This window comes from Aotus nancymaae, unplaced genomic scaffold, assembly GCF_030222135.1.
Source record: "Aotus nancymaae isolate 86718 unplaced genomic scaffold, 86718_ANA_hifiasm-v0.15.2.pri h1tg000014l, whole genome shotgun sequence".
NCBI classification, from domain to species: Eukaryota; Metazoa; Chordata; class Mammalia; order Primates; family Aotidae; genus Aotus; species Aotus nancymaae.
The window spans coordinates 1,493,940-1,564,450 of record NW_026988425.1 but is presented as its reverse complement, the minus strand read 5'-3'; the positions used below and the strand labels follow the sequence as shown (position 1 = coordinate 1,564,450).

General features: G+C 53.8%; 2 protein-coding genes across 3 annotated transcripts; one reads left to right on the top strand and one right to left on the bottom strand.

Annotated features, from left to right (window-relative positions):
• Positions 1–19,565: 19,565 nt before the first annotated feature.
• NDUFS6 (NADH:ubiquinone oxidoreductase subunit S6) lies at positions 19,566–35,054 on the bottom strand. Its single transcript, XM_012475314.2, has 4 exons — positions 34,900–35,054; positions 34,079–34,132; positions 21,087–21,209; positions 19,566–19,763 (listed from the first exon to the last, which is right to left on the bottom strand). The coding sequence occupies exons 1-4, from the start codon at positions 35,029–35,031 to the stop codon at positions 19,701–19,703; spliced, it is 372 nt and encodes a 123-aa protein (XP_012330737.1). The 5' UTR covers positions 35,032–35,054; the 3' UTR covers positions 19,566–19,700.
• A 1,424-nt stretch (positions 35,055–36,478) lies between these two features.
• MRPL36 (mitochondrial ribosomal protein L36) lies at positions 36,479–37,808 on the top strand. Of its 2 annotated transcripts, none has more exons than XM_012475312.2 (2): positions 36,479–36,551; positions 37,324–37,808. In XM_012475312.2, the coding sequence occupies exon 2, from the start codon at positions 37,336–37,338 to the stop codon at positions 37,642–37,644; it is 309 nt and encodes a 102-aa protein (XP_012330735.2). In that variant the 5' UTR covers positions 36,479–36,551; positions 37,324–37,335; the 3' UTR covers positions 37,645–37,808. The 2 variants fall into 2 exon arrangements, with proteins under 2 accessions (XP_012330735.2, XP_012330736.2); XM_012475313.2 differs by lacking the exon at positions 36,479–36,551 and adding an exon at positions 36,567–36,638.
• The last annotated feature ends 32,703 nt before the right edge of the window (positions 37,809–70,511 follow it).

Genomic DNA, 70,511 nt, shown 5'->3' with positions numbered 1-70,511 from the left:
CGACTCAGGCTCCGTCTCTGCCCCAGGGCTCGGGGCTGTGGGTGAGCTCTCCCGTGGCCCATTTGTGAGCCAAGGCTGTGCCAGGCCGTGCTGATTTACTTCCCTCTTTCAATATCACAGCATCTGAGAAAACACCTCACTCGCCCTCATTTTTAAAGATATAATGAAATCTCATTTTTAATTACCTGAACAAAAAGGTTTCAGCTCCATCAGATCGCCTCTCAGGGCCTGCAGAGGTATTAACAGGCTCCAGAACCAATTACCTGCATTTCCTTTTTACTTATTGCAAATGTGACCTTTTGTGAGAATTTGATTGTGAGCCTCCCGCTGCGAGAGGGTAACCACGGGTGGGGGCGGCGTCTGAGGCCCGTCTCCCCACACGTCCGCACTGCTGTTAATTTTAATCCCCTGTGATGGCTGCAGGACAAGCAGGTGTCTGTGACCCCGTGCGGAGCGGGCGGGGGTACCGGCTCGGGAGTGGGAGGAACTGTGCTGTGCGGTCCTCCCAGACAGAAACCCACGTCCATGACTGGGAGGGAGGAGCACCTGCTCTGATCTTCGGCAGGAAAAGCAAACGCTGTTCTGCCTGTGGTTCCAGAATCACTTCTGCCAGCGTGGAAACATGGATGGGTGGGGCGGCAGGCGGGAGGCCGAGGGCCTCAACTGGGTTTCAAGCCAGAACTTCAGGATGCCTTGGGGGCAAGTGCGGGCGAGTGGGCTGGGGCCTTTACAAGGTACAGAGAAGGGTATTTCAGCACATTGACCCAGGTCTGAAACACCACAAGCGGCAGAGGTGGGCATAAGAAGCCCTGAGTGCCGGGAGTGATGGGTGCCCTGCCTGCTGTGCAGAGGCCCAGGGAGGCGGGCGCGCTCCCAGCAGTGACTTGGAGAAAGGTGGACTGGACGGGACCACAGCACTGCCTGGCCGGGGGCAGAGGGTCCCACATCCCCACCCCACAGAGCACAGAGGGCCACAGGAAGGGCTCTGGGGGCTGCTGGTGGGTCCCTGCCGCCTGCCTGGTCCTAGGTGGGCTCTGCCGCAGGGGCCCTCAGCGGAGGCAGGAAGCCATCCGGAGGGAGAGGCCGGTGCACAGCCTGGATGAGTGAGCAGGCACGGCCCAGCACCGCCACAGCAGGGGCTCCTCTGACCAGCATCAGGCTGGAAGTCCGCGGTCAGTGGGCAGGGCTGGAGCCTCCTGGGTCCTTGCTGCTGGCTGTGTGACTCCCTCTGTCCTTTCACCTCCTCCTAGAAGGACACCCGTCCTAACGGATCAGCGCCCACCCTAACGACCCCTTTAAAGGCCCTGTCTCCAAACACAGTTATGTTCTGAAGCGGTGGGGTCAGGCCCTAAACACAGGCACGTGGGGGACACAATTCTTCCCCTTACCGAGACAGAAAGGGAACCCCGGCTGTGCTGGCCACTGACCCGAGTCCATGCCAAAGCTCTGAGAAGGCGAGGCCCCATCGGGTGGGCCGTAATATTCAGAGAACGCATGCAACTTAAGAGGCCAGTGCCCTCTTTTCTTTTATTTTTTTGAGATGGAAGTTGGTCTGTCGCCCAGGCTAGAGTACAATGGGGAGATCTAGGTTCACTACAACCTCCACCTCCTGGGTTCAAGCAACTCTCCGCCTCAGCCTCCTGAGTAGCTGGGATTACAGGCACACACCACCACACCTGGATAATTTTTGCATTTTTAGGAGAGGTGGGGTTTCACCCTGTTGGTCAGGCTGGCCTCGATCTCTTGACTTCAGGTGATCTGCCCGCCTCAGCCTCCCAAAGCGCCAGGATTAGAGGTGTGAGCCACCACGCCTGGCGTGCCAGGGCCCTCTTAAGGATAAAGCTGTGAGGATCGGGGATGAACGCTCTAGTTCTCAACTCCAGCCTTTTCTACCACATTTGGTAGTTTTTCAGGTTAATCAGCACAGCTCATGAGCGGGGAAATGCGGATGTGTGGTGGGCCTGAGTTGCCTTTCCACAGCAGACACCCTGGAGAGCCCAGACTCCAGGAGTCTCACCTTCGGAGGGGCCCAACCGAGGCCAAGTTCAAACCCTGCCTGTGCCCCTTCACATGAGTAACGGGTGTCCGTCCTCACAGCGGCGCTGCTGCAGATGCAGGCCCCGTCACTTTACCTATAGCTCCAATTTTCACCTCGTGTGCAAATGGGCCGGCGTGGCTGTCCTGGCCTGGGGGGTGTCCCATCCATCCCTCCTCAGAGCTGGGCTTTGGTGCCAGGCGCTGCTCTCAGGGACTCACGCCCACGCCCTGTGGCCCTGTGCCTGGAGGAGGCGGAGGCAGCACCCAGCACTGGTCCTCACAGTCTGTGCAGCACGTGGCACTCAGCGGAGATCAGAAAGTGCCGCCCTTTGTCCACCCCCCGCTGGGCAGGCCCCTGCAGCTGGTCTCGATGGGGGTCAGACGTACCCAGAAGCGGCCGCTGGGCCGTGTTCCTAGCCTGGAGAACACGGTGTCCTGTGTGGGGAGTTTATTGCTGCTCACTCCGCGCACGTGCGGGTTGTGTTTTGCCTTCGGTCAAGCTCTGGGGGTGCCTGGCTGCCTTTGGAGGTTCTTGGGGGTCTGGGCTCTCATCACATAAACAGACAGCTGGAGGATGGAGCCAGGAAGCCAAACCCAAGTCAGGTGGGATGAGGGCTACTTACTAAGCAAACACGCTGCTCTGTTTTCTTTTGTTATAGGGATGTACTTTAAGCATTTCTAAGCACAACTTTCGGAAGATTGTGGATTTTTACAGAAATAACTAATTTGATGATTCAGACACCATAGTTCAGTTAGAAACTCACCCCTAGAGTGAAAACTCATGCCTGTAATGGGCTCTCACGACAGCAGGTGCCTTTGAAGTCAGAAGGAAGGAAAACAGCACGACGTTTCCCTTCGGACGTCTCTTCGCAGAATCCCTGGGCTGGCGATGGTGCGCACACAGAGGTGCCATCCTCTCCTGCCGCGGAGCTGGCGATGGCTCCAGGATGAGGAGCAGCTCAGTCTCCCTCCTAAGCCGGCCGGTCTGAGGGACTCCTGAGAAAACAGGAGCGGCAGCACAGAGCCACTCCAGAGGGAGAAGGCGCTCTCTTGGGAAGGAGGCCCCCCAGTGGCCCTGCGGGGCTTGGGGACAAACCCTCAAGGCCCCATGACCAGACAGAGATGAGACACCAATACCCAGAGCTGTCCGACGCATTCCAGGGGCTTTCTCCACAGAGGCCGGTGGCTGGGAAGGTTCGGCCCAGCAAGGAGCTGGTGGAGGAGGGGAGGTGGGGGCTGGGGACAGGGAGGGGTGCAGAGAGGATGGAGAGGGTGTCCCCTCCAAAGCCCTTTCCGGACCCACCTGCTCCTGCCACCTCAGCATAGCCAAACCCAGAGCGTCCCTCGACCACAGCGCCAGGCCCCAGACCCCCTCTGGGGACCTCCTTCTATCTCCCCTGCCCAGCAGCACCGGGGAAGACGCCTTTCTGGAATGTTCACCTGGGCCTGGAGGGAATTTCACTCACAGTAAGTGACATCTTTTTCTTTTCCTATTAGAAAACACACAGGGAGTACAAAGCACCCGCACAGGCAAACACTGTTTTGGAAGGGACCCATCGCAGGCCAGGCCAATCCCTCCATAGAACAAGTCCGTGCAGTAACTCAGTTGGAGTATGCAAATGTGTTTGCAGAGGAAAAAGCCATTCTCAATCTCATATAATAACATTAACAAAAGCGTTAGCAAAACAAAATCAGTGGCACTAATAAGGTGCCTCCTGTCCCCGCGAGCTCAGGGGAGAGGTGGGGAAACACTGAAACTCACCGGCCCGCGAGCAGCGCCACGAGCCGCGCAGGAAAATGAAGACAAATGAGAATGCTGGGCTCCACCGTGACTGTGCTGGGCATGTTTCCGAAGCACAAGTCCCAAGAAGGGACCACAAGAGAAGGAGCAGGCGGCCCAGAGAGGGCGCCAGGCGAGGGTGTCGCCCAGCACAGGGAAAGGGCCGCCTTCCTGGGAGTCCAGATTCCACTCTGCTTTAAAGGGACAGTGTGTCCGGCTTTTGCTCTGGGGCGTCCACCCAGAGCTTCCATCAGCTTCCTGAAGTCAGGGCCACGCTCATTAGAAAGAAGCCACAGAGATGGAGAGGGAAGCAGAGGTGGCTACAGAGAGTGGGAGGGAAGGCGAGGGCCTGTAGCCTGCCTCTGCCGGCACTGGGGAGGAGGAGGAGGGCGAGGAAGAGACAGAGGGACGAGGGATGAAAAGTGGAGGAGGGGGAGGAGAAGACGAGGGAGGAATGAGGAAGAGGAGGGGGAGGAGGAGGAAGAGGAGGGAGGAAAAGTGGAGGAGGGGGAGGAGGGGGAGGAGGAAGAGGAGGAAGGAAAGAGGAAGGGGAGGGGGAGGAGGGGGAAGTGAGAGGAGGGGTAGGGAGGGGAAGGCCAAGGCCATGGGGACCACTTCCGGAGTGTGTCGAAGTTTCTTCCGGTGAATCCCCACCTTGAGCGTGAACTTGGTTTTCCCTGCAAAGCTCTATGCAGGTATTATAGGAATGCAAACAGTGGCCATAGGAACAAAGAGTGCAGATTTCAGGAGTAACTCAGAACCACGTGCCAGACCGTGAAATCATGGCTAACATGTTTTGGGGAAAATAAATTATGATGTTTACTTTGAACATTTACATGAAGTAAATGAATGCACTGCTCATTGTTAACCAGATAAGAACATGAGTGAGACCGTATAGAGACTTGGTGGAATGCATTTGACTGAAGACATTGGTCACTGGGTTACTAAACAGACCTTCCCTGGTTTAAATGGACAGTGTGTAGGATTTCCCTTTTATCTGTCAAAAACACGGTGCTGCCAGCATGCTTCACGTGTTGATTTTTAGAGACCTCCATTTAATAAAAAGGCATTTCCCACGAAGCACAGAGAAATCCCCTTACAACCCTGAGTTGTGTTCGCTGCTCAGCACACACTCACATTTTGCTCACCTGGCCAAGTGCTCTCGCATGTGCTTTGTAGATTGTAACTCACGTATGTAATTGAAAAAGAAAACTGTTCCTAAGTGAACGAAATAAAAGCTCCTTCAGGGAACAAACACATCTTCAAAGCTGCAGTTCTCAAGAGTTTTGGTCTCAGCACTCCCTGTGGTCATAAACATTACTGAGGACCCCAAAGAGCTTTTGTTTATGTGGGCAATGTGCATTGACGCGAACCTCATTAGAATTAAAACTGATCGTTTAAAATATTTATTAATTCATTTTGAAATAACAAACTATCATGTGCGAAATAGCAAATTTTTTTAAAATTTTCAGAAGACTGGAAAGAATGGCATTGTCTGACACAGTGCGGTCTCCGCAGCGTCTGCTCAGCAGAAGACAGCAGCAGCGCACGGACGCCTCCGCATCCAGGCTGCCGTGATGTGCTGTTTTGGTTGGAGCAGGAAAGAAAATCCAGCCTCACACAGATCTCTAGTTGGAAAAGAAATGTCTATTTTATAGTATTTTCTGAGACTTTGGATTCTTCTTTGATATTACACTAAAACTCAACAAATTACAATTTCCTAAAGCTTGGTCCCAAAAATAAACTCTGAAACAGATCAGTAACATCATATTCTCTTGCACTGAACTCCACTGGCCTATGGTGCACTTTATTTTTGAGATGGAGTTTCACTCGTTTCCCAGGCTGGAGTGCAGTGGTGCGATCTCAGCTCACTGCAACCTCCACCTCCCAGGTTTAATTGAGTCTCCGGCCTCAGCCTCCTGAGTAGCTGGGGTTACAGACGTGTGCCTCCACACCCAGCTAATGTTTGTATTTTTAGTAGAGACGGGGTTTCACCATGTTGGCCAGGCTGGTCTCGAACTCCTGACCTCAGGTGATCTGCCCACCTCAGCTTCCCAAAGTATTAGGATTACAGGTGTGAGCCACCACACCCAGCCCTGTAGTGCACTTCGACGCTTTTAACCATGCATATTTTTTTAACAGCTTGCACCAGTCATTGGCACATCCTGGGTCACTTAGCTAAGCAGATTTCCCTGAGTCAGCACATTCTACTTCGCACGGTGAGCAAGTCGCGTTCATCCTCGTTCTCACTGAGCGCCTCAGGAGTCTGTACGTGCTGGGAACCTGCCGAACTCCCAGTGGGGGATGCTCATTCCCCAGGTTCTAGCATTTGTGTGCATGCTGAGATGTCCTGACAACAAGCAGAGCTGACTGGTCTCCCTGAAGGAGCGGGCTCACTTCGTCTGGTTTCAGCAAACGCCTGACCACAACGCAGTGACCACAGCAGCTCCTTTCTTCGCAGGGAAAAGGGTGCTCCAGGAAGAAAGCAGCGGGGGGCAGCCACGGCCCCGGGGCGCGACTTCAGAACAATCCCAGGACCACCTGGGAGCCAGCGCTGGGGTAACCTGCTCCCACCTCCGCATTCCTAAACGGGGGCCCAGACCTCTGTCCACCAGGACTCTCTCCGGTGAAAAGGATAAATGCCAAGGCCAATCTGCCCGATCAGATCGAGAACCCACAACTGGGCCCAAGCTGCATCCATGGCGCAGACCGCCACTGGGCTCTCCTGCCCCTCTCGTTCCTGCATGCGGCTCTGCCTCTCCCTGCACACCGCCTGCCCCGGCTGTGGCTGCGGCTGCACCCCTCCACGCACAGGAAACTCCTGCAGAGAGCCCCAGGACACGCACCTGAGGGCTCCAGGTTCAGCCCCTTCTGCTGAGTCCTCACTCGGGAAGGGGCAGGGAGCGCTCTGGATTCCCCTTCATAAGCACATGAATCCCATTCCTGAGGGTCTGTCTTCCTCCTAACCCTGCCGAGGGCGGGTTTCAACCCTCGGATCTGGGAGACAGCCACGCAGACCACAGCAGTCCCGGCTGTTAAACGGCATTGCTGAGCTGACCTGGCCAGAGGATGTGAGCATGCCCAGAAGGCGGCTCCACAGGCCACGGAGCCAGGAGCTGTGCTCGGAGCATGTTTCCAGAAGAGGAACTGCGCTGTGCTACCAGCCGGTTCATCTATGCGGAGTCAGGTCACACCGTCCTACTGGCCAGTTTGTCTATGCACAAAGCCAGGCTGGGGAACAGAGGTCCACACGAGGCCCGCGACGGGGCAGGGTGCCAGGTGTGGCCCGGTGCCTTCAGAGTCCTCTCCACGGTGGTGAACAGGGCTCTTCCACCAGAGCCTCTCAATTATGAAAGTGCCAGAAATCCCCAAAAAGAAAGGTCAAAAAGAAACAGAATTATTTCAAGACATGAGAAGAAATTTAGGTAGATGAGAAATAGTCCAGGAAGTTGAAGCCGGATCATTTTCCAACCCTGGACCTGCCTGGTTTGTATCTTTATTTCTTACTGTCTGTTCCTGACAAGACCAGCCCAAAAGCCAATCACCTACATGGAGATGAAACTGTTCCTGGAGTTCTTACGACTCATTCATATTTTATTAGACTTCATGCATTTAAAGAATGATCAACTGAAATTTAATTGGGTTAGACGTTATCGTTTTAAATTTTAAATAACTACACAAAAATGAAACTTAAAATCTCCCCGTGTCTAATAAATTAGTGCTGTAATGGTGATACGAGCCTCTGCGGAACGGCGCAGTTTAGCACAACTGGAAAGGGCTGACGGGAGGGTCCCGAGGTGGGGCTGGGAGAGCCATCGCTTCCGCAGGGGCTGGGCCTCCGCACCTGGCAGCCAGCACGCTAAAGCTTGGGCGGCTCCGTCTTGGGAGAAAGACTGAACAGTCACACATGCCTCTTATCGCAAGGAGAACCGGGCGGAGGCGGGTGTCCCCAGGAAGCCCTGAGCACCTAGGAGCAGAGGAGAGTGCAGGGGACACCCTCTCACCGGGCCACTGCCCAGGTGGCCCCCGAAGGACCCTTACAAAATTCACTGCGGAACCAAACCGTGCCGGGACAGAGGAAAATGCCACTGCAGATGGTCACACACACTTCCCAGCCGCACATGGGCAGGTGGTTGTGAGCCGGTGCTGTGGGTTCCCGTGGGTGTCTTGGGCCCTGACCTTGCAAAGCCCGGAGCCAGGAGCCAGAGCACCCAGCACTGGCAGGGTAGAGTCAGACACACTGCCTGAGGACACCTGGCAAAGACCAGGGCAGCCCCCTTACCAAGCTGTGGCCCAAGAGGGAGCTGTGGTTGCTGGAGTCCACTGCTGCCCTAGCGTGCTTCTTCCGGGCTGGCATTAACCCTGCTCTGCCCAGAGCCCCTCCCAGGTCGTGGCACTGTGGAGAGCTAGGAGAGGAGGCCTTGCAGGGCCACGCAGTCCACGCACCTGCAGGTGACCATGTGTGTGAACAGCCTGCCTCATCCACCACAGCCACTCTCAGCCGGAGAAATTGCCTGCCAGGAGGGGGAACCAGCTTCACCGCTGAGTCAAGGTTGCTGGGCCTCGTTGGTCCCTGGGTACCCATGATCCTCACTGTGGCAGCAGAGACACGTTCTGGGCTCCAGGCACCCCCTTACTGGCAGGCCCGGTCCTCGCGGGACCCTCTGTCACTGCCCCCCACTACCTGAGCAGCTCTCTCCTTTGCTGCCCACCAGCACAAGGGCCCCAAAGTGGCCAGGTGGCCCCTGCAACCGCCATCTCCATGGCAGCCTCACTGCAGCGCGGGGAGGGGCGGATGCAGATGTGGGGCCCAGCAGCTGAGGCTGCAGGAATGGGAAGCACAGACTCCAAGTGTGTCCCTAGAGGACAATGAGACGGGAAGGTCCTGCTTCTCTCCCCACTCTCGGGCCCTTGAATCCAACGTTTGGCAACTCAGTGCCACCGTCTGGGATGGAGACACCTCAACCGAGCCTTTGTCACCCCGCCTGCCTCTGGGAGGGGACACTGCAGGGCCACGCTTCTGCAGGGTGTCTATGTCACCTTGAAACGGGGCCCTGGGCTGCAGCAATGCTATGCGGTCTCTGCAGACAGGTGAGGCTTCTGAGGGTCCTCTGGGGTGCTGAGGGTCCTGGGGGTGCACTGGGACCCATGGCGCAGCTCAGCTGGGTCAGGTTGGGAAGGAAGCCTCCATCAGGACATGCATACTTGCTCCCCTGCCTCAGTGACCCCTGGATATGGACACCTCCACAGTGCAGGTCTAGGGGCCAGAGCCCACACCTGGATGACACCTCCCAGTTGGTCCCAAGTATCCTCTCAGCAGCTGACACACACGCTCCACACCTGCCTGCACAGGACACCCTCTCAGACCTTCTCCCGGGACAGCCACTCCTGCCTCTACCACCCTGACCTGCCAGCCACCCTTCATCATTCCCAAGACGTCCAGGCACAGCAAAGTCTATGCCTCCTTCCTTTAAAAGTGAATGGTCGGGTGTGGCGGCTCACGCCTGTAATGCCCGCACTTTGGGAGGTTGAGGCAGGCAAATCACTTGAGGTCAGGAGTTCAAGACCGGCCTGGCCAACATGACAAAACCCCATCTCTACTAAAAATACTAAAATTAGTCAGGTGTGGTGGTGTGTGCCTGGAATCCCAGCTACTCAGGAGGCTGAGGCACGAAAATCGCTCGAGCCTGGGAGGTGGAGGCTGCCGTGAGCCAAGGTCGCACCACTGCACTCCAGCCTGTGTCTCTCTTTTCTTTTTCCCACCCCAAATCTCGTCCTGAATTGTACAGCCTGTGTCTCAAACAAACAAAAAACAAAAAGGTGAATGTCCAGGTCTTCTGCTCACAGAATGTGGAGGCTGTGCGCTTTCCCCATGCCTCTGGCTAAGTGCAACTGTGAACCCTGGACCTGGCACACAAAACAGGCACAAGACAGACACTCGAAGAGGTGGGGAGAAGGCGGCCAGCTGGGCTCGGACCTGGGGAATGGCATTCCGGGGAGCCCCGGGCTCGCTCTTTCCTCATAGATCCCTGACAGATGAAGAAGCTGGCAACATAGAAAGACCAAGGGATGGAAACCGCCCCCGGCCGCCCCTACAAAGAAAGTCCCTGCAAAAGCCTGCTGTCTCTGGCCGGAGACCCAGGGAAGGCGCAGTGTAACAGGACAAGAAATGTGTAGATAGGAACCGCTCCATCCAGCCAGTCACCAGGGGCTACACTGCACCTCCACCCATGCCAGCAAAGGCCAGGTGGGGAGGCTGGACTCCACCTCTGCCAGGCTGCAATGATGCACCCCAAACCCTACCAAGGTGGTGTTGGGAAGTCGTACATGCACACGTGTAAGGTCACTCCCAGAGCTGCCCGCACAGACACACTCAGAACACAGCCGTATATACACACGTGTAAGGTCACTCCCAGAGCTGCCCACACACACACTCAGAACACAGCCGTATATGCACACGTGTAAGGTCACTCCCAGAGCTGCCCACACACAGACACACTCAGAACACAGCCGAATATGCACACGGTTAAGGTCACTCCCAGAGCTGCCCACACACACACTCAGAACACAGCCGTATATGCACGCGTGTAGGTCACTCCCAGGGCTGCCCACACACACAGACACTCAGAACACAGCCGTATATGCACACGTGTAGGTCACTCCCAGAGCTGCCCACACACACAGACACTCAGAACACAGCCGTATATGCACACGTGTAAGGTCACTCCCAGAGCTGCCCACACACAGACACACTCAGAACACAGCCGTATATGCACACGTGTACAGAGTACCCCATGAATATTTACAATTATTTTTTGTCCATTAATTAATTAAAAGAAACACTATGCACAGAACAAAAACAAAAAGGTAGATGAAGTCCTAACATATCAATAACTGCATTCAGTGCAAACAGTACAAAGACATCAATTAAAAGGACAGATAAAATAGATCAGAAAAACTGCGTGCCATGTGCAAGAAACTCACTTCAAATACGAGGACATCTGCAGGCCCGGAGGACAAAGGTGGAAATAACACATCAGGCCAGCATTAAGCGAAGAGAGCAGGAGCTACTGTCCTCCAATCAGATGGCGCAGGCTCCAGAGCAAAGAACATGACCAGGGACAGGAGCAGAGGCCACGGTGGTGTTCTGGGTCCCCTGGCATCACAGCCAGCCCAGACCTAACATTCAGCAGTCATAGAAGTCTAATTATTCTCCTTTCCAGGTCACCATTACTCTGGTAAGCTGTTAAAAGTCCCTTAAACAGGTCGGTGGCTCCACAGGGTCCTTCCTCAAGGTAACCCAGACTTCCAGTCCCCCTTCCTCCACAGGCTCCAGGTCTGTGAATGTCTGACACCTGCAAACCAGGGGTCCTGTTAGTGTTATAGTGAGAAGGGTTAAGATATGCACCCTGGCCTCCCACACGGGGCTAAGTGCGGCCCACCAAAGTTCATGTCTGCTCAGAACCACAGAATGTGATGTTGTCTGGAAATCAGGTCTTTGTAGATTTAGTTAAGATGAAGTCACACTGGGTTAGGGAGGGCCGTAAATCCAATGACTGGTGTCTACTATGAAGCCATATGGAGACAGACACACACAGGGAGAAGGCCGCATAAAGACGACCACAGAGAATGAAACGATGGAGACACAAGCCAAACAATGCCACGGCAGACCACGGAGAACTAAGGAAGGATACGGAAGGCCACGGAAGGCCACGGAGAACTAAGGAAGGATACGGAAGGCCACGGAAGGCCACTGAGAACTAAGGAAGGATAAGGAAGGCCAAGGAAGGCCACGGAGAACTAAGGAAGGATATGGAAGGCCAAGGAAGGCCACGGAGAACTAAGGAAGGATATGGAAGGCCAAGGAAGGCCACGGAGAACTAAGGAAGGATAAGGAAGGCCACGGAGAACTAAGGAAGGCCAAGGAAGGCCACGGAAGGCCACGGAGAACTAAGGAAGGATAAGGAAGGCCAAGGAATGTCAAGGAAGGCCACAGAAGGGAAAAGAAGGTGAAACAGGAACAAAGAATCACGAAGAAGGCAGAGGAAAGCCAAGGACAATGCAGGATGCCAGCAGCCACCAGAAGCTGGAAGAGAGGCATGGAATGACCTGCTTGCAGCCTTCCGTGGGGGCATGGCACTGTATCTTGGTCTCAGATTTTAGGGGTGAGAGAGTGGATTTGTTGTTTGAAGCACCCAGTTTGAGCTGGTTAGGCAGCCCTAGGAAATTAGCACACACCTTCCAAACTTGTTTTATGCCTAGACTACCAGACTGTAATACCCACGCCCACCTCAGCCTTACTACAGGAGAGGTGAATCTAATTTTTCCATAAAGATTGGCGCACACATACAAAGCAAGTAAAAAACCAAAACAAGAGGCGCCCCTCCCCACGTCTCTAGGACTAGGGGTGTCTGCCCCGACCCTCAGGGCCGGGTGGGGCTCAGGGAGCTTCATGTCCCATTGCAGCCTCCCCGCCAGGCCAACCACGGGGGTCTGTCCTGAGCTGAAACACTGACGCTTCCTCAGAATGCAAGGGCCACCTGTGCCTAAACTCCACCTGCAGGACTGAGAACACAGTTATGAGCCCCCACACCTCCAGTCAGCTCAGAGCACAGCACCGCGGGTCTACGTGGGAGTCAGGCGGTCAGCTGAATGTTTATTACAGCCCCAGACGAACAGAGGGTGAGCAGCTGTGGTGAGGGCTTTCCCTCCGGCCCCAGAGTCTCACTCCAGCTTCCTGGTCACCCCGGTCCAAGCAAGAGCTGGGATGTGGGTTCCACGGGAACCTTGTTGTAACTTCCTAACACTAACTCAGCTGGGAGTGTTTATAAGAGGACTGTCTGGGATAAGATTCTGTAATACCTACATGAGCCATGCAGAGGGCATCTGTGGTGGTGAAACTGGCATGGGTAGATAAAGGCAGGCTGAGCGGGGAAGAGACGGGACCCTCGAGCTGGCACAGAAGCAGCTGCCCTCCCTGGCGCAGCCAGCGCCGTTTCGCGCAGGAACAATAAGCACCACCCTTGAAGAACAAGGGCTTCCCGCGCTCTGCCTCCAGGACCCAGGGCGAGTGCAGATGCTCCGCAAGAGGCAGCTGGGCTGCTGACTCCGCTGCTTCTCAGGGCACTGCAGAATCCAGTCAGGGTAACACGCTGAGAGTGAGCCACCGCCCTGGGCATCCACTTTGGAGACTGCACCCGGAACACAGCATTTCTGTGAACAGATCTAAGGACAGAGACGAGAACGGCAACCTTTGGATGCTTTAATGTGAACACAGCTGCTCTACGTTCTATAAAAACAGAAGCTGAAACGGGCTTGCTTCATGAGTAATATTACATCTTTTCTTCTCTGAAATTCTCAGTCCATTACATTGATGAGAATGTTATTTCCCCATGTAAAATTTTATAAGGAAAACATATTTATTGTGACACATTTATTATAATAATCTCACAAAGTACAGAAAGGCTAGTAAAGATCACCCAAATCTCATCCCCAGAATCACTTGGTCTATGTTTTGGTGAACCTCTGTCTACGAGAGTCTCAAGCAAGTCACAGCTACAGCCGCATCCAGCAGGTGTTCTACAGAGCTCTTCTGTTACCTGCTGAGTGCGACCACATGTAACGTACTTCCTCCATGTCAATAAATACCGGTCCACATCATTATTTCCTAAGAATTCACATTACCTCACTGAATTAAGCATAAGAAAGAAACCTACTGACCCAGGCCTGTCTTTGTGTATAATCCGCCTACCATAAGCAGTCCTTTCACGACAGCTTTGTGCATAACTTTCACACCTGACAGCCAACTCCTTAGGATAAACTCCTATTACTAAGATTCGAAGACGCCCCCTCCACTTTGGGATGCCCAGCTGCCCTCCACCCCAGGTGCTGCTCCACACACCTGTCGCTAGTCAGTTCATCACGGGAATGCGACACCTGCCTTTATGAGGAAGGAGACCCCTCCTCTCAAGTGAATCTAAGACCACTTCCCCCAGCCTTCCACATCGCATTTCAAAAGGAAGAGTTAAAAGTCAGCCAGAGGAGGTCGGTGGAAGGACCGGTTGGCTCACAGGCCAGGTCTAAAGGTTGAGGATTAAACCCCACTCCTACTCACAATCAACCTGTAGATCACGGGCATGGTATGGAGGAATTTTCCCCAGAAGGCACTGTTCTTGCTCAGCTGCTCAGAGCCCCACCTGGTCACGTCCCCACGCTGTCGGCCCTCTCGCATGGGCACCTCTTAGATTGTAAGCCTCTAAAAGGGCCAGGGTTTTCTTGGTCAGGAGCTCGGCTGTTGAGGCACCTACGCCTGCCGCAGCTCCCAGCAAATACAATGAGCACAATGACCGGTGTGGAGAGGTTTGTTTTCAGCTGCTCCTGCTTCATTTACACACGACCACTGGCCTTTGCGTTTCTTCTGTCATAAATTACCTTTACGACTTTTCCCATTTTCCTCAAAGGTGGCTGTGTTTTTTATGTTGATTAATATACGTTATGACTTATATTTTGATATATTAGAGTTTTTTTTATTATTTGAGTTGTCAACAATTTCTCGTTTGTGTGTGGCTTTTCTGTTTTGAAGAAAAAAATAAGTTCTGAAGTATTAGGGGGAAAGGGAATGATAAAATAATTCTGCCAAGCAAAGGAGACACAGGAGCATGGGACAGACGGCAGCTTCGACCTGAGGCAGGCCAGCAATACACTAGACAGAAATGGACGAAAACCTCAAGGTAAGAGACAAAGACTTTTAAACTGGATGGCGAGTCTTCAGCTCTGTTTTCATAGAATATGCAAAAGAAACAAAAGGCTACATTAAGATGCAGATAAAAGGACGCAACAAACAGCAGGCAAAGGTAACCAGACCAAGCCAGCCGAGCCCAGTTCAATGCTGGCCCAACACACTTGAAAGCAAGTTGTTAAAAGATTCAATTCCGTGAAAAGATGAGAGACTATCAGCAGAGGCTCAAAGGAACACAAAAGAAGAGAGCAAGAACTCCGGAGGAACCCTGGGCGCCCGCCGTGGGGGTCTCGCCAAGTGCCTGGCCAGCCTGCACTGAAACAGGACGAACTCACACTCTGAGCAGAGGCAAGACGTTTCTAGAAGCACACGCGGTGGGCCACGGAGCGAGTCTCCACAGACTTCCCACAAATGAATGCATCTGAGGATGTGCTCAGGCCACAGCACAGCTCTGCAGCAAAGTGTAAACCCCATACAGTTTGTTTTAATAAACACACTTTTGTAAAATATTTAAAACGGAATGGAAATGAAAATATAACCTACCAAAATTAGGGAAATGCAGCTGAAACAGAGATCAGAGAGAACTTTACAGCATTAAATACACATGAAAAGAAAAAAGCTGAGAAGAAAGTAATCCACCTCAGAAGTTACAAACAGAACAGTAAAACTAAGAGCAAGAATGCAGAAATTGAAAATAACGAGCAGAAATTAAGTAGAAACCAAAAAGGCACCAGAGCGGCCACCAAGCTGCAGGTCACTGAGAAACGCAAGCGTTACCAACGACCTCTGGGAGGCTCAGCCAGGACTAAACAAAAGGCGCATGTGACCATCGGCAAAGAGGGTGTCACTGTGAACCCCAGACACCGGAAAACCCTGGAAATGACCTGAGCCACATCTCCAGGCCAGTAACTCTGAAAGTCTACGCAAGACAGTCCAAGTTTTAGAAACGACACAACCTAGACACTGGCTCAAGAAGAAACCTGAATGTCCTGTAACTACTAAAGGAAACGAAATCCTGGTTCTCCACTTCCCCAAAACAAACCCGGGCCCAGAAGACTTCCCTGCAAAGTTTCACCAGGCAAGAAACAGGAATCCCAATCCCACGCATTCTCTTCCAGAGAACAGAAAATGTGGGCAGCTTCCCAACTCTCAGTGAGCACAACCTGACAGGAAGACCCAAGAAGGGCAGTATTTAAATTAAAGTCCAGTATTTAATTCCCAAGAAGGGCAGTATTTAAATTAAAGCCCAGTATTTAATTCCCAAGAAGGGCAGTATTTAAATTAAAGCCCAGTATTTAATTCCCAAGAAGGGCAGTATTTAAATTAAAGCCCAGTATTTAATTCCCAAGAAGGGCAGTATTTAAATTAAAGCCCAGTATTTAATTCCCAAGAAGGGCAGTATTTAAATTAAAGCCCAGTATTTAATTCCCCAGAAGGGCAGTATTTAAGGCCCAGCATTTAATTCCCCAGAAGGGCAGTATTTAAGGCCCAGTATTTAACTCCCCAGAAGGGCAGTATTTAAGGCCCAGCATTTAATTCCCCAGAAGGGCAGTATTTAAGGCCCAGTATTTAACTCCCCAGAAGGGCAGTATTTAAGGCCCAGCATTTAATTCCCCAGAAGGGCAGTATTTAAGGCCCAGTATTTAACTCCCCAGAAGGGCAGTATTTAAGGCCCAGCATTTAACTCCCCAGAAGGGCAGTATTTAAGGCCCAGTATTTAACTCCCCAGAAGGGCAGTATTTAAGGCCCAGCATTTAACTCCCCAGAAGGGCAGTATTTAAGGCCCAGTATTTAACTCCCCAGAAGGGCAGTATTTAAGGCCCAGCATTTAACTCCCCAGAAGGGCAGTATTTAAGGCCCAGTATTTAACTCCCCAGAAGGGCAGTATTTAAGGCCCAGCATTTAACTCCCCAGAAGGGCAGTATTTAAGGCCCAGTATTTAATTCCCCAGAAGGGCAGTATTTAAGGCCCAGTATTTAATTCCCCAGAAGGGCAGTATATAAGGCCCAGTATTTAATTCCCCAGAAGGGCAGTATTTAAGGCGCAGTATTTAATTCCCCAGAAGGGCAGTATATAAGGCCCAGTATTTAATTCCCCAGAAGGGCAGTATATAAGGCCCAGTATTTAACCCCCGAGAAGGGCAGTATATAAGGCCCAGTATTTAATTCCCCAGAAGGGCAGTATTTAAGGCCCAGTATTTAATTCCCCAGAAGGGCAGTATTTAAGGCGCAGTATTTAATTCCCCAGAAGGGCAGTATATAAGGCCCAGTATTTAACCCCCGAGAAGGGCAGTATTTAAGGCACAGTATTTAATTCCCCAGAAGGGCAGTATTTAAGGCCCAGTATTTAATTCCCCAGAAGGGCAGTATTTAAGGCCCAGTATTTAATTCCCCAGAAGGGCAGTATTTAAGGCCCAGTATTTAATTCCCAAGAGGGCAGTATTTAAGGCCTAGTATTTAATTCCCAAGAGGGCAGTATTTAAGGCCTAGTATTTAATTCCCAAGAAGGGCAGTATTTAAGGGGAATTAAAAGCCAGCCTTTTCCTACACTCAGATCCACCTCGGAAGACAGGGGTCTGACTGAGCAACGTCATTCACACATCCACATGTTTACAAAAGCAGCATGGTAGCCCAACACACGACAAAAGAGCAACTGGCCCATTAGAGACGGAGGGTACTTCTGTGGCCCTGGGTGGAGCTTTGGGGCCTCACCTCCCACCAGCGGCTCCCCAGGGGCTGGCCTGGCTCTTGGCTGAGTCCTGGATCCTCCCTTCTCTCCCCTGCCCAGTGGCCCCACCCCCTCGCCTCTCCCCATCCCTGGTTACTCTGCATCCACGTTTTTGATTTCCTGGCCTGGGTGCTGTTCCCTGTCTGGGCCCTCGTGGGGACAGCTCACAGATGTCCCCACGGTTCTTTAGAATCCGGGTGGCATCAATTTACTCCATCACATCTGTCTCCATTTTGTTTTCACGCCACTCCAAGAGGCAGCTTCAGCCTCCTTCCACCTCCGCCTACCCGACCCAGAGACCTCCAGGATCCCTGCACCCCTTCGTCTCTCTCCCCACCTCCCAGACCTGCCAACTCAGCACCGAGGGCGACATGATCAAACTGTGCCTGCAGCCGGGGAACGCAGCCTCCCATGCATGCCTGGGTAGCTTGCCACTGGAATGAACCGGTTCCCACTACCAGCTGCTCCTGCCTCGGCCTCCCTCCCCACACTGAGGGAACCAGGTCTGCTGGGTGAGGCCCTCTCCTCAACGTATTTTCCCCAGTGGGGTCCAGGATGACGCCCTCTGAACTCTCCCACACCCGAGAACGGCCTCCTCTCAGGATAAGGAATTTATCTTTGGTTATACGTGGGATTCCGGAAGATTGTGGACACCGTTTCACTCTTCCAGCCTCCAGCGTCGAAGACAAAAGCCGGATGCCTGATTGCTGATCACTTTCCACTGTAATTTCTTTTTCATCCATAAGCTTAAAAGGTTTTCTTTTCTCTAGACCCTGAAGTTTAGAGCTTTTTTTTTTTTTTGTGGGAGGGGGACAGAGTTCCGCTCTTGTTACCCAGGCTGGAGTGCAACAGCGCGATCTCGGCTCACCGCAACCTCCGCCTCCTAGGTTCAGGCAATTCTCCTGCCTCAGCCTCCTGAGTAGCTGGGATTACAGGCACGCGCCACCATGCCCAGCTAATTTTTTGTATTTTTAGTAGAGATAGGGTTTCACCATGTTGACCAGGATGGTCTCGATCTCTTGACCTCGTGATCCACCCGCCTCGGCCTCCCCAAGTGCTGGGATTACAGGCGTGAGCCACCGCACCCGGCCCGCTTATTCTTTTTTAAACCAGCATCTACCTGGTTGTCTTTTCTCACCAATTCTGTGAGGAGCTCGGGGAGCCCTGTGATCTGCGGTTTCCTTGGCTCGGGAAACCTGTTTCTGCTGTTCCCGCCTCATCTTCCCTCCGCTGTGGTATTTTCTCCTCTGGAATTCCCACTCCTCACACGCCAGATTCCTGGATCATTCTAGCAAGACTCCTTTCCCTCTCAAAGCTTCTACTTTTATTTTTGTGTTACACTACATTATAAACCTCTTTTAAAAACATAATGTCCTTAATTTGGCCAATACGTGACTTCAATACCATCAAATCAGTGCTTCAATTCTTGGGTTTTAAGATTGGAGCTGTCAACGTAAGGACTAGGATGGAGAGAGTCCAGCTCTGCAGGCGGCGACAGGAGAGACTGGCCTTCCCATCAGACCAGCTGAGGCCCACGGCTCCTCCTGCACTCACAACTCAGAAGCCACCTTGGCTGGGCTCCCTGAAGCACAGCTGCATCTGCAAAGCAAGAGCACTTCTTTTCCCTGCCTGCCCCCTGCCTGTTCTTGCAGCCCACGTGGCCCCAAGGGTAAAAGAAAACAGAAGCAGCCGGGAAGGCACATGGCGGCCTGCAGGAGGCAGCTAGGGCTCACACGCGGAGGCCCCAGGAGGCAGCTGGGGCTCACATGTGGAGGCCGCAGGAGGCAGCTAGGGCTTACACGCGGAGGCCACAGGAGGCGGCGGGGCTCACACGCAGAGGCCGCAGGAGGCGGCTGGGGCTCACACGCGGAGGCCGCAGGAGGCGGCTGGGGCTCACACGCGGAGGCCGCAGGAGGCGGCGGGGCTCACACGCGGAGGCGGTGGGGCTCACACGCAGAGGCCGCAGGAGGCGGCGGGGCTCACATGTGGAGGCCGCAGGAGGCGGCGGGGCTCACACGCGGAGGCCGCAGGAGGCGGCGGGGCTCACACGCGGAGGCGGCTGGGGCTCACACGCAGAGGCCGCAGGAGGCGGCGGGGCTCACATGTGGAGGCCGCAGGAGGCGGCTGGGGCTCACACGCGGAGGCCGCAGGAGGCGATGAGGCTCACACGCGGAGGCCGCAGGAGGCTCACTCAGGAGCGGACACTGCTTCCTCCCTCATGTCTTATGTCCATGTGGATTTTCACCCCCAAAGCCCAGCCCATGAAAGACACAAACATATAAATTTCAGCCATGACAGCAATATGGAATACCTTTATTCAGCACCAGCAACACCCTTCACACACAGTCAGGGGGCTTCCCGCGCTCATCTTCCCGTGGAAACGCTCATGTGGATGCTGCGGGCCCCCGTGTCATGGCTCTAGCGGTGCTGTCTGAACTGCAGCCCACAGTAACCACACGTGCCCGTTTTTGTCTCTTTGTCCTGAAAAAATTCAAAAGGAATGTTGTCGTGTTTCCCCATTCTACTTCCAATCTAGATATCACGCATCGAAAATGCATCTGTAAAACTTAAAACAGACTGTCAGAAACACATAAAAATAGTACTGAAGTAAGAATGGAGACTGTCGATCTCGCTTTCCCCAGCTGAAGCCCCCGGCCTCAGACTCCCACCTGGGCTAGGCAGCCATCCCGCCGGACCCCCAGGGACATCGCCGTTGGCTGCAGCTACGACCCATGCAGCACCCACACCTCAGCTTCCTGGGGCTGCGGCGGGTACTGCACAGGACCACGAGGCACACCCGGGCGAGGCCCATAGGGCTGGGGCCCAGGAGAGGGCAGCTGGGTGCCCAGTCCTGCCCTAGGCTGCTTGACCATTTATGCCTGTTACACTGTCCCCTTTCAGGACAGGCACCAAGATAATGACAGCTTTTAATGAAGGTCAGCTCTAATGAAGTTCAAGTCCTGTAACGCGAACACCAAGCCCGGCAGCTGCCTGAGTCCCTGAGTGCTCCGCGGTGCCCCCTCCCTCCCTGCACCCCAGGTCCATATCCCAGCTTCAGCCACGGCCTCCTTCGCTGGTCTTGTGTTCTTTTTTCTCAATGGTCCTGTATATGACACTCATCAACAGGCAGAAAGGATTACACAGGGACTGTTAAAACATAAATTGTGTGCCCCCCAAAGTCCTAGCCCCGACGTGACTGTATTTGGAGCTGGGGCCTTTAAAGAGGTGATTAAGGTGAAATGAGGTCATACAAGGGCCCTGATCCAATCTGCCTGGTGTCCTCTGAGAGGAGATGAGGACAGACACCCACGAAGGGACAGTCCTGTGAAGACACAGAGAGGAGCCCTCATTTGCAAGTCCTGGAGGCCCCAAGGAGGAACCAACCGAGTGGCACCGTGGCCTTGGACGGCGGCCCCCAGTGCCGTGGGAAACACATGTCTGTTGTTTCCGGCCCCGGCCTGTGGTGCGGTGTGTGGCAGCCTGAGCTAAGATGATGACCAAACTGAGAAGCGCCAGAGAGGAGGCAGACGCCTGAGCCTCTGAGAAGAGGAAGGTGGACATTAAGGGTAACCCAACGAAACACACCGTCCACCACTTTGCAGCTGGAAGGGGTTCTTGGACACGCTGCTGTGGCTAGGACCTGTACTGTGGGGCCGTGGGGTGAATGTGCCAGCAGCGTGAACCCCGTAAGGGCCGCCTCGGGAACAGATAGAGAAGGGGGCAGAAGAACAGGCACTGGGGGTGAAGGGGAGCGTGAGGACCAGCAGGCCGCGCTAGCGTGTGTGCAGGTGGCTGGCTACGCACCAAGTTGATGTACACTTTCGGGTGGCCCAGGGCGCCCCCGCCACCATCGCACGAGATCACCCGAGTCTCCACCTCGCTCACCGGCTGCTCTGCTATCAAATCAATGCCAAAGTTTTCATTCACCTGGAACAAGAAGAAAAACTTACATAAACAAATACACAAACTTGCTAACTTCATACAATTTAAGCCCCACACACAAACCCGTGTACCATCAGCACGGATCTATGGTGCGTGCTTCATGTAACTATTATCACCATAGACCTTCATGACTCACAGGTAATTTAGGGTCTACACACACATTTACTTTTCACTGGAATAAATGAAAGTTTATTCCAAGTAAGTTCTGCAAGGAGCAGAGCAGCACAGAGGCTTTCCCTCAGTCCCCCGTCTGACTCGGCACACGCTGGCTGACAGGCGCCTGTGGGCTCTGCCACGCCCTCCTCTCCCCACCACACTGCCCCATCCCACCCGAGAGCACCTGCACCGCACAGGCCTTTCCCCACAGGCTCCGGTGTGCGTGTCATAAGAACATTCTCTCACGAGCCTCCATGCAGTCATCCACCTCAGTAAACGGAATACCGATGGAAGAGATTTATCTAAAATGCCGAAAACGCCACCCGCACGGCAATCCACGAGACCACAACGTCTCCGGCTTTCCCAGTTCTGAACGCTGCTTAGGCCATTCTTAAGTGTTTTCTCCTGTTTGCTGCCACCGTACACTGGGTCTACTCATCCACTGTGTCTTCCACCTGGTCATTTATGACTTGCGGGAAAGACTCTGGTAATTTCACCTCCTGCTTGTGTGCTGATGCTTTTGAGTTACAATCAAAATGGAATGAAAACGACGTCTCCATACCGCCGTGGGGTGAAGGAGGACACAGGACCATGCGGAAGTGCCAGACAGTGGGTGAGCGGACAGAAGGCTCCACTGACTGGCCTGGGGAAGACGGGGGTCAGCCTACATAGTCACTTACTTACACAACGCCCAAAGGAGAAAGCACTGAACAGGCACTACTGTGAGAAGGACTGTGAGCATGACGGTCAGCCTTTCTTTGAAGTTTTATAAATTTGACTCTGAAACCACATTTCACATTTTTCAAAGTCATAAAACTAAACTTTTAAAATGACAAAAAGGAGACAAATGGACCTACGGATTCCAAGAAACTGTGAGAGAGTGACGGGAGCATTTCTAACAGGACACACCTGGAGAGCAAAACCACCTCCAAGGGAAAGCAAATCACTACTGAAACGTCGGGACTTTCAGTGTGGGGAAGGAACCAGAGATGTAGGCTCACTGGTCCGGCAGAAAGAAGTCTCGTGACCCTGAATTGAGTGTGGAAGGGTCCGTGTAACTCATCCCACATCTGATGACCACACACACCCTTCCTAGCTCCATCCCCAGGACCATGATGAACCCAGTGGCAATGAGCACCCTGGCTGCCCACACGGTGGTCTCTAAACACCCTTTCACACCAAAGGGAAGGGACTGGGTTCTTTCAAAAATGCCTGATTCTGGGTCCAGGGCAGGAAATGGTACAGGATGAACCGCAGACACTGTACTGTGGCACAAGTCAAGGAAGTTTTAAAGGCAACTGAGGTTGTGTCAAAAGAGGAGTCAACCTGGGGAAACCTGCCACATGGGATGATCTGGGATACCAGAAATTGGAAGGACAAGGGGATTATAACTGCGAAGGACAGAAACACAAATATTTACACCCATGATTCATAAACATGTTTAAAAAACTCATTAATTACCTTACTAGGCACTACAGTTTGCATGTGCTCCCCCAAAACTCCCGTGTTGGAAACTGAATCCTCAATGCAACAGTGTTGAGAGACGGGGCCTTTCGAGGTGCTGAGGTCACGAGGGCTCTGCCTCATGAGGGATTCTGGCTGCCCTCACAGGTGGCGGCCGGGCTTCTGGTGGAAGGATGAGTTCAGTCCCCCTTCATGCACACTCTCCAGGCCTTCCACCTTCCACCCTCACCAGACACAGCCTCAACCGTGCACCTCCCAGCCTCCAGACTGTAAGAAACAAATCTCTGTTCTTTATGAATTATCCAGTCTCAGGTAGTCTGTTATAGCAACACAAAACAAACAGACACTAGAGAATCAACCCATTAAAGGCTGGTAAATAAAGAGAAAGAATCAAGTATTTCTTCTGATTTTCCTACAGAAAGTTTACCTCAGGACCAAACTTTCTTTTGATATAAGTATTCAACCTAATAAGACAGATAATATCATTTTACAACCCTTTATGAAATCACAGATGTAGGAGATAATGATCAAAGTCTCTCACTACAACCAGAACCGATTACATACTATGTGGCTCCTGACGGAAGGAACATCACCTACATAGCAGTGTCACCAGGAACAAAACACCGACCCTCAATCTGATCAAGCCTCCAGCTCCAACTAATTCCCAAAACATGCAGAGACAAGAGCAAGGTCACCAGCTCGACAGTGACGCGGTCAGGAGGCTCCAGCCGTGGGGACTCGACAGAGGAAAGCACCTGGGCGCTCTCACGAATAAATTTTCCAATGAGAAAAAGAGACAGAGCGGGAAGTCCATGGGAACCTACAGACTAAAAGAGACTTAAGAGACACCAACACTGCAGTGCAGGAACGCACCTGGGCTCGGAGTCGCACGATCACATTTCAAACCATGCATGACCAAGAACATTTACCGCCACTGAGATATTTAGTTTAAAGGAATTATTGGAACTTCAAGGTGTAATATTGTTGTCATGTTAATATATTTTATTTTATTTTTTTACTTCCCTGTAAAATCCAAATGTTAGTATCTTTTGACTGTATAGTTAATCCTTGAACGACTCAGGGGCTGGGGAACCACCCCCCATGCAGCTGAAAATCTGCATAACTTTTGACTCCCCCACAACTGAACTACTCACAGCCTGATGCTGACCAGAGTCTTCACCAATAACATCAACAGTCGATTAATACATATTTTGCATGTCACAAGTATCGAATATGAATGAAGTAAGCTAGAGGAAGAAAATGCAATTAAGGAAATCGCAAGGAAGAGAAACTCTATCAACTGTCATTAGGTGGAAGTGGATCCCCACACAGGTCTTCACGTCGAGCAGGCTGACGAGGAGGAAGGGAGGGGTTAGTCCTGCTGTCTCGGGGTGGGGGGTTGGGGGTATGCAGAGGCAAAAGAAAAGCCACTTATTAAGTGGACTCACAGTTCAAACCTATGTTGTTCAAGGGTCAACTTATACACAGATAAATTTAGACTCGATAAACATGATGTCAAAGATCTACTTCGAACTTACTAGGGGCTGGGGGGCCGGGGTGGAGGCAGAGCAGAGCTGAAGTCAGACTGGCCATTCTGACACCTGTCTCGGTTGGTAACTGTCAAAACTGACTGCCTGGGTACATGGGAAAGGGAATCCTTAGACCACACCTCCGCTTCATAGTTTATGCTTTTTAAAAAGCAGTAAAACATCCTGGCTTGGCAAATAATGTATTTTATGATGCTCATAATGGCAAATTTGGGAACCCAGAAAGGGGACATGCCTTGATTTCCTCTGACTGTAATGAGCCAGCCCCTGTCAGCTGCCCCTGGGAATAATCAGTGAGTAAGTGCCAGGAAGACAAGGCACGAAGCACCGGGAAGCCACGGGAAGTGGAGCTCTGGCGTCTGCGCATGTAGAGGGAAGGAACTCAACTCTCCACCCCCGGCAGGCCCTGAAGTCCAGGGGCGGGGGTCTACCAGCACGGCCCCTCCTGGACGGCCCGCTCCACCGCGCATGACACAACCCTCCCTCCGCCGCCAACGCTGCTCGGGGGTTCCCCGGCTTCACAGCACAGCCTGGAACCTCGCATTCCTCCTACAGTCCCCGCCTCAGAGTGGAAGCAGCAACAGGGCTCATCACAAGTCACCCACTTCTGGAGGCCAGAGGCTCATTCGACGCCACACACAGTCACAGAGAACTGGAGGCAGGCACCACTCTTTCCCTTACAGATACATTTTGGAAAGGTTTATTTTTCAAGAGGTTGGGTCAGTTACAGATGACCATTCTGTAAAGTTTTCCTTGGAGATCTATTTCCAGAAACACAGAAGGAAGTTAGTGGAAAATGAAGCCACATTAAAGCAGGAGCCCTGAGCGGGGCGGTGCTGCCAGGTCCTTTCTCACGCTCCTGCGACACAGGCCTCTGCCACCAGACTGGCAGCTCGCCTCATACCAGCGCCTCCAGTGGGCTCTGAAGTGAGCGATGTTCTGCTCACCCCTGCTGCAGGCGAGGCAACTAACCATACAAATGAAGCCTTATGGTGTAAATAATATGGTGTCTGCCTAAGTGACAAACTGCCAGGCCCCAATCATGACAGTCAGAGAGACCGGCCACCTCCCCACAGGGAGGGCAGCTGACGCCTCGACACAGGTGACTGACGTGGGATGTCCTCCTGTCATTTAGTGTGCACAGCTCAAGGGTGACCCTGACCGCCCATCACGAGCAAACGTCTGGCTCCAGGAGCTCAGTGCAACCGCAGGAATACAAAGAACCGGCAGTGAACACACCCAGCCACAACAAAGAGCCTCGCTCCAGGTTCAAACCCAAGGCTCCATCTCACTGGACGCTCTAGGTTCTCAAGACTCCATTCTCACCTGCTTTCACCTGGGGAAAGGTAAGAAAGACTGAGGAGCGTGGCTGCATTTCACAAGGGAATCCCGGGAGAACTGCCACGGCAGCCCGCACGCCATCTCTCGTTAAGCACATGGCGCATGATACAGTGAACTGTCCAACCACTGTAAAACGCGTCCTCTGCACGTCACTAATGTAAAAACAGGAAACTCTCTTTCCACTGACCTCTTGATAATCAACTGACTGGGCATAAGAACATTTCGGTTTAAATCTTTAGGAGTGAAAGCTCCATTACATCAAACTGAGATTACAATTGTTAAAGATAAAATATAAAACATAGGATTCCGTGACCCAGCATCAAAACCAATGCAAAAGGGAAATACCCACCCAGCTGAATCATCGATGCTCTGTAGAATACCCACCCCATGAATGCAAATGTATAGACTCAGAACATCAGGCATTTTTAACATTAATGCCAATGATTATATTTAGCTAAACATACATGTGTATATATGTCTGTGTAAGTATGTAATTTTTAAACCACAGGAAATACTGAAGTTTTCATTCAAATTAATTTTTAAACTAAGTATTTCCACAGAAAATGCTCTAAAACCACAATTGAGTTATCTGTACACGTTCAAACTTGCTTTGAGAATAGTGGAGCCCAGTGACTAATTTTGCCAATGCCTTGGAAGAGAAAGAATCACCAGACACAAAGACACGATAGAGAAGCAAAGAGGAAGCCCCGGAGCTGCTCGAGGGAGGAAGTGAAGGGCCCCCCGAGCCAGCTTACCCACGAGGCCACCAGCGTGTGAACCTGGGGCTCATGAACTCATAGTTCCAATAATTTTCCTCTGGGTCCTGGGATAAATAAACCTCACTTTGTAACCATTACTTCTGACAGTCCAAGCCTTTCTAAAGGAAGCAAAGACCCACGGTTCTTATTAACCCAAAAGATTTCTTTTCAAATCCGACTGCCTTTGCCCCATTGTAAAGATGGCGTATATGGGAGGGAAGCTGGGAGGAGGAGCACACAGAAGCAGAAGCCACAGAAGAGCTCTGGAGAGCAGCCGCGGCACACACCAAAATGCCTGTGCCTCAAACCCTCCCTAAAGGACACCGAGGCTGCTTCAAGACAGAGACAGGCTCAGGCAAACCTCCCGCTTAAACCCTCCAAGGATGGCTCTCCCCGTGTCACCAGCCAGATGATCTGCAAAGGAGGAGAGTAGAATTCCGAGGCCCCTCGAGTTCAATCTTCCTCTCACCTGTGTGACCTTCTCAGCCACTGCTATATGGCTGGGGGCCTCACCCTAGCACTCACCCGATTCCCAGTCCTGCCTCCCACCTGGGGCTCCACTGGCAGCAGAAGGTCAGTGCACCCACCACATCCTCCTGGTGACGCCACCTATTCCCCTGGTCCCGGTCCTAGAATAGTGGCTGATGCTTGAAGCTGCCGACCCCTGGGCGCCTCAGCACTCCCTCTCAGCTCTTACAGACCCCTGGGCGCCTCAGCACTCCCTCTCAGCTCTTACAGACCCCTGGGTGCCTCAGCACTCCCTCTCAGCTCTTACAGACCCCTGGGCGCCTCAGCACTCCCTCTCAGCTCATATAGACCCCTGGGCGCCTCAGCACTCCCTCTCAGCTCTTACAGACCCCTGGGTGCCTCAGCACTCCCTCTCAGCTCATACAGGCCCCAGGGCGCCTCAGCACTCCCTCTCAGCTCTTGCTGACCCCTGGGCGCCTCAGCACTCCCTCTCAGCTCTTACAGACCCCTGGGCGCCTCAGCACTCCCTCTCAGCTCATATAGACCCCTGGGCGCCTCAGCACTCCCTCTCAGCTCTTACAGACCCCTGGGCGCCTCAGCACTCCCTCTCAGCTCATACAGACCCCTGGGCGCCTCAGCACTCCCTCTCAGCTCTTGCCGACCCCCGGGTGCCTCAGCACTCCCTCTCAGCCCATACAGACCCCAGGGCGCCTCAGCACTCCCTCTCAGCTCTTGCCAATCCCTGGGTACCTCAGCACTCCCTCTCAGCTCTTGCCGACCCCCGGGTGCCTCAGCACTCCCTCTCAGCTCATACAGACCCCTGGGCGCCTCAGCACTCCCTCTCAGCTCTCTGATATCCGTCCTGCAGCCAGCAGCATTCACAAACAAGGGCCAGCATGGTTCGGGTGGTGCTGTGCTGGCCTCAAGAGACTGCTCGATGTGGGTGCAAGATATCACAAGTCTTCACTGCTGATCTGAGGCGTCCTGTAGTCCTGGGTGATAACACGAGTTACCACCGTGGGTGTGCAGAGCCTCCAGAGGTGCCACGTGGACCCAGCCTCAGGCTCACTCGCTTCCCCACCTGAGGGCGTCCTGCCCTGCCGGCCTCCTGGGAGAAACAAGAATGAGGGATGCCAGCCACGAAAGCCACAGGGAAGAACCTCTGGTCGATTCCCTGCATGGACCTAAAGCCACTTCCCCCTCAAGTTTGTTTTAAACTGCAGTAACAACATGTAACATAGATGCGCCACCTTTAGCATTTCTAAGGGCATTGCGTATATCACATTATTGCGCAGCCATCACCACCACACGTCTCCAGAACCTTCCACCTCCTAAACGGAAACCCTGTTTCCACTCAACACCACCTCCAAATTCACCCCGCCCCTGGCAACCACCAGCTACTGTTACCTCTAAGAGCCGACTCTTCTGGCCCCTCACATAAGAATCCCGCGGGACACTTACGTGACTGGCTCATTTCACTGAGTGCAACGCCCTCCAGGTGTATCCATGCTGTGGCGTGTCCAGTGTTCTTCCTGCTTAAGGAGGAACAATATTCCACTGTCTGTGACGGATCACGTTCTGCTTCTCTGTTCAGCTGACAATGGACCCCCGGCTGCTTCCAGGTTTTAGTTACAGTGAACAAAGCTGGGATGAAAACGAGTGGACCCCAGACCCTGCTTTCAGTTCTTCTGGGCACACTCAGAAGTGGACCCGCTGGACTGGATGGAAGTCCTAGGTCAACTGTCTGAGGAGCCCACAGGCTGTTTTGCTTAGTGGCTGCGTCGTTTTACATTCCCAGCAGCAAAGCACAAAGTTCCAACTTCTTCACATCGCCACCCACGCTTGTTTTCTGTTTTGAGGATCTGCAGCCACTGAAAACTACTCGGTAGCTTTCCTCTCCCTCGAGCGCTACTCAGTTATTTCCATTAAAGAAATCTGCACACACTCTTCTCAGAAGGATAAAACTTCACATCATCACAACAAAACAGCATGCCAAGTAGACATCAGCAGCGTGGGCAGCTGCTCCTAAACCTGGAGGCGCCACGCACCTCAGAGCCTGCTACTGAGGAACAGAGAGCCAGGCAGGAGAGATCACAGGGTCACAAACGGACTCACCCTGCCAGCCAGGTATCGAAGAAAACGTCCAGAATCTTGCTCTGCCCTGAACGCCCAGCTGTGGGCTGTGCAGGTGGGGAGTGACTCAGCACTGGTGAACACCTGGAGAGAGAATCTATCCCACTGGCGGGCAGACGAAGGCACAGGCTAAAGCCCCAGCTGCTCCATATCCTGAAACACGGAGGGAGAGGGCTGCACAGAGCCGCACCCAAGGGATCCCAGCCTCCTGAAGCCCCGGCTGCTCCATATCCCGACACACGGGGGGAGAGGGCTGCACAGAGCCGCACTCAAGGGATCCCAGCCTCCTGATGTTCTGGGTTTCCTACCTAATTTCTTTTCAAAAAACGAAAGAAAAAACCTTGCATATGGACACTAACATTTAAATTCAGTATTTAATTCCTCATCTACAGGGACTCAAAGCCCACGTGCCAACGAGATAAGTCGCTGAAGCACACAGCCCTCATAAACCCATCAGCGCAGGAGCCTGAATCCAGATGCGGCCAGGCAGGGCAGCCCAAGGTTCTGACCAAAGAAGCAGATGACGTTGTCAAGTACCTGGCTACGAGGCTGCTGTACTGCTATTATCACTACTACACCTGGCTACAAGGCTGCTGTACTGGTATTATCACTGCTACACCTGGCTACGAGGCTGCTGTACTGCTATTATCACTACTACACCTGGCTACGAGGCTGCTGTACTGCTATTATCACTGCTACACCTGGCTACGAGGCTGCTGTACTGCTATTATCACTACTACACCTGGCTACGAGGCTGCTGTACTGCTATTATCACTACTACACCTGGCTACGAGGCTGCTGTACTGCCATTATCACTACTACACCTGCTACGAGGCTGCTGTACTGCTATTATCACTGCTACACCTGGCTACGAGGCTGCTGTACTGCTATTATCACTACTACACCTGGCTACGAGGCTGCTGTACTGCTATTATCACTACTACACCTGGCTACGAGGCTGCTGTACTGCCATTATCACTACTACACCTGCTACGAGGCTGCTGTACTGCTATTATCACTACTACACCTGGCTACGAGGCTGCTGTACTGCTATTATCACTACTACACCTGGCTACGAGGCTGCTGTACTGCTATTATCACTGCTACACCTGGCTACGAGGCTGCTGTACTGCCATTATCACTACTACACCTGCTACGAGGCTGCTGTACTGGTATTATCACTGCTACACCTGGCTACGAGGCTGCTGTACTGCTATTATCACTACTACACCTGGCTACGAGGCTGCTGTACTGCTATTATCACTGCTACACCTGGCTACGAGGCTGCTGTACTGCTATTATCACTACTACACCTGGCTACGAGGCTGCTGTACTGCTATTATCACTACTACACCTGGCTACGAGGCTGCTGTACTGCTATTATCACTACTATACCTGGCTACGAGGCTGCTGTACTGCTATTATCACTACACCTCACTGCAGACCTCACCCAATCACCTCTTCTATTACAGGACAGGTCATACCTGCTTTCAATTTTACACATATGACTATAAAGCAATGAAAATATTTCCATCAACAGTGGAGAAATACCTGGTCACCTCCAAGTCCATTCCAGCCCTCCACCTCATTCGTGTGACCTAGGGTGCTACCTACTCCAGGACCATGTGAGGCCTGACTTCTGGTCCCTTCCTTCAGGGTTGGGGGTGGGTGGCACATTCTCCAGCCAGGCCCGGGGGCCATGGCTTCCTTTGCAGGCACCCCCAGTCAAAGCTGGGCAGGAGTCACACACAGACACTTTCCACTTTTTCCTGCTAAGACCAGTTCAATTATCCAGCTTCCTGCTAGCCTTGTTCTATGGGTGACGTTCAGATTCAGTTTATCTTTTTCTTTCTTTTTTCTTTTGGAGATAGGGCATTGCTCTGCTGCCCAGGCTTGGGTACAGTGGCATGATCTCGGCTCCCTGCAGCCCTAACCTCCCAGACTCAATGATCCTTCCACCTCACCCTCCCACGTAGCTCAGACTACAGGCATGTGCCAGCATGCTGGGCTCATTTTTATATTTTCTGTAGACATGGAGTTTCACCACGTTGCTCAAGCTGGTGTTGAACACCTGGGCTCAAGTGATCACCCTACCTTGGCCTCCCAAAGTGCTGTATTTTCTGTAGACACGGGGTTTCACCATGTTGCTCAAGCTGGTGTTGAACACCTGGGCTCAAGTGATCACCCTACCATGGCCTCCCAAAGTGCTGTATTTTCTGTAGACACGGGGTTTCACCATGTTGCTCAAGCTGGTCTTGAACACCTGGGCTCAAGCGATCACTCCACGTTGGCCTCCCACAGTCCTGGGAGGACACGCATGAGCCTATTCTGCCTGGCCCAGTTCATTTTTTAAAGTATTACCTGACAAAACTAGAGGGACAGTCAGATCGGGGGCTGCCAGGGGTTGGGAAGAAAGAGGGATGATCAGGTAGAGCACAGAGGATTTCTAGGGCAGTGAACTCTGTACAACACTGTCATGGTGGACACATCATTACACGTCTGCCCAAACCCTAGAATATATAACATCAGGTGAACCTGTGGACTTGAGTTAATCGTAATGTATCAGTAGCAGCTCATCAGCTGTGACACAGGCAGCACACAAATGAGAGATGGCAGCGAACAGCAGAAACTGAGGGGGGCGGGGTGCTGTGAAAACTCTACTTTCTTCAGTTTTTCTGTAAATCTAAAAGTGTTCCAAAAAAATTAAGTCTCTCAGAAGCCAAAAAACTGTTATAAATAGTGCTAAACACAAATTTGTGCTGAAAGGAGAGCTTGGCGGGATGCCCACTCATCATGTTATAAACACGCCTCGAACCTCCAAGGTGTGATGCCAAGGCGTGCCCTGGACACTCGGGATGCTGAATGGGGGGAAGGCACTGGAGAGGCTCGGCCGGCTGGAGCACTGAGGTCATAGCCAGGAGAGCCTGGCTGAGCTGCCGTCACAGGCACAACTACCACACTCTCCTGCACGCACCCTTACTGGCTTCACCAATCTTGATTCTGTTTGGTTTCTTTTAAGTTGTTTCCATGCTACCCTGTGCTATACCAACCAGAAATCAGAAGCTACACAAAGAATGTTCAGCAGAGAGGTGTTTGTGACGGGGACCTGCGTATTTGCTACATCACAGCAAGAACTGAGTTAGGGAGCTGGGCTGGGGGTCAGATTGCATGAATGAGCCCAATGGTTTCAGGACCAATCTGCTCCGGAAATGCTCTATCTGGGGCTCCTACCTTGTCCCCATGACCCTGCCACGACACTCACAAAGCAGGGATGTAGAGTCCAGCCACTGCCTCAGTAACAACCACCCATCGACACCCAGGAAACCTGAGAATGGGCACCACATCACACTGAGAGAAACCTCCCCTTCTCCACGATCACTGCCAAAAGAAACCAAAGGGCCTGTGAATTCTCTCGACATCCATCGGTTTCCACCTTCCAAATGTCAAGTTCATGTACCTAACAAGGATGACCAAGATAGCCTGCACACAGAAGAAATGTCCCATTCCCAATGCCATGAGCTCCTCTGTGTCAATCACTGGGCTACAGCACTGGAGAAGGCAGCATATGGAACAGATGCTTCTGCTTAGAATACACTAACAATTCAAATAAACAAAAAAAGGCTTTCTGAGGATGGAGAGTAGCAGGACTCACCACATGCCACCACTTACTAGACAATTTACATGGGATCTCACTGGAGACTTACGATTCTACTAAAAACATTCACAGGGTTTCCATTTTACAAATGAGAAAACTGAACCTATGCTGTGATTCAACCTCACAATTGTTAGACTGCAAGTCCACACGGCTTCTACTCTGACAGGCAAACCCACTAGACACCCCCCCTTTCCACCACCATGATCCTGGCAGACATCACTAATCAATCATGACATACTCTTTCACTGAATGTGGATCAAGCCTCAAGATCTTTCTCAACCCAGCATTCAAGAGCATTGTCAAATATCCAACCACCAGAATACAAACTTCTCTGACACCCACTCATCAAACCATACAACAGCGAACCAGATGAATTTTCAGAATGTGAATTTATATTCAATTCATGATCATGTGAGCTTCTCCGGAATGCCCTGGAGCTCCAGAACGGAAGTAGAAAAACTACACACTGGGAATGGATAATGTAACCAAGATTAAGGGAGAAGGGAAAATATATGATTTAGGAATCGTTAAGGTGTTAAGAAGAATAACCAGGCTAACCAAAGTGGGAAAAAGAATGAAAAAAAAAAAAAATTCAGGAAACATGGAAGCATGCCTGAGCTAATTAAGAATCCAGGAGCTCATAGACATGAGCGATAGGGAGTCAGGTTTAAAAAGAAAAAAAAGGCTGATTTAGGCAGAAGGATTCTAATTTCAACATTCTTTCTCCAGTGGTCACTCAGAGATGACCTGAACTGATCTTCCCTCACAATGTATAGAGCTAACAGACCCACTAAGGGAAGAAAAACTCGTGGATTTTCAGCTCGTCACTGTAAGTCCCTGTAAAAACACATACTAATTTATTTGGTGAAAACTATGAAAAACACACCTCCAAGTTGTTAAAAGAGTAATTTTTTAAAGTTGGTAAGATTTACTTTAATCTGAGAGTCTCAGAAGAAGGCATGAGAATTTTAAAAAAAGATCACTTCCACTTATATATAAACCAGAACTACAGCTCCAATGTTACGTAATGCATTTCAGGGGAAACAAGACACAAATAGACACAATTAACACAATTAGAAAGTAGAATCCCGTCCAGAACTGCTAGGGTCCTCGAAGTAGGGGGGATTTATTTAAATGTAGAATCCCGTCCAGAACTGCTAGGGTCCTCGCGGTAGGGGGAATTTATTTAAATGTAGAATCCCGTCCAGAACTGCCAGGGTCCTTGCAGTAGGGGGAGAATTTATTTAAATCTTATATGTTAATTTTTATTTCTTGTTGGTTACCTAAAAGTTTTATGAAAGCTTACCTCTCGTCATTATAACTTTTACTCACCTCTTTCTGACGACCTACAAATCGAAGTCTCCTGTAGTCTTTTTCATCATAAACCTGGAAAAAAAAACAAAAAGACCATGTGTGACTTTAACAGCCTAATTCTGAAAAAAGTCACTTCGTATCAATCATAAATATTACAGGTGAGTGTTTTTCTTAACTTTTGGGCCATTGATGAAAAGTCAAACAAGTGAGGGGCACAGTACACAGTTAATCAGGAGTATTTTTAGCAAGATACCTGGGATGAAAACAGGTGAGCACCTGAACCAGAGAGCAGCATAGAGAAGGAGCCCGGGAAGGTGAAGCTGAGGAGGAGAGACAAATCCTGACCGAGGAGAACCGCCCCAACCTTCTTTCGCATATGGCCAGATAGCTTTATATATCCCCCTTAAATCTTCTAGGGCACATTTACCTTTGTTCTTCATTTTGGCTTACAATATTTTTGTGCTTTGGACTACAACCAACTTCTCAGATTACTAAAGTTTATTATTGAATATTACACAATTCTAAACGCTGACCCAAAAAATCAGCGGCCACGGACCGCCTATGGACAGTCACTCCACAGCAAAGGCTGCCCGCCGGGGAGCCTTCCAGTTCCAGAGCCCGCAGGCCCTGGGAAGACGAGACCCACCGCTGCCGGCCGCCGCCACCGTCCCGACCCGCAGGCCTCCTTCCCGGCGCCTGAGCGACACAAGCACAACCTTACTACGACCTGCGCGGCCGTTGGCGCAGAACCAGAGCCGCGGATGCCCGGCGAGCCCACCGCCACCAGCCGCCAGAGGTGCGGCCGGAGGAAGAGGAGTCTTGTACCCAGCGGCCGTTACCTGGCCAGTGTGTGTGATCTTCTCCCCGGTCGGCGAGACCTGCACCCCGAAACATCTGGTGCCAAGGGAGAGGCTCCGCGCAGCCGCGTCGGACCGGCACAACAGCCGGCAGAAGGTCACCGCCGCCGCCATTTTGCGTGGCTGACCTTTGACCCGGCGCAACGTTGCTCTTAGAGCCGACGCATGCGCACGGCTCCTATCGGCGCTCGTACTCCCGGGACTTATTTCGCCCTGGGGAGCGCGCGCAAGTCGGGGCGGAGGGTGCGCATGCGCTGCACAGGTGCATCCTCTGGCAATTGCAGCCTCAGGCTGGAGTTAGGGCCCGGATAAGGCAGGCAGTGGTGTGCGCAATCTTCAGCTCTTAGGAGTGCCCAATGGTTCTTATTTAAGGGACAGGCAGGGGAGGATGTAAACTGAAAATACAAGGTTTATGTTCCTATGGTAACCGATAATCATGAGACGTTTAAATATCAAAAACTTGTACTGGGTGAAGGAGTCGACTGCTTAGCAGAAGAGACTGGAAGTGCATTCTCCTGGTTCAAGGCAAGCATTCCTATGTGAGGTTATGGGGAACCGCGGAGAAAGAGTATATTTGGAAGATTTCTGCAGCAAAGCCTAGTACGCCAATTGACTTTATCCAGCATGCAAACACAGCCTCTAAAAAGGCCCATTTTGTTTAGGGCTGACTTGGGTATAAATCCCAGCTTAACGCTCCAGCATCCAGCTTTTATTTGCTGTGGTCAGAGCCTGAGGACCAGGTGACTCCAAGAACAAAACACTAGAGATGGATGAGAGGCCGGGAGATGAAGAGGGGGAAAGGCGGTGAGAAACAGGAATGCACAGAAAAACCTCCCGAAAACTGAGAAAGCTGTCTCAATAAACGTGGTGGTCGGGCAGATTTGCCCTAGAGCTGATCAACTCCACAGCCCTGCCCGCTGTTCGCCGAGTCAGGTGTGAAAGTGGGCGCTGCGATGCGCCTGAAGCGTTGGGGCCTGCACGGAGCGCGGGGTGGATGCAGCCACCTCTGCAACTCACCTAGACACACGCAAAGTTAGGCGGATGGAGTCACGGGTACATCCCTGAAAAGGCAGGGATAAGAGAGCTAACTGTAGAATCTAGGTGGCAAGTATACGGGTGCTCACTGTAAAGTTCTTCCCGTTTTAATGTATGTCTGAAGCGTTCCATAATGTCGGGGAAAACAGCCGTACCCAGTTGGAACCACTGCCGGTCTCCACTCGTTTCCCGGAGCCTGTTTACATTTCTCCCGGGATGTCCCCTTAAAAGCATGTCCTCTCTCTCGGTTTGTTTTGACATTGGTACTTGTCAGCTTTTTCTAAGGTCTAATTGGTTGTAATTTCTTTTTTGTTCCGAATAACCATTTTCGTTCCTGTTTTTCGCATTTTTTGCCGAGAGCTCCCCGCTCCGCAGCGCAGCTGTGCCCCCGGCCCGCAGGGAGTGCGCAGTCGGCCAGCCTCAGTCTCGCGCCTGCGCACTCGCGGCTGCATCTCTGCGCCCGGCCCTGGACGTGGGCGCGCCACGTGACTCCCGCCGCCATTTTCCTTCCTGGCAGCGGCGTCCGCGTCCCAGTGGGCACACGGGAGCGCAGGCGCGGGCTGAGGTCGCGGGGCCGGGTACCGGCGCTGTCTTCTCAGGTCAGGGGTCCCGGGTTCGAGAGGGTGGGGCCGGCCACCTTGGGCCCCCTAGGCCTGTGGGGCCGCGTGGGCCGCGGTCAGAGAAGCGTGAGCCGGGGCCTGGCGGTGTCGGAGGGTCAGAGTTGGGGCGCGGGTCCGACCTGGGCGGCGGGAGGGGGTGTCGAGCGACCCCGGGGCGGGGATCCCGCGGCTTCCAAGCGCGACCCCACAGCCAGCGCGCAGAGCCTGCCCCGGCGCCGCGGTGTCCTGCGGGCGCTGCAGACACAGCTCCTTCCAGCCGGGGCCCCTGGCGCGTGGGGAAGCAGGGGCGGGCGGCCGGACTGCCAGGGCTCCGTGCATTTCCCAGCGGAGGCCAGGGCTTGCCATCTCGGGGTTTTGTCCTGAAACTGGCCCGAGGGAGGGCCCCTGGGACTGGGGAAAGGGGGAAGGAGGGGCTCGTCGGCTGAACCGCCCCTTACCTGGTGTGACTTGGAAAGCGATGCGGCCTCAGTGTAAGCTCCCTCCCGGCCAAGTCAGCCGCTCCTCGGCATCGCGGGGCTTTGCGCACTCGCCTACACCTGCAGCAGGCGGGCAAGGGAAGGAAGCCACCGTCCAGTGCCCCTTATTCTCCTGGCACACTTGAACCTGTGGTCGAGGCTGCAGCTGGTGTGGAAGCGCCCTCCGACCCCATAGTCGCTGCCTTCCCAAGCCTCAGTGAAACGGGAAAGGAAGCCTTAAATAGCAGGTGGAAACACAGGAGAAGCTGTAACACCTTTTTTTCCCTCTCCCGTAGATTGGCCACGACATGGCAACTCTTTTAATAAGGAAAATGGTGAGCCCTCTGCTGTGTCTCAGTCGTCACACCCTGAAGCCTCCAGCCCTCTCCACGTTTCTGTTGGGATCTCTTCGAGGTGCGGCCCCCGTGGCTGTGGAACCGGGGGCAGAAGTGCGGTCATTTCTCTCACCCGGCCTCCCTCACCTGCTGCCTGCGCTGGGGTTCAAAACCAAGGGTGTCCTTAAGAAGCGCTGCAAGGACTGTTACCGGGTGAAGAGGCGGGGCCGGTGGTACATCTATTGTAAAACCCACCCGAGGCACAAGCAGAGACAGATGTAGTCGCTTTCCCTCCAGAGTCACGCACATTCTCGTCATCAGGAGAGTGACGGTAGGCAAACGCGCTAAGGTTACCTGTCACTCTTCAGTGCAAATGAGGAGCTGTAGAGGACACTGCATCATCTCATTTCTAAAACGCTCCAATTAAAAACGTCTTCCTATTTGAATAGACTGTCTGAATAGCTTAGTTCATTCATCCTCCCTGAACTCTGGCTGCAGTAGGGACGGGGCGGTGCCGGGTGCAAGGCGGGCAGGAGTCCTTCAGTCTCCGTGAGGCTGCTCAGGGCCTCCTGGAAGTCAGTGTTCGCTCACCTGTCGTTGCACAAACCGACCTTAGTGGCTTCAGCCATTTTACGTTGCTCACCAATTTGTGAGGCATTTGGCATGGGCTCAGCGGAGCTGTTTTTCTGATCTATTTGCCATTAACTTCAGGACCCACTTCCAAGATGGCACCAGCACTCCTGTCTGGGGCCTCAGTGCCCCTCAAACTGCACATGGCACCTCCTCAGGCAGGGCTCAGGGCGTGACTTGCGCTGCCCCAGAGTGAGCTTCCTGAGATGAGTGTCTCGAGAGACCCACTCGGACACTAGGAGGCTTCCTATGACCCAGCCTCAGAAATTCCTTCCGTCATGGCATTTCTGCTGCACTCTGTTGGTTCAGCAAGTCCCTGGGGTGAGCCCAGATTCAGGGGGAGGTGAGGAGCTCCCTTGCTAGAGGATGGCCACACCTCTAAGCTGGCAAGTACCTGGAGGGCTGGAGTGGGCTGGTCCTGGCCTGCTCACCAGGATTTGGAGTTGAGTGAGGCCCAAGCTTGGTGGAGCGCTGTCAGCTCAGGCTGCCGTAACAAAGTACCTTCAGAGGGGGTTTATCAGCAAGTGTCTTCTCAGTTCCGGAGCTGGACGTATGAGATCAAGGTGAGAGCAGAGTTGGTTCCTCCTGAGGCCTCCTTGGCATGTAGAGGGGTCTTCTCCCTGCACTCTCACATGGGCGTCCCTCTGCATCTGTCCTAACCTCTCATAAGAGACACCAGTCCTGTTGGATAAGGGCCCGCCTCAGCGACCTCAATTTAATCTCTATAGCGTCTCCACATATAATCACCAGAGGTTCTGGGATCGGGATGTCAACATACAAATTTGGGACTGGGGAGCACAGTCCAACCCAGAGCAGGTGCTGAGAGGTTGGGACAGCGTTCCCACAGCTCCTTTCCTCCTGGCCAGGGACACCTCCTCTTCTCCCAGAAAAGGAGTTTCTTGAGACAGGAGACCATGCAAGGAGCCTAGCCCTGGGGGGAGTTGGGGGAGCGCCCTCCCGTCCAGGTCAGCAGCAGGGGGCACCATGGCCACACCAGGCCAGATCAGCAGCAGGGGGCACCATGGCGCCCTCCCATCCAGGTCAGCAGCAGAGGGGCACCATGGTGCCCTCCCGTCCAGATCAGCAGCAGAGGGCACCGTGGCGCCCTCCCGTCCAGGTCAGCAGCAGGGGGGCACCATGGCCACACCAGGCCAGAGCCCAACCCCAGCACCCACACGACTTCGGGGGAGCAGACGCCAGTGTGGGTTGCCAGGAACTCCGTGCTGTGCCTGTTCACCCTCACAACAGGAGGGCGGCCAGGAAGGGCCTCTGCAAGCGGCTTGACGTGGGTGTTGCAGCCTGCAGGCATCTGGCCCAGTTGAAGAAAGTGGAGGGCGTGTCTTCCCTGAAAGAGAAGGGAGGCCGCTCTGCGAAGACCCTGCTTCTGTGCGGTGAAAGGGAAGCCCTCACAAGCTGTTCTTAAGTGAGGCGTTGTGGATGCTTTAGAGGGTGTGTCCCAGGAGACCCTGAAAGTGTCAGAAGCCACACCCCACGAGGAGACCTGTTGTGCACCGGGTCCGAGAACAGTTCAAGAGGGGACTTTCCTCAAGCGTGTGTGTGCGTGTGTGTGTATGTGGCATGTGTGTGTGTATGTGTCCACATATGTATGCACATGTCTGCATACGGCACCGGAACAGTGCGGGAGGGTGTGATGAGTCAGCAGGGTTGCCGTAGTGACTCAGTGGCCTGCGACCTCCAGCCAGCGCGCACACCATGTCTCTGATCTCTCACCGGGTGGGTGACGTGGTTTTGAGAACCAGAGGGGCCTGACGGCCCCCAGCACCGCTTGCTGATGCTTTCTAAGCACCCTTAGCCTGGGCCCTGGGGTGCGGACGAGAAGAGGCGCTGCTGCCCTCACCCTTTCTGCGAGGAGCGTGTGGAACAGAAATGGAGGCTGGTGAGTGCTGTGCATGAGGCGTGCCAGCCCCTCCAAAGCAGAGGTCAGGGTGCTGCCTGGAGTGGGTGACGGCCACGCTGAAACTTTAAGGTTGCAGGGGAGGCAACTCGAGGAGGGGCCTGAGACGGCACAGGCAGGGGGCACCCAAGCCATCCTGCGTGGACGAAAACCGGGCGTGCTTCTGCAGCACACGGTGCTCTGTCAGGAGGCCTGACCGCCGGCTGCACACCTGTGGTTGGGTGTAATGTGCCTGCGTGCCATGGAACTGTGGGCATGCACAGTCGTGGCCTTTTGACGATTGCACAGACACATCCCCAGCGAGGCAGCTTGGCATAGGGGCCAACGGGAAGGAATAAAGAAGGCATGAATTTCACGGCACGCTTGATCCAATGGGGAAAGGGGGATATTCTGCTAATTTTGCTTGAGTAGAAATCTAAGGCTGATAATTAACACACCCAGGCTTCAGTCCAGAACAAGCTATTAATAAAAGAGCTCTGCAGAAGCAGGCCAGGACCCTGGACCTCAGCACTGTGGACGTCGGCTGGGTCATGCTCTGGGCCTATCCTGGGCAATGCCAGGTGTTCAGCAGCCCTGGGCTCCACCGCAAGGTGCCATGGCACCCCACCCACGAGCAGGGCCGAAAAGTGCCCCAGACACTGCCAAGCACTCCCCTGGGGGCAATATGTTTCCTCAACTGTGAACCAGGGTTGCTGCCGCCTGTCCTAATGGGCACACCTCATGACGAGGGCTGGGAGGCACGTGCCTTGGGAGGTGATCTCAGAAGTCAAGGTGGGGAGTAGGGATGCAAGTCAGGGAGGGAGAGGAGCTTCCAGGGCACAGAACGAGAGGGGCACCGGGCGCCACCCTGCTGTGTCCCCTGAGGTCCACTCCAGCAGAATGTGCCTTGGTGTCCCCCAGGGGACGAGGATGGGGGACTGTTTATGTACAAATGCTCGTCACACATGATTGAGAGTCACCATGTAGGGCTTAAATCCCAGGCACTTTCAAGCCACCCGAAGGCGGGCTGAGCAGGTAGGTCCTCATGGGCACAGAGAAAGGTGACTGCAGAGAGAGGAGGGGTGAGCATGTGGGCTGGCAAGGTCGTCCTGTCAGGAGCTGTCCCTGCACTCGGTGACCCGCTGGTGGGCCAGGGCCCTGCCAGGCACCAGCCCCGTCTTGCCAACGTCCTTCCTGTCTTCTGAAGGTGTGGTGCCAATGAACTGAAGGAAGGATTGAAAATCCTTTGAGAAGTTGGAAGTGCTATTCAGGTATACGTCATTAGGGTTAGTCTCTCGAGGGACTTTTAGACAGCACTGCAAGCAAAGGAAAAGCGAACGCCGCACAGATGGAGAGAAGAACAGAGGGGCTGTCTCTGGCTTTCCAGAGGAGATGGTTGCCTGCCGCCGAGCGGGAGCCGAGACGCTCTGTGGGACACGTGGCTACTCGTGGACCAGGTCTAACTGGCGGACCACCTGCCTCGAAGCATCGCCGTCGCTCACCCAGGAGAACGGGAGGGAGACCGGTGCTCCTGGGTCCAGGTCTCCCTCCGCTGCCAGACCTTCGGTAGGGGCTGGGGCTTCCCTGCCTCCCTGCGAGTGGGCACAGCCGTGAGACCTGCTGTGGCCTATGCGGCTGACTGAGGGGCACCCGCAGGGTTGCTGAGCAGATGTGATGTCTGCTTTGCAGTAGAAGGGCCTGCCACGCGGTGCATTCACTCTTCCCGAAGCAATGGGGAGGCGATCGGGAGATGGAAGAGGGAAAGCACTCACCGGGAATCCAGCCGCCATGGCCCGTGGCTCACCGGGTGGACCCGTGTGAGCAGGACACCCCGTTGTGTGTTAATGCGCTTGAGCTTGGTGTTTGCTGGCGCAGCGTGAGCATGTGACAGAGGCGACAGGGATGTGGAGAAAGCGATGGGGGTGGGGGCAACCCCCGGGTCTGAGTGTGACCCTGTCCATTCCTCAGCGTCCTGCCTCGGGCAAGAAGCTTCCATGGAAGCCTCATGGTGAAAAGGGGGCAGGCGCTACCGAGCCCTCCTGCAGGGTTCTGGGAACCCAGAGAGCTGGGGCTGTGGTCTCAAAGTCTGTGTGGCCAAAAATTCTGGTGTTGAAACCTAATTCTCGGTAGGAGTGTTTTGGAATGGGGCCTTCAGGAGGTGACTCAGTCCTGCGCCAGGGCCTTATGAGGGGATCTGGGCCTTGGAAAGGGACCCCAGAGAGCCAGCTTGCCCGGCCACCACGTGAGGAGAAGCCCCAGCAGACACGGAAGCTGCGGCGTCTTGATGCTGGACTTCAGCCTCCAGAGATGTGAGGAACAGGCCGTCCGAGGAATTTCGTCACTGCAGCCTGAACAGATGAGCACTCTGCGTGAAGGCCGAGCCTGCGCCCCAGCGCTCGTGTCTGTGCCACCTCCTATCACCCCGGCCTGCCGCGAGCACTGGGCAAGCGAAGGCGCACCTGCCCATCCGTGCCCGCTCATGAGAGGACACCCCTTTCCACCTCGATCACCCCTTTAAGGCCATGCCCACACTTTGCTCTGTGGACTTGGCTGAATGGCCCTGCCCAAGAGAACCCTAAGCACCTCTGCCACTGGAGTGTGGGGCAAGAAGTTTGGCACTGGATTTTTCTGGAAATGCACGTTCAGCGACGGGCAGATGCGAAACCAGTTGTCACACAGGCTCCTGGTAACTGCTCAGCCCTATGACAAATGGCGTGGCTGGCTGCACGAGAGCCATCTCGAAACTCACGCCAAGACATATTTCTGAATATTAAATATGCAAAGAAAGCTGTATAGCAGTGTGCAAAGTATGTTTTCATTTAAGTAAAAAACATAAATCTAAGCACATGTTTTTCGAAGCCACGGTATTTAGGGGACTTTGTAAGAGAAGTTCTGGAGCAACACTCTGCAAACTCTCGGGGGGGAGGGGAGGACCGACAGGCGGCAGTGTAATGTGAGGTTCACTTTTTGTGGGTTTGAATTTTGTTGAGTTGTGTTTATATCTTTTATGTTGGTACCTAGAAAAACATAAAAATCGGTGAACAATATGCTTCTCCAAAATAATCTGAGCAATGAAACAGCTATCAGGGAAAAGCGAGGCTCCCTCCCCGCCCACTCCATGCCCTCCCCTTTGCCAGTCAGGCTAAGTGTCTTTTCTGGGGGTCTTCTACAATCACACCGTGGCTTCCATTTACTCAGATGTACCATGTGCCTCCCACACACAGCAATGATTCTCAGGTCTGTGGGGCTTGTTTCTCCCCCACTGAGGTGGCCGCGTGGTTATTTCTCCCCCACTGAGGTGGCCGCGTGGTTATTTCTCCCCCACTGAGGTGGCCGCGTGGTTGTCTCTCTTTTCTCCCTTTTGGGGGCTGCAGTGTTACCAGATCACCCGCCATGTCACCCAGTAAATACGTGAACTCGAATCACCTGTTGTTAAGCATGTCTTTAATCTTAAAGGGTGGAGTGCAGAAAATACATGTACTCTAGGTTCTACCTCGGTGCCACGTTGGTGGTACATGACTGAGCTTTAGCGTGGCCAAATGCATCCAGTGATGGTGTCCTCCAGAAGTTTGTGGTGGGGCCACTGCCTGTTTTTGTTGATAAAGTTTTATTGGCACACGGCCCCTTGCTCATTTATGCATCCCATGGTCTGTGCGTGTTTCCATGGCCACAGCAGGGTTGAGTAGTTGCCTCAGAGCACAGAAAGGTTTTGCTCTCTGGCTCTTTGCAGAAAACATTTGCCAACCCTGTTCTATTCTAGAACATTCACAGCAGGTGCAGCCTCTGCCCATCAGGGCTGTGGTGTGTGCAGCTGTGTGTCCATGAGGGTAATTCTCTTCTGAAAGCCGTGTGTGTAGAGCCGTGTGTGCTCTAAAGAACTTAGCCGTTACTCATTTTTAAAAGTCAAAAAGTAAAAATAGGCTAGGCACAGTGGCACATGCCTGTAATCTCAGCACTTTGGGGGGCTGAGGCAGGTGGTTCACTTGAGGTCAGGAGTTTGAGACCAGCCTGGCCAACATGGTGAAACCCTGTCTCTACTAAAAATACAAAAGAAAAAAAAAAATAGCCAGGCATGGTGGTGCGCACCTGTAATCCCAGCTACTCATGAGGCTGAGGTAGGAGAATTGCTTGAACCCGGGAGGTGGAGGTTGCGGTGAGCCAAGATCGCACCACTGCACTCCAGCCTGTACAGCAGAGCAAGACTCGTTCTCAAAAAATAAAAAGATAAAAAAACTATAAATAAACAAGGAGAAGATTTTGAGAAGGTCTCTCCTTCCTCCCTGTGGGGTGCTTTCCTCTCAATCTGACTACCAGGAGCAGCACTCGTGTTTCCATCGCGTCACGCCTTGCACACTGGCATGCACTTTCACACGTCCCTTCAATTGTCTGCATGCAGTCCCAGGCAGGAGTGACACTCTCCTTTGCTTCATCACTCAGATTATTTTTGACTTTTTGCAAAATTTAAATCTTGAAATAATGCGCTGTCCCTAAATTTAAAGTGTAAAGCCCTAAGAACTCGACGAACTGGTTTTCATATAAAAGTACTTTGGAAAAAACTGTGATAGATATTATTATTTTGTTTTATTTAAAAAAAAAAAACCTCTACCAAATATAGCAATTGTCTTTGGCTCTTGTTGAGTGAGTGGCTGGGTGAGAAACAAATTGTATGATATTTTATTACTGTGCGTTACATGCCTGTCAGCTTTAGGAAGACGCCTCTCTTGTTCATCCCAGATGAAGACAAATTTAAGATTAAAAAGTGGGGAAAGGCCAGGCACAGTGGCTCACGCCTGTAATCCCAGCACTTTGGGAGGCTGAGGCGCGAGGATTACTTGAGCCCAGGTGTTCAAGACCAGCCTGAGCAACATGATGAAACCCTTTCTCTAGAAAAATACCAAAATAAGCTGGGCATGGTGGTGCACACCTGTAGTCTTAGCTACTTGGGAGGCTGAGTTGGGAAGATCATCTGAGCCTGGGAGCTTGAGGCTGCAGTGAGCCGTGATCGTGCCAGTGCACTCCAGCTTGGGGGACAGAGTGAAACTATCTCCAAAAAAAAAAAAAAAAAAAAAAAGTGGGGGAAAATTTATTTTGTTAATTACACTTCAAATACACGTCTTTAGAGGCTAAGATGATTTAAAAAGGAATGAAGTGGGCCGGGCGTGGTGGCTCACGCCTGTAATCCAAGCACTTTGGAGGCCAAGGCGGGTGGATCACCTGAGGTCGGGAGTTCAAGACCAGCCTGACCAACATGGTGAAACCCCATCTCTAAAAAAAAAAAAAAAAATTTTTTTTTTTAAATAAATAAAAAATAAAAAGGAGTGAAGTGGTATGTTAGTTGGCTGTGACTGCCATAGAAAATTACTACAAACTGCAACAAAAAAAATGTATTATCTCACAGCCCTGGAGGCCAGACGTCCAACGGCAAGCTGTGGTCCAGGCAGCGCCTCCTCCGAAGGCTCCGCGGAGGCTCTCTCCCGCCTCTTCCAGCTTCTGTGGCCCCAGGCCATTCTGCGCTCTGGCCACAGGGCTCCGACCTCTGCCTCTGCCTTCCTCAGGCCTTCTCTGTTCTGTGACTCTTGCCTTCTTCTCTTCCTAGAAGGACACCTGTCCTTGCTGTAGGGTCCGCCCAAATCCAGGATTATTCCATCTGGAAATTCTGAACTTAATTACACCTACGAAGACTCTATTTCCAAATAGGATCAGATTTCGAGGGTTTAGGAATTTTGAGGGGTATGCTATTCAACCCACTACAGTGGTACAGAATGTTTTTGAAAATAATTTTAATGTAAATGAATATTACTAGAGCATGTATTCACATGGTTCAACATGCAAAAGGCACTTTAGTATACAATGACGTTCCCTCCCTAGAAGCCAGAGGGATCATTAGCTCCTGCAGGGCCACTGGGCTCTATCCTGGGAGCTCTATCCTCTACTCTAAACAAATACCTACAATTGCTGTTTCTTTCCTGTCCTGTGCACTGTCTTGCAACCTGAGGCTGCGTCTGGACGGCAGCTACTGCCGGTGACCCGGGGCATCCCCATTCTTTCCCCGGGTGATTGGGCCCTTCATTTTCTCAGGGTGGTGTAGGAGACTGTGAGCATAAATAATGACTGAGGGTGTTTTTCTGCACTTATACAAAATTTTATCTTTTCTTGCTTCCCTTTTTGACTTATAAACCATTTTTCCACTATTTTATAACTAGTGGTGGTGATTCCCAATTAGAGGTTAATTATTTTTTCTCCCAGTTCCACTTGTCATTTCTTATTTGAAATGCAGGGAAGAAATGAGAAATGCATAGAACAAAGGAAGCTGTTTTGCATTGCATGAGAAATTGACTTTGGCTGTGTCAGTGTTCAGAAACAGGCTGTCAGGAAGCCAACCCCGGGTGTCTCCAGACCCATCCAAGCAGTTCCCCAGGATGGAGATGAGAATTGCTTCTCCTGGCTGGCAACCACTAAAAAGTCATTGTCTTTTTCCCAGAAAGCGAGGCATGTTTTTCCTTACAGAATGATGCTATTATAGGAAACATAAGCTGAATTGCTATCCAGAAATGCTGGCGGCCTGTCTGCGGTCTCTCAGGAGGTCTGGAGGTGTGCTTTCTCCCAAGGTTTCTGTTGAAAGCCTAATGGTTCTTTCAGTGGTTAAGAATGCAGTCACCTATTCCAAAACTGTCATCAATTCCTTATGTATAATTGTTACCAGTTTAATTAGAATGCTATTTGAGACAGGACAAAGGCATTTCCTGTGGTCAGTGAATCAAACTCTGATTCTCTATTTACTCATCCAGCCCAATATCTATTAGGCTTTTATCTTGAGTCACGCACTGTGCCAAATGCATGTACATAGATTGATGCATTATGAGAGTCCTGCCTGATCATCCAAAGACGTATAGCTAGTTATAAGTTGTGTCCACTGCAAAAGAGAAGGGATGAAAATAGCAGCGCTCCTGCTGGAGAGTGTCCACGTTCTTGGTGTCTTAAAGAATTAGACAAAATGCACAAACAAAACAAGGAAAGAATGAAGCAACAAAAACAGAGATTTATTGAAAATGAAAGTGGACTCCAGACGGTGGGAAGGGGTCTGAGCAAACGCTCAAGAGCCCAGTTGCAGCATTTTCTGGGGCTTAAATACCCTCTAGTGGTTTCCCATTGGTTACTTGGTGTACACCCTATGTAAATGAGGTAGTGGCCCATGGTGGGTCTGATTGGTTGTGGGAGGGGACCAATCAGAGGCTGAAGCAAAGTTGCAAAGTTACACCCTATGCAAACATCTGATTGGTCGTGGAAAGTGACCAATCAGAGGCTGAAGTGAAGTTACGGGGTTATACTCCTATGCAAATGAAGACTTGACCCTCAACGAGCCTGATTGGTTGCAGGAGGGGACCAATCACAGGTACTTTCAATTTTTCATCTGCCACACAGAAAAGAGGGAGGGGTTGCAAAGGAAGTAGCGTCTGGTCCTTTGGTTACTTGGGCATGGAAAGTTGGGGTTTTCCTTCTGGTTTCGTTCTAAGAAGTCAGCATGAATCGGCCTTAGGTTTCCCACCTCCAAACCCTATTCTCCTGCCTCAGCCATGGTTTAAACCAAACGTGCAGCAGGCTGTCTGCTACCTTGAGGAAGGCCGTCAAAGGCCCTCTGGGCTACCGTGGCATCTCCGTGTTACCGTGGCATCTCTGTGTTACCGTGGCATCTCCGTGTTACCGTGGCATCTCCGTGTTTGGGCTTCCCAGTCTCTTTCTTCCCTTCTCCCTCACAGCCAGCCCTGGGGCTTGCTTTCCATCCTCATGACAAACTCCTGGCACAATAGGACGGCCAGTGCTCTAGCGATTACTTCCAATGTTCCAGGCAGTCAGACAGCGAAGGGCTGTAGCACTGGAAGAAAACCAAGCACGCGCCGCCCCTGCTCTTCTCATCCTTCTATGCAGCTCTCCCGGTCACCTGGACGTTGCTTTCATCAGAGGCTGCTGGAGGAAAGGAAAGGGCCGCCCTTAGCTGTTGGTGGCTGGATCCATTGATTCTGCTGCTCTGTGGCCAGAACCTTTCAACCTTCTCACAGGACTTTCAGTAAAACTTGCTTAGGAAGAACTGCACGTGGTAAGATTCCAGTGGTTATTGTTATTTTCTAATACTTTTCACTGCAAGGCTTTTATTAATAAATGACTTTCAGCTCTCAATACTATCAGAATTTAATTTGATTTTTTTTTACTTTTACTATTTTGAAATGCAAACTTTGCTGTTTGCTTTAGTGTTTATTGTAGCTGCTGAGTTCACAGGGATCGTCCAGGCTAGCCTGAAGTTGCGCCTCCTGCGGAATTTAATCTCCGTCTCTGCTCACAGAGAAGGCCGCCCTCGTTGTCGTGGTCAGATGCTAACGGCTCACAGTCTGGAAGTGTTGCTACCAATACCGTTTTATATCTCCCACGTCTCAGCCACAGGAACTCACAGGAGCCACACATGCCTGGGTGCCCTCCACGGCCTGGGTGATGGTTACACCAGCATTTACACAGGGCCCACTCGCCAGGCTCCGCTCGGTGTGTGTTCGTCAAGTCAGTCCTCAAAGTGACTCCAGGAGGCGGCTGTCACTATTCCTCGCACTTTACAGATGAAGGCGGTGAAGTGGTTTTCCCCAGCTCACCCCGTATCTAAGTGGAGGAGACCCGTCAGCCAGTGATTGGCTCTGCCCCCTCATCTCAAATCCACTGCGTTGTACCATTCTAGGGCGGATGGAGAGTGGACACCCCTGTTAAGCCGATGGGGACCCCTGGAGGATGAGATGCAGAGAAAGAGACAGAGATGGACATAGAGACGTACAGATACAGAGAACGACTTAGAGACAGAGAAAGAGATAGAGAGAGATAGAAGTGGAGACAGAGAGAGGTGGAGAGCAGGAGGGGCAGGGGAAGACAGGGTGAGGTTGCCACAGCTCCTGGGCTGCAGGGAGTTGGGGAGACACGGAGGCAGATCTGGACGTGTGGGTAGCAGCCATTGGTCCACCAGAAGGGGCCCCTCCTGGTCTGGGCCCTGCAGCAATTGGGGTCTCAAAAAATCCGGGAGCCCCCAAGAGGGAAGGAAGACTGGTTTCCAGCCCTTCCTCTCCTCTCCAGCACCCCAGTCCTGGACAGAAAGGGGGCAGGGGCAGCCCCAAGGAGGGGGACCCACACAGCTCTGCCCTCCCAGGGCCCAGTGGGGGCAGGGCAGGATGCGGACGCTGGCTCAGCAGCTTTCGGGCAGCAGAGGAGGGAGGAGACAGGAAGGGAGGGCCGTCCAGGGCAGGTCTGCTCTGCGAGGGGAGATGCTGGGGACAGACGGGGCTGGATGTGGGTGCGAGGCAGCCCTCCAGGATGGGGATGTGGAAGAAGGGAGGTGGCCGGGGGCAGGCCGGAGGCGGTCTCCATAGAAGAGTGCATGGCGAAGGAACAGCCACACAGCAAGTTTCCTGGTGTTTAACTCGGCCTCACCAGGGAAAGCCACGGGCTGCCTGGGGATGCAGGCAGAGCAGGCCTGGCCGTGAGGCACCACCAGGCTCACACTCACCTGCCCAGGAGCACAGCTTCCCCCAGCCCCGGCTTGTCCAGCAGCCTGGGCGCCTGGAAATCCTTGCTGCAGCCTTGCTGGAAGCTCACCTAAGGACAAGCAAAGGACCGGCCTGCCAGGTCTGCCAGGAGCCACTTCCCTGCAGAGCAGGATCCCCTCAGAGGCACCTCTTGTAGGCTCCAGCCTCGTGGATGGCCTCCTCCAGGGCCTCCTTAGGAAATCCGGGCCCAGCTCAGGCTCCTGACAGCCTCATGTGACCGCAGACAAAGCCCCATCTGGAGAGGCCCTGGAGCGCGTGCCACTCACACAGCCTCGGGACTCACAAGCCTGGGACTCACACAGCCCGGGACACACAACCCAGGGACTCACACAGCCTGGGACTCACACAGCCCGGGGACTCACACAGCCTGGGACTCACACAGCCTGGGACTCACACAGCCCGGGGACTCACTCAGCCCGGGGACTCACACAGCCCGGGGACTCACACAGCCCAGGGACTCATAACCCAGGGACTCACACAGCCTGGGACTCACACAGCCCGGGGACTCACACAGCCCGGGACACACAACCCAGGGACTCACACAGCCTGGGGACTCACACAGCCCGGGGACTCACACAGCCCGGGGACTCACACAGCTTGGGACTCACAACCCAGGGACTCACACAGCCCGGGGACTCACTCAGCCTGGGGACTCACACAGCCTGGGACTCACACAGCCCGGGACACACAACCCAGGGACTCACACAGCCCAGGGACTCACACAGCCCGGGGACTCACAACCCAGGGACTCACACAGCCCGGGGACTCACACAGCCTGGGACTCACACAGCCCGGGGACTCACACAGCCCGGGGACTCACACAGCCCGGGGACTCACACAGCCCAGGGACTCATAACCCAGGGACTCACACAGCCTGGGACTCACACAGCCTGGGACTCACACAGCCCGGGGACTCACACAGCCTGGGACACACAACCCAGGGACTCACACAGCCCGGGGACTCACACAGCCCGGGGACTCACACAGCCTGGGGACTCACACAGCCTGGGACTCACACAGCCCGGGACTCACACAGCCCGGGGACTCACACAGCCCGGGACACACAACCCAGGGACTCACACAGCCTGGGACTCACACAGCCTGGGACTCACACAGCCCGGGGACTCACACAGCCCGGGACACACAACCCAGGGACTCACACAGCCCAGGGACTCACACAGCCCGGGGACTCACAACCCAGGGACTCACACAGCCCGGGGACTCACACAGCCTGGGACTCACACAGCCCGGGGACTCACACAGCCCGGGGACTCACACAGCCCGGGGACTCACACAGCCCAGGGACTCATAACCCAGGGACTCACACAGCCTGGGACTCACACAGCCTGGGACTCACACAGCCCGGGGACTCACACAGCCCGGGACACACAACCCAGGGACTCACACAGCCTGGGGACTCACACAGCCCGGGGACTCACACAGCCTGGGGACTCACACAGCCTGGGACTCACACAGCCCGGGACTCACACAGCCCGGGGACTCACACAGCCCGGGACACACAACCCAGGGACTCACACAGCCCAGGGACTCACACAGCCCGGGGACTCACAACCCAGGGACTCACACAGCCCGGGGACTCACACAGCCTGGGACTCACACAGCCCGGGGACTCACACAGCCCGGGGACTCACACAGCCCAGGGACTCATAACCCAGGGACTCACACAGCCTGGGACTCACACAGCCTAGGACTCACACAGCCCGGGGACTCACACAGCCCGGGACACACAACCCAGGGACTCACACAGCCTGGGGACTCACACAGCCTGGGACTCACACAGCCCGGGACTCACACAGCCCGGGGACTCACACAGCCCGGGGACTCACACAGCCCGGGGACTCACACAGCCTGGGGACTCACACAGCCTGGGACTCACACAGCCCGGGACACACAACCCAGGGACTCACACAGCCCGGGGACTCACACAGCCGGGGGACTCACACAGCCCGGGGACTCACACAGTCCGGGGACTCACACAGCCCGGGGACTCACACAGCCTGGGACTCACACAGCCCGGGACACACAACCCAGGGACTCACACAGCCTGGGACTCACACAGCCCAGGGACTCACAACCCAGGGACTCACACAGCCTGGGGACTCACATAGCCCGGGGACTCACACAGCCTGGGACTCACACAGCCCGGGACACACAACCCAGGGACTCACACAGCCTGGGACTCACACAGCCCAGGGACTCACACAGCCCGGGACTCACAACCCAGGGACTCACACAGCCCAGGGACTCACACAGCCTGAGACTCACACAGCCCGGGGACTCACACAGCCCAGGACTCACACAGCCCGGGGACTCACACAGCCTGGGACTCACACAGCCCAGGGACTCACAATCCAGGGACTCACACAGCCTGGGGACTCACACAGCCTGGGACTCACACAGCCTGGGACTCACACAGCCCGGGACTCATAACCCAGGGACTCACACAGCCCGGGACTCACGGGCCTCAGGAGCACGGATCACACCAGCCAGGCCCAGGTCCCGCTCCCCGTGGGGGCCTGGTGGGTTTTCTTTACTCCCAGTGTTGAGCAGAGCCATCGAACGCAGAGACCTGCTAGGTGGACACTGGTGTGGCCTGAAAACGGGGCCATGCGGCCACGGCTCCCACCTGAAGCCAGCACCTCCTCGTGCGGACAGAAGAACTGCAGGTGGACACGGACGCCCCTTCGGAGACAGCAGGCCCCCGGCCGCCCACTTCATGCCTCTGCCTCTGACTCGCCACAGAAATCTCCAGAACGCCCCCCAGAGTCTCACACGAGGGGTGCCGCCTTCCCTCGGCCCCGTCAGGACGCATTAAGGCAAGCGGCCGGTCGTTTGTAGGATGGACAGCCGCCAATGGCACGGAGGAAGAGCCGCCGGAAATGATGATTTGATTTTAGATTCAGGGGAGTTGCTCCTGTGCCATTTTTTTTGGACTCAGTTAATAGTATATAATGCACGGTCGTTTCAAATCCCCAGCCTTGTCCTCTGTGTTTCCTTCTGCTCTGGAATGTTCTCGGCGCCCGACCTGTGCGTGGCTTGCCTCTTTCTGTGCTGGTCCTGCGAGGTCTCCCCTACACACACCCTTCCAGCTCCCGCTAGGGTCCCTTCCCAGGGGGCTCACCTGGGATGACCTGTTTGTGGGTCCAGGTGGCAGGTGGAGCAGGGCAGGCACCCAAACCGAGGGGGTCAGGCAGGGCAGGGCCCGGAGGCTGGGCATGGGCGGGCGTGATGGGGGGGTTGGGGGGGCAGGGCCCAGAGGCTGGGCATGGGCGGGCGTGAGCAGGGGTCAGGCGGGGCAGGGCCTGGAGGCTGGGCATGGGCGGGCGTGATGTGGGGTCAGGCGGAGCAGGGCCCGGAGGCTGGGCATGGGCGGGCGTGAGCAGGGGTCAGGCGGGGCAGGGCCTGGAGGCTGGGCATGGGCGGGCGTGATGGGGGGGTTGGGGGGGCAGGGCCCAGAGGCTGGGCATGGGCGGGCGTGAGCAGGGGTCAGGCGGGGCAGGGCCTGGAGGCTGGGCATGGGCGGGCGTGATGGGGGGGTTGGGGGGGCAGGGCCCAGAGGCTGGGCATGGGTGGGCGTGAGCAGGGGTCAGGCGGGGCAGGGCCTGGAGGCTGGGTATGGGCGGGCGTGATGGGGGGGTTGGGGGGGCAGGGCCCAGAGGCTGGGCATGGGCAGGCGTGAGCAGGGGTCAGGCGGGGCAGGGCCTGGAGGCTGGGCATGGGCGGGCGTGATGGGGGGGTTGGGGGGGCAGGGCCCAGAGGCTGGGCATGGGTGGGCGTGAGCAGGGGTCAGGCGGGCAGGGCCTGGAGTCTGGGCATGGGCAGGCGTGATGCGGGGATCAGGTGGGGCAGGGCCTGGAGGCTGGGCATCGGTGGGCATGACGGGGGGGTCAGGCAGGGCAGGGCCCAGAGGCTGGGCATGGGCAGGCGTGACGGGGGGGGTCAGGCAGGGCAGGACCTGGAGGCTGGGCATTGGTGGGCATGACGGGGGGGTCAGGCAGGGCAGGGCCCAGAGGCTGGGCATGGGCGGGCGTGATGGGGGGTCAGGCAGGGCAGGGCCTAAAGGCTAGGCATCGGTGGGCGTGACGGGGGGGTCAGGCGGGGCAGGGCCTGGAGGCTGGGCATGGGCGGGTGTGAGCCAAAGGGTGACGGGAAGCCCTGCAGGTGCTTCCAGAAGTCATCCAGCCCCATGTGTGGAACAGATGGCAGGAACCAGGGTTGCAGCGGGAAGTCAGGCAGAGCTGCCATGGCGGCCCAAGCAGAAGATGCCGTGGCTGGCAGCGGATGAGAGGGAAACCCCTGGACCTGAGGCAAGACCCAAGTGTAGGCCCCAGTGTAGACCCTGGTGTAGATCCCAGGGTAGACCCGGGTATAGACTGGACGCATGTGGATTGGACGTGCGGGGATGAAACAAGAGAGTTTGCGCCTGGCCTCTTCATTTTCGGCTGGGAGCCTGAGTGGTTGGCGCTTCCCTCTGCTGAGTGGGGAACTGGGAAGATGTGACTTTGGAAGGAAAAACGACACCTTCAGCCTGGGTCCCTTTGTGGTATTTAGGGAGAGGGTGTTGGTCGGGGCCGGCAGGAAAGAGCCGGCACGTGGAAACTGAGCAATTTCAGGTAAGCTTTAGCCAGCGTTTGGTTATTTTGTTTTGTTTTGAGACTGAGCCTCGCTCTGTCGCCCAGGCTGGAGTGCGGTGGTGCGATCTCGGCTCACTGCAACCTCCACCTCCCAAGTTCAAGCCATTCTCCCACCTCAGCCTCCGGAGTACCTAGGATTACAGGCACATGCCACCACACCCAGCTAATTTTTGTATTTTTAGTAGAGATGGGGTTTTATCATGTTGGCCAGGCTGGTCTTGAACTCCTGACTTCAAGTGAACCACCCGCCTTGGTCTCCCAAAGTGCTGGGATTACAGGCGTGAGCCACCATGTCCAGCCACCAGCTTTCATAAATGTAAGAGCAGGGTTTAAGAAGGGCGGAGAGGGCCAACTCCCGGAGCCAAGGGCAGCTGTGTGGAGGGGCCCCCGAGACGCGCAGCCTTGCTGCATGCAAGGAAGCTGAAGCAGAGCCTCCGTCTCTCTGATCTGCTAGCACCTGCTGCCGTCTAAACCTGCAGTAAGCGGGAAACAGAGTGGGGGGAAGGCGAAGCACCCCCAAACCGCCCATGTGGGTGAGCCCCCTAGACAGAGGAGGACCAGAAGCTGGATGAGTCTGGAGGTGAAGATCTGGGTGTCCGGGCCACAGAAATGGTGGGCAGCAGATCTGCAACGTGCCCAGAATTCTGGGCCCCTTCTCCCATGAGGAGGTGACGTCTCTGCCCCACGCCTCCTGCCTGGATGGGCTTCTGCGACCGTCTCCCTCAGTACAATGAGAAGTGAGCTTAGGACACAATTCTCCTGGGGCCCTTGCCAGACCCGGAGGCTGCTGCAGGGAGAGGCCATTTAGACAGAAGCGCGCCAGAGGAGCCCAGGTGTGGAAGCCTCAGTCTGAGGACCAGTGCAGGCTGGGAGGAGACAGGTGCCAGGTGAGATGAAGGAGACGACCCAGCCACGGCCACCATCTGGCCACCACTGAACCAAGCAGCCCTGCTGAGCCCAGTCAACCCGACCTGGGAGCAACACGAGAGGCCGTCACTATTTTAAGCTCCTGCCTTGAGGCGGCTGCACACAGCATTAGACAACTGGAACAAAGCGAAAGCCAGGGCCGGAAGCTGTCCCCGAGGAGAATGTGTGGGTAGAGAAGGGGTCCTGGCTCCAGCCCTATGGGCTCCCCTGTAGAAGAGGATGGCGCCGCAGCAGGGGAAACGCGGGGTGCCCAGGTGCTGGAGGAAGATCGGGAGCACAGAGGGCTTTGGGTGCCGAGCCTGGCAAGAGTGGCAGGGTGGAGGGGGCCCTGGCCCAGCGAATGCCACCAGGAGACTGAGCAGGGTGGGTTCGGACGCAGCAACTTCCTGGAGTGACCAGGAGCGGGCGAGGAGGGCCGTGGAGGGACCTCCACAGGGTGGGCTGCCCACGGTCACATGGAAGAATTTATGCGGAGCCTGCGTGTCCCTCCCTCTCTGTGCTGGACCGGGAAGCTGAAGCGCGCCTAGCCCCTGAGGCCTGCACTTGTCCTCAGACTGAGGCTTTCGATCAGGACACTCCCAAGGTTTGTCTCTGAGGGCTGTTAGGGGTCACTCATGCTTTAACGCAGAGCGCTCCTCTTTCCATTTGGAATGCAATGATGACACAAGGAATGGGGACCAGGCACGGTGGCTCACGCCTGTCATCCCAGCACTTTAGGAGGCTGAGGCAGGCAGATCACCTGAGATCAGGAGTTCGAGACCAGCCTGGCCGACACGGTGAAAACCTGTCTCTACTAAAAATGCAGAAGAAATTAGCCGGGCATGTTGGCACACTCCTGTAGTCTGAAAACAGAAGAGGCTGAGGCAGGAGAATCACTTGACCGGGGAGGTGGAGGTTGCAGTCCACCAAGATGGCACCAGTGCACTCCAACCTGGGTGACAAAGTGAGACTGCATCTCAAAAGAAAAAAAGGGATTTGGAGATTTGGAGATAGATGTGCATGCGGAGCCCTACACCTGGGCAGTGCAGTCCCTCTGGAAGGGTGGAGGTGAGAAGCGCAGCCTTCCGGGAAGGCGCGGTGGGCGGGGTGGCTTCCCGCTGTCTGTTAGTCCTGTGCATCTGAGAGATTTCACCAGGCTTCCCAATCTTCACTCTTTTTTAATAAAGCAGCATAAAGTAGAATTTATTTACATAATGCAATGATCCATGAAGGTTACCATAACGCCGAGGGACCATATTAGCCGCTTGAGTGGAATTCATTAGAAATTAACTACCACTTAAATTAATTTTCCCACAGTCACACGGCTGTAATGGCGGGAGAAGGGGCCGTCCATCAGCGGGTGCTGACAGGGTACCTGTCACCGCCGTTATTTATAGGTGCGTGTGTCAACCCCTAGAGCAGGCGCCGGGCCAAACTCAGAGCCTCCGGACTGACAAAGCCACTTCAAAGGCCCGAAAATTCCCGCATGGATAAGTAATCCAGCCTCACCCAGCCTCACCCTACCAGGACCCAGAGGAGGGGCAACATGGGCGACACTGGTCACGGTGTCTGACAGACCAGAGGGATCCATCTTTGTTTCAAACCCACACCAGGACACACAAGTCCTTGCAAGCTGGTGAGAGTCCCTGTGGCCTTTTCAAAGGGCAGGGGACCACCTCCGGAGCTCTGTGTCCAGAGCCCAGTTTCAGACAAAACGTGCCTGGCTGTTTCTTAGGGATCTCTGAGTACAGGGCCCTCGCCAGGGGAAGAGCTTGCAGGGAACAAGTGGATCTCACGTGGAAAGTCAGAGCATGTGTGGTGTGTGTACAGATGTGTGGTGTGTGGTGTGTTTGCATGATGTGCATGTGTGTGAGTGCACAGCGTGCACACAGGGGTGGTGTGTGCTTGCACTTGTGTGCGTGTGTGGTGTGTGCACACATGGCATGTTAATGTGTGTGCAGTTCATATGTGTTAACATGTGGTGTGTTTCAGTGTTTGCATGTGTGACGTGTTTGCCTGCTGTGCATGTGTAGTGCATAGCATGCACACATGGGTGGTGTGTGTGCTCACACATGTGCGTGTATATGGTGTGTGCACACGTGCATGGCATGTTGATGTGTGTGCACTTCATGTGGTGTGTTTCTGTGTTTGCATGTGTGGTGTGTTCGTGAGTGTGTGTGCACACATATGTACACTGGAGGATCCGGTTCATGTGTGTTCATGTGTGGTGTGTTTGTGAGTGTGTGTGCACGCATATGTACACCAGAGGATCCGGTTCATGTGTGTTCATGTGTGGTGTGTTCGTGAGTGTGTGTGCACGCATATGTACACCAGAGGATCCGGTTCATGTGTGTTCATGTGTGGTGTGTTCGTGAGTGTGTGTGCACGCATATGTACACCAGAGGATCCGGTTCATGTGTGTTCATGTGCGGTGTGTTCGTGAGTGTGTGTGCACACATATGTACACCGGAGGATCCGGTTCATGTGTGTTCATGTGTGGTGTGTTCGTGAGTGTGTGTGCACGCATATGTACACCAGAGGATCCGGTTCATGTGTGTTCATGTGTGGTGTGTTCGTGAGTGTGTGTGCACACATATGTACACTGGAGGATCCCTCATGCTTAGGACAGTGAAAGCACAAAAAAGGCTGAAGCATTTCTGGGGCTTCTGCTTCATCGGTTGAGCCCATATTTGATTCTGAACCGGTGGGCCTTGATCAACCTGAGTTTCCTGAGAAAAGACGGGCGCTCGCACGGGAAATGGTTCACAGCTCCCAAGGCCGATGGTGCAATGGCAGAATCGCTCCAAGGCTGAAAGGCTCTGAAGCGATCACCCCAAGTTCTGTGAGGGGCCTTATGAAGCCTTGCCAAGGAGACTGACATTATTTAGGTGTGGTCTGGGGGTGGACCAGCTGAGGCATGGGGGTTCTTCTGAGGGCTACGTCGGGTGACAGTTTATTTCCTGCTAAGACACAGCACCGCGGGTGCAGGAACCAGCAGCCGCATGGAGACCCCCTCCAGGCTCCTGAGCAGTGGTGCCTGCAGTTCCCACCCGGGCCCACATGTGGGGAGGGGACGGCTGGATCAGGAACAGCCACATGCAGCCCCGGAGATCAGGGGACTTGGCCACAGCAGCCCCGCCGCAGCTCATGGCCCCAGTGAGAGGCCACCTCTGCAGGGAACCAGGTGGGCGACCAGGCCCCGGAGCTTCCCTCCCGGCCTCGGCAGCTGCAGCCCTGCTCCACCCGGAGGTGCCTTCTCAGGTCCGAGTCCAGAAAGTTTAGGGGACCAAAAAGTCACCCCAGCATTTGCAGGCTTTGCTGTTTAAGACCATGGATTGGCAGTGCTGTGTGCAGCCTGGGCCAGGAGAGGAGAGAGTGAGCAGGACTCAACCCTGTCCTGGGGCTTGGTGGTGTTGCAGAGGGGAGTCACAGGCTGAGGGTGAGGCGGAGGTGGAGGCTGAGGCTGAGAGTGAGGTGGAGGCTGAGGCTGAGGGTGAGGTGGAGGCTGAGGGTGAGGTGGAGGCTGAGGGTGAAGTGGAGGCTGAGGGTGAAGTGGAGGCTGAGGGTGAAGTGGAGGCTGAGGCCGAGGGTGAGGCTGAGGCACAGAGTGAGGTGGAGGCTGAGCTGAGGGTGAGGCGGAGGTGGAGGCTGAGGCTGAGGGTGAAGTGGAGGCTGAGGGTGAGGCGGAGGTGGAGGCTGAGGCTGAGGGTAAGGTGGAGGCTGAGGCCGAGGGTGAGGCGGAGGCGCAGAGTGAGGTGGAGGCTGAGGCTGAGGGTGAAGTGGAGGCTGAGGCTGAGGCGGAGGCTGAGGGTGAGGCAGAGGCTGAGGCCGAGGGTAAGGTGGAGGCTGAGGGTGAGGCGGAGGTGGAGGCTGAGGGTGAAGTGGAGGCTGAGGCCGAGGGTGAGGCTGAGGCACATCTGTTCAGTCTCCTGCTTGGTGTTCCTGGAGGCAGATCCTGAAGTGCAGCGAGGCGCCCTCGGGAGATGCGAGACGTCTTGGGGAAGGTGAATAAGAGCGATTCTCGCCAGCGAGAGTTTCAAAGCTCGGTGCTGAGTCAACTTGAGCCTAAAGCTGCCTCCTTACGTATTTTAGGTTCGGCCTAAAGGTTTTTCTGCCCATTGTCCACCATATGAATGGAGGTGTAGACAGTCGGACCCCACACACCCGTGCCCGTTGTAGACGGCCGGACCCCACACACCTGCGCCCGTTGTAGACGGCCGGACCCCACACACCTGTGCCCGTCACTGAGTTTTGCCTGGTCACTGTAGCCAGCTGTTTGAACCGTGTTCAAATGAGGCGGACGCCGACCTGTAAGCAGCGCGGCCGTGTCTGGGCCTAGCTTCCGTCTTCCTTTTTCCGTCCTTAAATCTCCTTCCACCCGAGGCTGCGCTGGAGCCGGAGCCTACTGTGGCTGGGAAGGCTGCCCAATTCGCAAATCATTCATCGCTCAATTATACACCTTTATATTTAACTGGGCTGGAGTTTTTTTTTTTAAAATCAAGGGAAACTGCTTTGTCCCCCAAGGCTGTGGACGTTGAAGGCCTCAGGGAAGTGTCGAGGCCGAGTCCAGCAAAGGACACCCCGAGCCCCCTGGAGGGGTGCTGAGCCCTGAGCCAGCGGCTGCCAGCCGAGACCCTCCACAGCGTCTCTAATGTCACCTGCAGACCCCCTTGGGGTTCAGAGTGGTCCTCCTGGACTGAGAACAGAGCATCCCTCGCCCCACCCGCCCCAGGCAGTGGCGGTGGTGGCGTGCTCTGGAGGGGAGTGGTCACAGCGCCACCTTCTTGCTGGACCAAATTGTCATCGTGCAGCATGAATGTGTGACAGAGACACAGAGACAGGATGGAGAGGCGAGACAGCGGGAGAGACACCATCCCCACAGGAGCCAGCGTGGCCAGATGCCTCTGAGAGTAAAAGGGAAGCTGGGGCGGGCAGCGGACTAGAATGCTCTGTGGGAAACTCCCTGGGCCGCGATTCCAGCTCCCTTCCAGATGCTGCCAAGAATTTTGGAAGGATTGCAGAGGGCCTGTGCTCAGGAGGCCGCACTGGCAGGAGGCAGGAAGGAATGGGACCCCCTGGCCAGGAGCCCCTCAGCCTCACATCGCCCTCAGGACAGGACAGGTGCATGGGGTAGGGCTCCCCTGTGGGTGTCCAGGAAGGCCTGTGTGTGCCTGGCTGGCCCTGCTGCGGCCCCTGGAAAGACAGGCTGGGGGAGGGAGGCTGGCAGGCCGTGGGGACCAGGACCAATAGCTGCACACTTTGACCTCTTGCTGAACCCTCATAGGGCAGGGACCCCGGGAGCCCCTGCTCTGGGATCCCTCCCCCAGCAACAGCCACGTGGGCTGGGTTCTCATGGGGAGCTGTGGGCTTAGAAGCGTGGCTCCAGGGTGAGCAGTGAAGCACTCCTACTCCCGGGGATGAGAAGGAGCCTGGAAGTGGAAATCAATCCCAGGCAGGGCGGCCTCCCACAAAGCAAGACTTCCCTGCCCCGAGGGAAGTGCGCACGTGGGCTGCCTCCCAGAGGGAGAGGCTGGGGTGGGAGTCCCCGAAGGCCAGGCTGGAGAAGAGGCTCCGAGGGGGTCACGCACACCCCACAGCAGCAAGTGCCCTCGGGAACCTTGTCCCTGCGGCTGCTACATTTTTATGCAATGCGTGCGGCTGGGCTCACTTGTGGGGGGCAGTCGTGATTCCCACCACATGGGCAGGGGGATCTGGGTCAGCCCCCGGCCTTGGCCATGATGTCTGTGCCTCAGGACCTGACTGCCCAGGGGCTTCTTTGCGGGACTTCCTGGGAATGGACTGATAAAATAAACCTCTGCTTCCCAGGGAGCTTCCGCCTGTAAGGATGGTGGGGAGATCTGTGAAGGGCAGCAGGGCAGCTTCCTGGTAGAGAGCGACCCAGAAGAGCTGCAGCCCATGGCAGGTCCGCAAGCGTTTGCCTCCGGGGCGGTGATCGTGGTCTGGGCCCGGGTTGCAGCCGCCTCTGCCTCCTGGCCTTCCCGCCACTCCTGGCGCCCAGGCCCCCGCCCTGCCGGCCGGCAGCGTTCTGACGTCTGCGTGCTGATGATTAACCTGTGCGATCTGTTCCTCCTAATGCAGCGCTGTTTTCTTCTCCTCCAATTCTACAAACTGGAAAAGAGCATATAGCCCGAGGCCACTCGGAATAATGCTGGTGTCAAGCGTTAAAAAACATATTTGTTTTGTGTCCTCTAAGGGGGAATGATGGACATGTAAAAATGTTTCCCTGCTTTCCTTTCAGGGAATGCTTAGTTTAGAATTAACTTCTGTCAGAGAAAACACCGTTTCCCGCACGCACTCTGTATGACTTCTCAGCATTTCTGTTTTACGGGGGAAAATACCACGCTGTGTTTGACACGTATGATTACAAGTTTACAGAATCCACTTACGGTTCCGCTGGTATTATTGTTTCTCTTTAGGAAAAGCTACTCATTAGAACCAAACAGAAGCCTTCTTTCCGGAGAAAGAAATAAATGCAGGAAATTGGTTGTCCCCAGCTGAGCCGGCCTGATTCGTCCTTGTGTCTGGGAAAATGGAGCCCCCAGAGGCTTAGGGCAAGGGGGCCCACACCCCAACCAAGCTCAGACCGCAGAAACTGGTCCCCAGAGTGGGGTGGTGGGAGTTGGCATGTGGCTTTCCTCCTGGGAAGATGCCCATAACCTACGTGCACACAGGCACCCGGCACGCTCAGAGACACATGCACACACACACCTGGCACGCTCAGAGACACGTGCACACACACACCCGGCACGCTCAGAGACACATGCACATGTGTACCCTGCACACTCAGAGACACATGCACACACCCGGCACGCTCAGAGACACGTGCACACGTGTACCCTGCACACTCAGAGACACATGCACACACACACCTGGCACGCTCAGAGACACACACGTGCACCCTACACACTCAGAGACACATCACACATACACCCGGCATGCTAGAGACACATGCACACGTGCACCCTGCACACTCAGAGACACATGCACACGTGCACCCTGCACACTCAGAGACACATGCACACACACGCACCCGGCACGGTCTGAGACAATGGGCCTGCTTAGGACAGCCAGTGCTGGCCAGTGCTGCCCTCATTATGCCTGTTTCAGCCTAAGATGCCCAGCAGGCAGTCGGCTTTCTGCCAGAGGGCACAGGAAACCCCAGGCTGCTCAGACAAGCACAGCCCGGACCAACCCTCATCTTCACGCCAGGCTTCAGCTCCCTGAGCCTCTGCCAGTGTTCCCAGGGAGGGAGAGGCACTGGGTGACGGGCATCCTGCTGCCATGGCCGACGCCCCTGGGTCTCTGCCTGGCTTTGCAGTCTCACCAGGCAGCAGGTGTGGACGGCAGGTCTGAGTCTCCTGGCTCTGACTCACGAGTGGCCACAGGCCCAGGGGGCTTCGATGCAGGAGGGTCATCTGATCTGCTGCCCACCATTTAGACAGTGAACACAGAGCCCCGATGTCAGCTGACTCGCCAGCACTGCCCAGCCCAGCTGGAGACAGTGTCCTGACGCCGAGCCTCCCCGGCTGTGCTAGGGCCACACACTGGGCACACCGCTGTCCCTCCCCTTCATCCGGCCTTGCCGGCTCGGGCAATTGTAGCAAAGCACCAGGGGCCGGGATGTCAACACCAGAAATTGTTCCCTCGCCATCTGGGGGCTGGGAGTCCAAGATCAAGGGGTTACTGGGCAGTTTCTCCCGAGGCCTCTTCGTGGGGGCAGGTGGCAGCTTCCCCGTGTCCTCCCGCGGCCGCCCTTCCGTGCACACGCACCCCTTGTGTCGCTTCCTCTTCTTACAAGGACACGTCCTATCGGGTCAGGGCCCTCCTCACAAGCTCATTTCACCTTAATTCCCTCCCTCAAGGTCCTGGCTCCAGATACAGTCACATGGGGGCTGGGGCCTCACCCGTGAATTTGGAGGATACGGCTCAGTCCACAGTGTTGCTCTCTCTGCCGGCGGCATCCACCGTGGTAGACGCACACGGGAGGCACAGGTGCTCTTGCCCTGGAGAGGGCGTGGCTCTTCTCAGCGGGGCTCCTGCTCCCACTCTCACCAGGCTGCTGTCTGTAGTCTCCCCGCTCGGCAAGGCCGGCGTCGCCTTGGGCCGTGTCCACTGCCCCTCGGGGCAGTCCTGGAGGCGAGAGCTCGCGTGCTCAGAGGCTCCTCACAGCTGCGTCCTGTCCTGAATGCATCCAGAAGCGGTCAGAAATAAAGGAAGCCCCAAGAGGGGACAGGGAGTGACAGGACAGATGGAATTCCCTGTGTCTATGTCACCAAAGCGATTGGCACAAACCCCAGGAAGAGAGTGGGGCCCCAGCACCCTAGAGGAAAAGTCCCGGGAGAGTCGACGCCCTCGCTGGCGAGGTTTGGGTGGGTGGGGGCGGAGAGGAACTGGAAGGCCGTGTGGTGCTGGCAGATGCTGGATGCCCAGGCAGCGGTAACACGGGGAGCTCGTCCTGCGCGGCTGAGCCCAGGAGGTAACTGAGGACTTGGCAGGAGGAAGACCTCAGTGAGGACTTCGTGAAACTTAGAAAGAAAGGAGCTGTGACCCCAAAACACACGGAGAAGAGGAAGGACAAAGAGTCAAGATGCTGACACAAGGGAGCCACCTCCAAGGCTGGCCTGAGAGGAGTGACCCTGGAGGTTTACGGCTGATTTCTTATGGACCTAATCCCATCCCGGCTCCAGGCCTTCATTACGGTTATAAACCCTTTCTTCTCTCACCCAAGTTCATTGTAAGGACATCTTACAGAAAGAGCTCACAATAGCTCAGAAGAGAGCTAGGCCCTACATCACTCTCTGCTAAACATTTATAGCTTGAGATAATTTTAGGTCATATTTTTACTGTTTGGACTATACTGGATTAGTTAATATTTTGATTCACCAATAATATACATTGTCATTTCAAAAAACATACAGAACACAGGCTGGGTTGAACAATAAAATTTAACTAAATAAAATCCCACCATTCGGAGAAAAACCACTGTGGCTGTTTTGGGAAACTGAGGAAAGATCTCCATACAGGGAAGTGCTCATGCCTCCTGAGTGCTGCGCGGTCCGCTCTGATGGGCCCCGGGTGTGACGCTGGTTCCTATCACCTTTCCCCCATCACTGCCCACAGGTTCCCATGAATCCAATCCCATCAACAAAGTCTCATCTTACCTGTTCACCACATATAAATGGAATAATTCAGCATAAACTAGTTGGCATTTGGCTTCTTTCCCTCAGCACTTTCATGTCTTTATTTTGAATTAAGATGACTTCTATTTTCCCGTTCGTGTCTTATTGCAGTGGCCAGTACCTCCTCAACCGTACTGAGCAGAAGTGGTGAGAGCTCATCAGGTTGAAAAATTCACCAACTGTTTTCATTTGCTCAGAGTTTTTAACAACTATAAAAAGGTGTTTTATTTTGTCAAATAATTGATTTGCATCTATTGAAATAAGAATATAATTTTTCTTCCTTTGTTTGTGAATATGGTGAACTACACTGATTTTCTTATGTTTCTAGACTATACCCAACTTGGCCGTGGTATCTTATTCTTGTTAATTATTGCTGAACTTGATATGCTTATTTTGCTAGTGATTTTTGCATCTATTCTTATGAAGGATATTGGTCTGTTAATTTCCTAGCTTATAATGCCTTTGTCTGCTTTTTGCATTCTAGTTACCTCAAAAATATTTTATCTGGCAACCTCATAAAATATTTTAGGAAATAATCATTCCCCCTCTAGTTTATGGCTTTATGTAGGGTCCTGTGAGCCCCTCTCTACGGCTCAGAGATGAGAAACTGGAAATAAAGACACAAGACACAGAGATGGAGAGAAACAGAGTTTGGGCCCAGGGTCCACCGCCAACCAAAGCGTGGAGTCCGGCCGTGGCCCGAGTGTCCGCACGCTCTGACTTTTATTCAGTACACAGCAGGGGGCAGGGTAGGTGGGGTGAGGTGATGGTGGTCGGTGGTAGGGGCAGGTACATCACGTGTCTTGGGGATGGGGGCCCAGGACTTTCGAGTAGCCGAGGTGACGTAAGGAGCATAATGGGTCAGCACTTTTTCCAGACTTGTCAAGAAAGAACAAAGACATTAAGATTTATGTTACTTTTACTGATTATGTCTTCTAAGAAAAAGAGGAACCAGGTGCAGAAGCAGAGCCTGAGAGTGGACAGGGAACATGACCACTGAAGCACAGCATCACACAGACACAGTTACGCCCCTGATGTCTGCGGCCACCTTAAGAGCTTGGAGGGGCAGAGTTTCCTCCTAACTCCCCCGAGGAAGGAGGGGTCTCCTTCTGCAGCTGGATAAACGGCAGGAGCTTTCCCAGCGCTGGGGCTACCGCACAGCCAAGGCGCCCTCCAGCAGCCCTTACCTGGGCGTGACGGAGGGCTTAGAGCATTTTGCCTTAGGGTCACTTCTTTCACAATGTCACCTTAGGTTCACACTTCCCGACCTGAGAGGCATTAGTAAAAGATTATGCTGAGTATATATACATATCTTAATGGTCACCTATGATTAAGATCACCTATGAACAACTAAGATCCACTATGAATAACTACTATGGTTATATCTCTAGTTATTTTCTTCTTCATTATTTATATGGGAACAGGCTGAGGCTTCTGACTCCTGCCTCGGCACTTATGGGGTCTCCCCTCCACAAGTTTATATAGAATAGATGTTATTTCTTTCTTATATACTAGATGAAATGTACTAGAGAAGTTGTTTGGGCCTGGAATTTTCTTTGTAAAAAGTTTAATTATGAATTAATATCTTTAACAAATATAGGGCAGCTTAAATTTTCTATTTCTGCTTGGGTATATTCTGATAATGTGTGTCTTTCGAGGAATTTGTGTGTTTTATCTAAGCTGTCGAATGCATCGGTGTGAAGTTGTTCCCGTCATCACCCATTACCCGTGTCTGTAGGACCTGTTGTGATATCCCTTCTTGGTTCCTGAAATTGCTGATTTGTCTTTTTATTTTTTTTTAGTTATCAGTCTGTTGAGGGATTTTCAGTTTTATAAATCTTTTTTTTTCCTTGAGACAGAGTCTCACTCCGACACTTGGGCAGGAGCGCAGTGGCACAATCTTGGGTCCCTGCAACCTCCACCTCCTGGGTTCAAGCCTCACCTCAGCCTCCCAAGTAGCTTCCTCCTACAGGTGTTGAAACCACCATGCCCAGCTAATTTTCTTATTTTTTGTAGAGACGGGATTTTGTCAGGTTGCCAAAATTGGTCCACCTTGACCTCCCAAAGCTCTGGGATTGCAGGTGTGAGCCATTGCACCAACCTTAATCGTTACGAATAACAAATTCTGGCTTTGTAAAGTTTCTCTGTTGTTTTATATTTAACTAAATTTCCTTATACTTTTATTATTTCTCTTTTTTCCTACTTACCTTGACCTTAATTTGTTCTTTTTTAGCTGGCTCCCTAAGGTGGACGCAAAGATAATTGATTTTACACTTTTTCTTCGTGTCTAATACAGGCATTAATCAGTTTCTCCTTAGGAGAGCTTCGGTGTCATCCCACAATTTTTGTGTTTGATTTCAATGTTCCAAGTTGATTTTCTTGAGTACATGATGGGCATCTTTCAATAGGTAGAGTTAAATTTTCTTATAGTTCTTGAATGGAGAAAAATTAGGGTCTGGCTTTGTCGTCCAGGCTGGAGTGTGGTGGTGTCATCCTGGCTCACTGCAGCCTCTGCATCTTGGGCTCAAGCCGTCTTCCCACCTCAGCCCTCCCAAGTAGCTGGGACTACAGGTGTGCACCACCACGCCCAGCTAATTTTTGTATTTTTTGTAGAGACAGGGTTTCACCATGTTGCCCAGGTCTCAGACTCCTGAGCTCAAGGAATCCTCCCACCTCAGCCTCCCAAAGTACTGAAACTATCGGCATGGAATTATGGTGCTTTTTTATTTCTTTTCTTCTCTTTTTTTTTTTTTTTTGAGGTAGAGTCTCGCTCTGTCTCCCAGGCTGGAGTGCAGTGGCACAGTCTCAGCTCACTGCAACCTCCTCCTCCCCAGTTCAAGCGATTCTCCTGCCTCAGCCTCCTGAGTAGCTGGGATTACAGGCACGCGCCACCATGCCAGGCTAATTTTTTGTATTTTTAGTAGAGACGGGGTTTCACCATGTTGGCTGGGGTGGTCTTGAACTGACCTCGTGATCCACCCTCCTCAGCCTCCCAAAGTGCTGGGATTACAGGCGTGAGCCGCCGCGCCTGGCCGCTTTTCCTCAGTTCTTTACTTGAATGCTGCCGGCTGTAATTTTATACCTTCCCGTATTTATCTGTCGTATTCTGAGTTTTTGAGCCTCTGATTTGTGATGACCTTTGAAACCTGCAATTGCTTGTTTACCTGCATTTCGTTTGTATTGGTGGGTTGTGTTATGCTTTTCATTTGCTTTGAGGATTTTCTGAGGTAGGTTTTTCTCCTGCTGCAATTTCTATTCTTATTTTCAATTTTGGGGCTCCTACAGTCAGTTCTTATGGCTGGATGCTGATTTCTTACTTTGTTCAGGATTATCTGTGTCAGATTTTCCTGGACCAGCAGTAGCTGATGCCTTGTGGACGGGTCTGGATGTTTTTCTACATTTTTTTGTTTAGGAGCACCCTCTTATTGGCTATAGGAAAGTTCAATTTGTGTAATAAATGGCAGCTTTGGGGGCCTGTTTCTTCCTGATTCTTTGGGCTCAGTAGCACCCTTATGGAAGGGGCATCTCTCCCTTCCAAGGAGCTTTCCTCCCCGCAGACAGTTGCCCACAAGACTGCATCCACGGGTCCTGTGCACTTTCCAAGCATCGTCCTTTCAGCTCCCAGCACAGCTTTCCAGTCCACCCCACCTTAGGCCTCCTCTTTGTCTCCCTCTCTCGGGGCACAGACGACTCCTCTGTGAACGTCGTGGGCTTCTACACACGGGCACTGCAAACCCTCCTGTCTCCCGAGCATGCTCCGACTCCCCCTGCTCTGCTGTGGGCCCCCTAGCCAGCTCCAAGGGATTCAGATGCTTGTTCCGCCTTTTGTGTGTCAGCTGAGGTTTGCGTTATTCGTTCTCTGTGTTCTGTTTGGCTGTGGGTGGTTTTGTTTGTTTTCTTTGTGCTTTTCTAGAGGACGTGCGGACAGATTTGGATCTAAGGGACAGTCGTTATCCAATGGCCGCTCCTTCCCCTTCTCGGCCTCCTTTTTCAGTTTCCCTCACTCATATTGGACACTTGCACCCTGAAGGGTCTCAAGCTGAGCTCCCAGCGCCTCACCTGTGTGGCAGGTGGGATACAGGCTGAGAATAACGAAGGCCCAGGTGTGAGAGCGGATTTGACGAGGGCTGCGGAGTCCAGGCCTCCTGGGTCGGCAGTGGCTCGGCAGGCTTGGAAAAGCACCGTGTAGTGAGTGTGCTTGGCCTCCTGATGTGCTGAGGGTAGACCACAATGAACCTTCTGGCAAGATGAATGAGCCACATGCATAAAGCGGGTCCACCTCCCCCAGGACCTGGCAGCCGCCTGCGCTCAGCCCATGGCAGTGGATTCATTTCCAACTGTACTTTGGAGGTAATTCTGGCCGAGGCAGGATTCACCATGCCCAGCTCGTAGCCACATCTGACCAATCTGGTTCAACGTCTGTGCAATGCAGTCATGAGTGCTCTGCAGTTGCTGTGGACCCTCAGGCTGAAGGTCACATACCCTGAGCGTGCCCAGATGAGCCACACGGGCAACACGGGGGATCCTCGGTGCTGGGGCCAGGAACGGGGACTGAACGAAGTGGACGCCGCACGGCAGGGTCCAGGATGCAGTCAGGTGGGCCCAGGCATCGGCCCCTGTCAGGGTGCAGTCAGACCAGACCTCCTTACCGTCCAACCCCAGCTCACGAGGCAGAGCTGGACGTTTCCTCCTGTCTCCTGGCCTGTCGACTCGCGATAAGCCTTCCTTGCTGCAAAACCCCGTGCTTCAGTGTTCGGCTTTCCACTGTGTGCTGGCAATGGACCTGGTTCAATTCCGCATGCATCCTGCATCTCCTTCTACTACTACCTCGGGCCGCGCGGCGACTCTCAGGACTCACCTCGCTCCCGCTGCACCCCCGTGAGCCCACCCTGGAAGCTGAGCCCTCACGTGGCTGAGATCTGAGCCGGGTGCTTGCCCTGGATGTGCCCCACGAGGTGTTTCCCATGCTGGGCCAGTCCTCGGTGACCGAGACCCCATCCTGCTGCTGACGGAGCTCCCAGCCCGCCAAGGGGCCTCCTGTGGGACCGCCCCTGCTCTCCTCAGCAGCTGGAGGAATCTTGATGCCCCTGCTTTCCTAACAGCAAGATGAATCCTGATCAATCACACCTTGTACGCACCGCAGTGTCACCTTCCGTTTTAAAGGTGCACACTGTTATTCCGTGCTGTAGAAAACAGGCATAGAATTAAGTTGTTGACGTCGATGAGCCATTCCACGCCAACCGGAATGTTCACAAAGATGTTAGTGAGCTCCCCATTGCGCCACGATCTCATAGTATCCCCACAAAACACTGTGAGATGAAAACGATCATCTCTTATTTGCTATAGTGAAGTTAAGTTTAATAAATGGCAATTTCTGGTCTCTGTTTCCTTCTGACTCTTTGAGAACACGCTGCGTCAGTGGTGCCCTTATCGTCAGAGACTTTTTCCTTTCCTTTCACCGTCGACCATCTAAAGGGCATCTCCCCCTCCAAGGTGCTCTCCTCTCCCCCAGTTACACATGAAAACAAACTGAACAAGGAAATCGAAGCTTGAGGAGGTGAAGTCCAAGGTCAAAATCATAGTGAGCCCTTTGCGTGCACATTTTATACCTCCAGGGGTCCTGGTGGCCTCGGGGGACAGGGCAGGGTCTTATTCCTCTTTTCAAAACTGAAGTGAAATTCATACAACATAAAATTAACCATTTTAGAGAGAGCAACTCAGCGGCTTTTATCACCCTGACAATGGGCAGCTGCCACCTCTGGCTTCAGGACATCGTCATCTCGCTAAAGCAAAACCTCCTACCCATGAGCAGTCACTCCTGTCCCCCCGCCCAGCCACAGGCAGCCACTAACCTGGTTCCTGTCACTGTGGATTTCCCGGTTCTGGATATCGTGTGTAAAGGGAATTGTGCCCTGTGGATTTATGGGTTCTGGAGATCGTGTGTAAAGAGAATTGTGCCCTGTGGATTTATGGGTTCTGAGTATCGTGTGTAAAGGGAATTGTGCCCTGTGGATTTCCCGGTTCTGGGTATCGTGTGTAAAGGGAATTGTGCCCTGTGGATTTATGGGTTCTGGATATCGTGTGTAAAGAGAATTGTGCCCTGTGGATTTCCCGGTTCTGGGTATCGTGTGTAAAGGGAATTGTGCCCTGTGGATTTATGGGTTCTGAGTATCGTGTGTAAAGAGAATTGTGCCCTGTGGATTTCCCGGTTCTGGGTATCGTGTGTAAAGGGAATTGTGCCCTGTGGATTTATGGGTTCTGGGTATTGTATGTAAAGGGAATTGTGCCC

Bases quoted from the DNA above. Each gene is read 5' to 3' on its own strand.
- NDUFS6 (XM_012475314.2), bottom strand. From the start codon at position 35,031: ATGGCGGCGGCGGTGACCTTCTGCCGGCTGTTGTGCCGGTCCGACGCG. The intron at 34,133-34,899 runs GTAACGGCCGCT...TTTTTTTTCCAG, and splicing joins AGATCACACACACTGGCCAG to GTTTATGATGAAAAAGACTA. The intron at 19,764-21,086 runs GTGCGTAGCCAG...GAATTTTTTCAG, and splicing joins CGAAAGTGTACATCAACTTG to GACAAAGAGACAAAAACGGG.
- MRPL36 (XM_012475312.2), top strand. From the start codon at position 37,336: ATGGCAACTCTTTTAATAAGGAAAATGGTGAGCCCTCTGCTGTGTCTC.